The sequence below is a fragment of the Chelonia mydas genome, chromosome 2 (genome assembly GCF_015237465.2).
Source record: "Chelonia mydas isolate rCheMyd1 chromosome 2, rCheMyd1.pri.v2, whole genome shotgun sequence".
Lineage (NCBI taxonomy): Eukaryota > Metazoa > Chordata > Testudines > Cheloniidae > Chelonia > Chelonia mydas.
The window spans coordinates 122894417-122966505 of NC_057850.1; the positions used below are offsets into that span (position 1 = coordinate 122894417).

At 44.8% G+C, this 72089-nt stretch overlaps 1 long non-coding RNA gene across 1 annotated transcript; it reads right to left on the reverse strand.

Annotated features, from left to right (window-relative positions):
* Window positions 1-12327: 12327 nt before the first annotated feature.
* LOC122464294 lies at window positions 12328-23150 on the reverse strand. The gene is made up of 3 exons (XR_006288234.1): window positions 22986-23150; window positions 13955-14214; window positions 12328-12603 (listed from the first exon to the last, which is right to left on the reverse strand). It is a non-coding gene; the product is annotated as an uncharacterized LOC122464294 (long non-coding RNA).
* Window positions 23151-72089: the final 48939 nt, after the last annotated feature.

Below are 72089 nucleotides of genomic sequence, written 5' to 3' on the forward strand. Positions count from 1 at the left end.
TCCAAAACATATTGATGAGCTCTACTGCAAGTGCTCACCTGCCAGAATGCAAGTGGTGAATATGGAAGGAGCCCTCTAAATAATAATGTGATGAGTTTTCAAGTTCAAGTGCCTAACTTTTTTATTTAGGCAGGTAAGGCAGCAGCCAGGATTTTATAGCCTGAGACATGCAGTAGAATCAGGGTCCATACTGTGGCAGCCCCAGCCTCCCAGATATCACCCCTCAGCCCTATGTCATCCCCTTTGGCAATGCCCCCCCTCCTCAGAGATTCAACCTTGCACTTGCATTTTTATTACCCCACATCCCTTTTGTTTTATTTCCCTCTTTTATACTTGTCCTCTCCTCCTTGTTTTTATTAATTCTTTCCATTTTTGCTCCCACCTCCCTTCACCAAGGTTTTGCTCTCAGCCTCTCCCTCTTATGTCCCTACTGTTTATCTTTTGCTACCTTTCCCCTGCTCTATATGGATATCATGACTTAACTTTAGGAAACCAAGTTTGAAAACCAGGCTCAGTCATGGCAAGTCTCCCTCTATCTCTCCCCTTCTAAATTTTAATGCATTATTTTTTGTGACCAGCTGGTTTCAAAATTAAACCACCCAGATCAATGAATTACATGTGGGCGACTCCAAATACAGAGGTACAGTACTCCCACTAGCTCAAGCGATCTCCATTTCAAAGGGCTTGGGATTGTAAAAATGGCGTTAGTCCTTTCTTCCTGGAAAAAAGTAATCTTTAATTAGTGGAAAAAGTGAACTTCTCATATACCTTGGCTTCCATTAGTCTTCATTATTAATAACACTTGCTAATGGCCATAAATAATAGATGCCTATAAAAGCTTTTCGAGCACAGAAACCTAATGAACCCATTATACTTTAGAAAACATGAGTTTTCCCTGCTCTTAAGTGTTGACAGGCTTTTAAAGGCACTTTCAATCTTGAAGTTTCGTAGCAGGCATAAAACATTATTTCCAACAACAGGCTGAACTTGTTTAAATTTCAGTGATTCAAAATTGACAGCTGATGCAGAGCTGGCTTTGGAAGCAGTTCAGTATCACTGGCCTAGTTGGAAATTAATGATGAATTCCACTACTGAAATTTATTTTGAGATACACTGTAATCAATTAGATGCCTTTTTATTTTTATAATTAAATATAGCAAAAGAACTGAGGAAAAAAGTGAAAGAGGGTGAAATATACAGTACGTCTCGCAAAAGAATTTTAATCTTAAAGTCAGTATTTACAATACAGGTTTCAGAGTAACAGCCGTGTTAGTCTGTATTCGTAAAAAGAAAAGGAGTACTTGTGGCACCTTAGAGACTAACCAGTTTATTTGAGCATGAGCTCACAACAGAACCACTAGCCCAGGAACCTATCCTTGCAACAAAGCCCGTTGCCAACTGTGCCCACATATCTATTCAGGGGACACCATCACAGGGCCTAACAACATCAGCCACACTATCAGAGGCTCGTTCACCTGCACATCCACCAATGTGATATATGCCATCATGTGCCAGCAATGCCCCTCTGCCATGTACATTGGTCAAACTGGACAGTCTCTACGTAAAAGAATAAATGGACACAAATCAGATGTCAAGAATTATAACATTCATAAACCAGTCGGAGAACACTTCAATCTCTCTGGTCACGCAATCACAGACATGAGGGTCGCTATCTTAAAGCAAAAAAACTTCAAATCCAGACTCCAGCGAGAAACTGCTGAATTGGAATTCATTTGCAAATTGGATACTATTAATTTGGGCTTGAATAGAGACTGGGAGTGGCTCAGTCATTATGCAAGGTAGCCTGTCTCCCCTTGTTTTTTTTCCTGCAAACCCCCCCCCCCCCCCGCAAGACGCTCTGGTTAAACTTGGATTATTGCTGTGCACATTGTAAGATGAGCTGTTGCCAGCAGGAGAATGAGTTTGTGTGTGTGGTTTTTGGAAAAAGGGGGTGGAGGGTGTGGGGGGGGTGGTGAGAAAACCTGGATTAGTGCTGGAGGTGACCCACCTTGATTATCATGCGCATTATAAAGAGGGGTTTCAAAGGGGGATGGGCTGTTGCCAGCAGGAGAGTGAATTTGTATGTGTGTGTGTGGGGGGGGGGAAAGGGTGAGAAAACCTGGATTTGTGCTGGAAATGGCTCTACTTGAGGATCACTTTAGATAAGCTGTTGCCAGCGGGGGAGTGAGGTGGGAGGAAGTTTTGTTTCATGGTCTCTGTGTGTATATAATGTCTTCTGCAGTTTCCACGATATGCTATGCATCCGATGAAGTGAGCTGTAGCTCACGAAAGCTCATGCTCAAATAAACTGGTTAGTCTCTAAGGTGCCACAAGTACTCCTTTTCTATTTACAATACAATTCATCATATGATATCTTGTATTTAGCATTACATTCTATTCATTTTCTTTCAGACTTAGAACACAAAACGAGGACCAAAGTCTTCAGTAGATTGTAGTGCACAGGGAGATTATGGCCCAGATCCTGTAAGGTGTTGACTCCCATGTACTTCTGCGGAAGTGGAGCTGCACTGCCCCAGAGGGAGGAATTTCATTATGCACTGTGAGTGCTTCTCCTATTTTCTTATAGTATCTCAGGAGCACACACACTGCTACACCTCTTTAAAGCATTCTGCCTGCTCACACATGGTGCACAGGGGGCATAATGCCATGGGCCAAGTTGCTCTCTGTGACTCCTACTTCCTTCTGGCTGTCCTCCACCTTGGTGAGTAGTGAGGAGTAGTTCTTGAGAGAAGGGACCACAATTCTGCTGGACACCTATGCAAGATGATTATTTCCTAACCCTAAATATGCACCCCCTTAGGCAGAATCGAAGGGGCTCTAGCTGACGGTTCAAAATGGGAGGCACCTACAAATGGAAAATGTTGGTCTATGTGCTTTTTGGTGTGGAAAAGATTTTGCATTACGAGGAAAGCTGGTTTGACTCAGCCCTTCCTCATTTTCAAAATTTTCCACTGTGTGTGTGAACCGCTCTTTAAAAGATATAATTTCAGACAAGCAGAGAGACTTAAAAGAAGCAACTAAGAAAACAAAAGGCACATTGGCGGTCAGAATATCTTTAAATGTATATATCTTTTTCAAGAGTGTGTCGCACATGTATAAAGCCACTCAGTAAAACCCCAGTCCTTCATCAGAACAGTACAGATAGACCCCTGCACACATGAGGTCAACAGGGCTCCTTGCAGGGCTCTGGCCCCCTGCAGAGAGCTCAGTGCTGGGTCAAGGCCCATGTGTTTGCTGTTATGACTGCCTCATCCCCCGCTGACTATGGTGAAAACTATTTTTTACTACTTTGTGTCCCAAGCCTGCCTTTTTACACAAACAAATGCCAATTAAAAAGTGGAAAAGTACATAAGAACGGCCATATTGGGTCAGACCAATTGTCCATCTAGCCCAATATCCTCTTGTCCAGTGGCAGGTGCTTCAGTGGGAATGATCCCATGTCATTCAGTTTCAGCTTCAGGCAGTCAGAGGTTTAGGGGTATCTGGAGCTTGGAGTTGCATCCCTGACAATCTTGGCTTAAGAGACATTGATGGATCTATCTTTCATGAACTTAAAGTAAGTAATGTAGACTCTGCACTTTGCCGTATATTAATTTGTCAAAAATATTTCATGTTCTTTTAATTGAAATTTTTGTGGCTGATTTTGATGAATTTTTTCAATGGACAAATTTTAAAATGATTCAACATCTAAATGGAATATTTTTTGTTCTGATTTTATCGTTTCATTTTGACTTTTAATTTTGTTTCACTTTATAGTGGTCTTCATTCAGGCACCAGCAGGCCTAGCAGTCAGGCTGCAGCCAAACAGTCTGCCCGAGCCTTAAGACAGGTCTTCTGGGCAGTCCAGGGACCAGCAGCCAAGCCACAGGTTATCCCCCGCCCCCCACTTTACAGTATTCCTCCAGGATCCCTCAGGAGGCCGGGGTAAGAGGGAAGATAGAGGTACCCAGGCCCTCCCTCTCTACCTGGTCTCAGCCCAGGGCCCAAGGGGAGAGAGGCGGCTCAGTGGCTTCTGATACACTGTAATCAGTGGCTTCTGATACACAACTCCAGATCAGCCTCACCTGGGCCACTTCCTGCCTTCCTGTTTTCCCTTGAATTTGGGGCATGGCCCCAGCCTTCTGCTTATGCAGTCTCCATAGTTCAGGGATGGGAGGGATGTGTTATTAGGGGGAAAGGGGATCCTGGCCAACTCTTGCTCACAGTCCAAATACTCCTCCTGTAGATTGCTTTGACTCTTGGGCTACCACCTGCCTTCCTTCCTGCAGCTAGTCTCTCTTCCTCACTCTCCCCTGCCCAACTGCCAAAGCTCCCTTTTAAGCATGTCCTCCATAAGGAGCATGTTTAGCAGCTGCTGAGGGGCGAAGTCTTCTTGGCCCAGTATTGCTCCACCACTCTTGTAACCTTAGTGTGAGGTCTGTGAATCCATCACACTTTTATAATTATTTTATATATCAGAATGAAACATTTTCATAATGTCAGCTTGATGTTTCCAAATCAAAATATTTTTTAATTTCCATTCCACAAAATATTTTGAGATTTTAACTTTTCTTCTGATTTGGAATAAAAATGTTTTGGTGGTTTTTCTTTTTCTTTTTTTTAAATCTTGGAATTTCCCATGGGATGGAAACTTCATTGTCTTACCAGATCTACTATGTTTGTTTAATAATGAAGTGATTGAGCAAAGTCAGAGTTGGACTGGAAGCAACACAGCTAAAAACGTTACACTTGGAGTCCAGGGCTTCTCTTTGGCAGGTATAGCTCTCCCATTTATGGTGGGTATTCCAATAACACAATTTGCAAAGTGCAGATCTGTAACTTTGTTTATTTCCAGTACTCACACTTTAAAATACAATGACAGCAGCACGCAGAAGGACATTGATGATCTTGCTGGAGACATGGAGTGATCTTTATATTTACTTGTAGCAGTGTAAGTTTTGGAGATATTTTAATCTGAATGTTGCTGAACAACATAAATCTAAAGCAGCACATTACTTTTAATGAATGAACTCTGTGTCCCCACAGTACATTTTTTTTAAAAAACAAGCCAACAAAAACTGTTTCCCTCATTGGAGACCCTAAATATTTTTAATTAGCAATTGCAACATGCAGTGTGATGCATGGAGTTGTGCAGCCTTGGGCAAGCCATGTAACCTTTCTCTGTTTCTATTTCCACAGATGATATTTGTCTATTACACAGGGTTCTGGTTTAGATTACTTCATTAGGTAGTTCATGCCCATTGATTCAAAATTAAAGTGCTAAGAAATGACATTATCTGTCCTCATCTTACGCGGGCTTCTGACAGATATCCAAAGGAAACATGTGCAGCTTCAGAATAAAAATCCACAATAACCCCTACATTCATGCACAGTTCAGATGATGAGTATTGTATACATGCATTATTGTGACAGACTACTATTGTGTGTAATATTATACATTGCATGTACTGTAAAAGTATAGGCTACGTTTTAAAGTGTGCCTACCGAACCAACCACACACCAACTCTAAAGCACAGGCACACTGTTTACATTTTGGCCTATGTAATTCCTTGATATGATATATCTATTTTTTAAAAAGAATAATATAGGTAACTATTAGCAATGAAGGTCACTAGATTAATAGGTGGCAGATGTTGCCCAGTAAAAAACAAAACAGTGGCTTTTGGTTGGCTGTGCTTAAAGGGTTGTTATACCTTCCCTTCCAGTCAGGAAAAAACAGTCCATTACAAAAGGAGTGATAAACGTTATCACAGTATTACACTTTGTCTCAAAAAAGTTGCTTTTTAAAAAAGATTCTTTCTTAGTTATATTTGCAGTGGTATAAAAGGTGTATTGTGTCTGTACTTGGTGATGGATACTTAGGATATGGTAAGTGATGTATCAGTTTGTTCACTGGTTGCTCTACACAGCCCACGGCAGTGAACCTCCAAGCCCAGGTCGATAAACTCAGGGTCACAGGGCTCATGCTATGGCATGAAAAATAACTGTGCACATGTTGTGGCTTGGGCTGGAGCTCAGGCTCTGAGGTCCACCCCCTTCCCTAGGCGTCAAAATCCAAGCGCCAGCCCAAGCCACAACTTAAAAGCACTGTCTACACAACTGTTTTTAAGAGACATAACATGAGCCCTGTGACCCTGAGTTTATCGACCTGGGCTTGGAGGTTTGCTGCTGCTGGCTGTGTAGATGTATCCTTAAGGTAGAACACTGGCCCTACTGAAGTCAGTGGTAAAGCTTTCTTTGAATTCAGCAAGTTCAGGATTATTTCACAAATGGAGTCAGAAAATGTGAGTTCTATTTCTAACTGGGCCTTACGACACTATGGGAGAGATCCTCATCTGCTGTCAAATGCCACCCACCTGCATCAATGGGTGGGGGAACTCGATAGGGCCAGCAGTGAAAGAGGGGTGGACAGACACTTGCTAAAGTGCAGTAGGTAGCTCTGCCACTGGGAGTCTCTGGTACTTCAGCTGGGGGAGTAGGGTGCTACTGACCAGCATTCCCCAGCTCTCAAGCTTTAGCCTAGTGCCGGGGGCATTTGGAGTTTCTTTTGGTTCTGTGCCAGTAGCCCATCCTACCTACCTGAACTAGGGATGGGAACTAGATGCTGTGGGTCTAGCTGACTGCATGTTTAGGGAGTCAGGGCGTTTTTTTTTCTTCCATGAGCCAATTGGCAGGGGCCCAGAGAGTTTTTTGTCTTCCTCACAGCACCTGCATGCCACAGTAGGTTGAATTGGAACATGACTAGTACCTTACTGGGGTGGAGTTGTTTATTCATCACAACTTGTGGCTGGTTTCCAGTATGCTTAAGAGAATAAAATGAACAGTTCCCAGAGGTAAAAGATCTGGGATTTTGGTGTTGAGCCTTAATCTTATGTGATATGGTGGGCTAGGGTCAGACCTTGTGGCCCTCATGTGCTGAGGTTCCCACCCTGTGTCCCCTTTGTTAGGGGCAGGGTGCTAGGACTCATAGGAAGCTGAGTCCTGGTGGGTAGGCTGAGGAGAACCTACTTCACATTATGGATACGGTAAGGAACCTAGAACCAATTAAATGCCTGGTATAGGAGAATATGGGTGATAAGTGGGTAGTGCTCCTCTCTGTGTTAAAGTTTAATAAAAGTTGCAGCCTTCTGCTTAATTCCAAGCATGTATCTGTCCTCAGTTTTCTTGTGTGTGCACATCAATAGCCTTACAGTTGTCTTTATATTTTTAAATAGGAGTCTTTCCATTGACTTTTTTTTTAACCACATGTTGAGAAATGATAGGCCTGATTATTCTCTGCTTTAGATCAGCATAACTACATTCGTTTCAGTGGAGTTACTCATTTAGATTGATTCTGCTCTCACAGACACCAGAGTTCATATTGCCAAGTAGCTTCATGTAGCAAATCCGGAAAAAACAGCAACCCTTAAAAGTTGTTGCATAAGAGACTGTCTCAAGACATCCCCAAATGCAGAAAGTACAATTCTCTTCCACTTTTAATAGGAGGCCACAATCATTAAGCTATTTTTAGCTTTGCATTATCCAGAGTAAGGTTGGAGAAAATAAAAAATATTTACAAAATGTGAAAAAAAAAAGGTATGAATCATAACCCAAAGATGCAATTTGTTTATATCTAGAGAAGAATACAATGTCGGATGTGTCCATTCTTCTCTTTCAGTATGTATCTCACCACTGCCTCAGCTGGAGTGAATGTTCCAGCTGCTCAATAGTATGAATATGTTTCCCTCTAGTGGATGCAGTGGTGGCTGTGAACTTAATACTACTGCACAAGTGTCGCTATTTCACAGGAGATCACCAGTGCTATTAAAATAAATCAGAGTTGTAGTCCCACACTCTGCCATTTAATGGTTAATAGATTCATGGCCATCTAATCTGAATGGACAAAATGGAGTGCAGATTAGAAAAATGACTGGTACTGGCAATTTTTGACCTGCTAGCAACAATATCTCATGTCTACAAACTTCACGTAGTGTAACTAATACTGACTACGCTACACACAGAAGTAGCGGTTGTTTTTTTCTTGATCCTCACCGTGGGATGTATTTTAAATGCATGCCAGATCAATTCTAACTTCAGCAAGCAATGAACAAATTGGTATATCATTTATACCTGTAAAGAATGGAGAACAGCTAGCAAATATTTATGGCCTGATCCAACACCAACTGATGGCAATAGGAATCTTTCAATTGACTCTGATGGGCTTTGTATCAGACCCTAAATGCACTAAAAGCAGACAAAGTGGATAATGCAGTACTCTTTATTAGAGATGGTAGAATGAACTCATTGAATTATTTAGTTGTTTAATAAACAATAATTTTACTAATTTAAACAAATTACACATTTTTCATTATTTATGCAGCTTAGTTTTGGATGAATCATTTGTGTATAAAGAAAAGGAGTACTTGTGGCACCTTAGAGACTAACCAATTTATTTGAGCATAAGCTTTCGTAAGCTACAGCTCACTTCATCGGATGCATACTGTGGAAAGTACAGAAGATCTTTTTATACACACAAAGCATGAAAAAATGGGTGTTTACCACTACAAAAGGTTCTCTCCCCCCACTCCACTCTCCTGCTGGTAATAGCTTATCTAAAGTGATCACTCTCCTTACAATGTGTATGATAATCAAGTTGGGCCATTTCCAGCACAAATCCAGGTTTTCTCTACATGCCACAAGGGGCTACAGCAATGGTTCCCTCAACCCACCCAGCAATATTGTTAACCTATCCAACTATACTCTTAGCCCAGCAGAAGCAGCTGTCCTATCTCGGGGCCTCTCCTTCTGCCCTTCCACCCCCACGAACATGATACAGTTCTGTGGTGACCTAGAATCCTATTTTCAACGTCTCCGACTCAAGGAATATTTCCAACACACCTCTGAACAACATACTAATCCACAGACCCCTCCCTACCAACACTACAAAAAGAAGGATTCTAGGTGGACTCCTCCTGAAGGTCGAGACAGCAGACTGGACTTCTACATAGAGTGCTTCCGCCGACGTGCACGGGCTGAAATTGTGGAAAAGCAGCATCACTTGCCCCACAACCTCAGCCGTGCAGAACACAATGCCATCCACAGCCTCAGAAACAACTCTGACATCATAATCAAAAAGGCTGACAAAGGAGGTACTGTTGTCATCATGAATAGGTCGGAATATGAACAAGAGGCTGCTCGGCAGCTCTCCAACACCACTTTCTACAAGCCATTACCCTCTGATCCCACTGAGAGTTACCAAAAGAAACTACAGCATTTGCTCAAGAAACTCCCTGAAAAAGCACAAGATCAAATCCGCACAGACACACCCCTGGAACCCTGACCTGGGATATTCTATCTACTACCCAAGATCCATAAACCTGGAAATCCTGGGCGCCCCATCATCTCAGGCATTGGAACCCTGACAGCAGGATTGTCTGGCTATGTAGACTCCCTCCTCAGGCCCTACGCTACCAGCACTCCCAGCTACTTTCGAGACACCACTGACTTCCTGAGGAAAGTACAATCCATCGGTGATCTTCCTGATAACACCATCCTGGCCACTATGGATGTAGAAGCCCTCTACACCAACATTCCACTCAAAGATGGACTACAAGCTGTCAAGAACACTATCCCTGATAATGTCACGGCTAACCTGGTGGCTGAACTTTGACTTTGTGCTTACCCATAACTATTTTACATTTGGGGACAATGTATACCTTCAGATCAGCGGCACTGCTATGGGTACCCGCATGGCCCCACAGTATGCCAACATTTTTACGGCTGACTTAGAACAACGCTTCCTCAGCTCTCATCCCCTAACGCCCCTACTCTACTTGCGCTATATTGATGACATCTTCATCATCTGGACCCATGGAAAAGAAGCCCTTGAGGAATTCCACCATGATTTCAACAATTTCCATCCCACCATCAACCTCAGCCTGGACCAGTCCACACAAGAGATCCACTTCCTGGACACTACAGTGCTAATAAACGATGGTCACATAAACACCACCCTATACCGGAAACCTACTGACTGCTATTCCTACCTACATGCCTCCAGCTTTCACCCTGACCACACCACACAATCCATTGTCTACAGCCAAGCTCTGCGATACAACCGCATTTGCTCCAAGCCCTCAGACAGAGACAAACACCTACAAGATCTCTATCAAGCATTCTTACAACTACAATACCCACCTGTGGAAGTGAAGAAACAGATTGATAAAGCCAGAAGAGTTCCCAGAAGTCACCTACTACAGGACAGGCCTAACAAAGAATAACAGAACGCCACTAGCCGTCACCTTCAGCCCCCAACTAAAACCCCTCCAACGCATTATTAAGGATCTACAACCTATCCTGAAGGATGACCCAACACTCTCACAAATCTTGGGAGACAGGCTAGTCCTTGCCTACAGACAGCCCCCCAACCTGAAGCAAATACTCACCAGCAACCACATACCACACAACAGAACCACTAACCCAGAAACCTATCCTTGCAACAAAGCCCGTTGCCCACTGTGCCCACATATCTATTCAGGGGACACTGTCACAGGGCCTAATAACATCAGCCACACTATCAGAGGCTCGTTCACCTGCACATCATGTGCCAGCAATGCCCCTCTGCCATGTACATTGGTCAAACTGGACAGTCTCTACGTAAAAGAATAAATGGACACAAATCAGATGTCAAGAATTATAACATTCATAAACCAGTCGGAGAACACTTCAATCTCTCTAGTCACATGATTACAGACATGAAAGTTGTGATATTACAACAAAAAAAACTTCAAAACCAGACTCCAGCGAGAGACTGTTGAATTGGAATTCATTTGCAAATAGGATACAATTAATGTAGGCTTGAATAGAGACTGGGAGTGGCTAAGTCGTTATGCAAGGTAACCTATTTCCCCTTGTTTCCACCCCCTCCAAGACGTTCTTGTTAAACCCTGGATTTGTGCTGGAAATGGCCCACCTTGATTATCATACACATTGTAAGGAGAGTGATCACTTTAGATAAGCTATTACCAGCAGGAGAGTGGAGTGGGGGGAGAGAACCTTTTGTAGTGGTAAACACCCATTTTTTCATGCTTTGTGTGTATAAAAAGATCTTCTGTACTTTCCACAGTATGCATCCGATGAAGTGAGCTGTAGCTCACGAAAGCTTATGCTCAAATAAATTGGTTAGTCTCTAAGGTGCCACAAGTACTCCTTTTCTTTTTGCGAATACAGACTAACACGGCTGTTACTCTGAAACCTGTCATTTGTGTATATTTTTTACAGAAGTGTTTAAAAACTTTTACAAGTGATATTTCCACTATTCACATCACTTATTAGTGCTAAAATGTAGAGTTAACACAGACTTTGGAGCAAAAAGATTCTTGTTGTAGGTACTAGCAGTTCTTGCCAAAAAATATAAGCCATATGTATCTACTGTATTTAACAGTGCTTCTTATCACACCACCTAGGCACTGTGATGCAACAGGGCCAGGGAACAGTGGAAGAGTGGTATAGAGGAGATATATAACCCCTAGGCTAATTAAGGCATGGTTAGGGAAGAGTACTAGGGAAGGGGAGACTAGGGAAGGGTACTGCATGTTAATTGGAGCACCTGTAGCCAATTAAGGACCTGTCAGGAACCTAATAAACCCACCCTGCTAAAGGCAGACTCCAGGGTGGAGTGAGGAAGTAGAGAGGACTGGGATTTGGAGGTGAGAATTGAAAGACCAGAGAACTGGAGGAAGGGAGACCCTGTCCCAGCAGAACAGGGAGACTCCCTCCCCCAGTATCAATGACTGAGGGCGTCCCTACCCGCAGGGGTAGAGAGGGGCTAGTGCTCAGAGTGAGGAGCAAACCCGGACCCCTTCCCCACTTCCCTCCTCTACCACCTTCTGGAGCCACTAGCGAGGCCCTCAGTGCCTCAGAGGAGGGAGAAGGAGTGGTATCCTAGCCCTCCTGCCAAGAAAAGCGTGGGCCCCACCATCGGCCATTTTGTCACAGCACTTACAAATATTTTAAATAAGAAGAATGACAGTTGTCAGAAAAGCTCTGCATAGAGAACCCTCCAGTAGCAGCCCATGACATGACAGGCACACCTGCCTCAGTTTCCCCCTTCAGAGTCTCCAGAAATTGTCCAAACAATCTTCCTGAGTACAAATAGACACTGTCAGGTAAATTTATTACAGGAGCAGAGGGCTTTGTTCTAAACCATAATCAATCCCATAGTCATAGTCCACACAATACATCAGGTAGAGCCCGGCATCTCTCACCAGCCACAGTTCTCCTGTACAGCTCTGGCATCCCTCACCACACTTCTCAGCACTGTCAGCTATGAGGGTGTGAATTTTGCTGAATCATTGCTTGCTCAGTAGCTCCCAATGAGAGTCAAACAGCAAAGATGGAAATTGGTTTCATAGTTTTTTTCAGTCTGAGCATATGCCCAAATCAGCGAAGCATTTAATCATGTGGTTAGGTCCCATTGAAGTTGTTGAATGGAGATGAAATGCTTAAGCAGGGCTATAGTTCTGTTATGTTTTTATCTTGTAAGATTGCCTTCACTGAGATCTTTGACATTGAATTTCAGTGTATCATTTCCTTGGTAATAATCTAGTAGAGAAAAGCATAAAAATCAGTAGCTGGAAGCTGAAGCCAGACAATTTTAAATTAGAAATTAGGCACAATTGTTTTATATAGTGAGCATGATTAACCATAGGAACTACCACCAAAGGAAATGGTGACTTCTCCATTTCTCGATGCTTTCAAATAAGAGTGGAAGATATGCTTTTACCAAACAAGTTATATGGCTCAGTACAGGAGGTAACTGGGTGAAATTTATTGGCTTGTGATATACAGAGGTCCGACTAGATGATTAAATGTTTCATTCTGGTCATAAACTCTATATCTATGAATAATTTTATTTTAATTCCCAAAAGCTTTTCTCTTCCAGTCATCCCAATGTGAACTCAAGTAGCAGCCTTAGTAGAGCACCTAATTATGACAATTTAGGAATCCATTTACTTACATGTGTTAACATGTCCATTAATATTTGTTTCCTTCTTGGGAACCTTATCATTTATACTATTGTCTGCACATTACAAAGTTATTAATTTCCCCTTTCATAAATCTGGGGTAAGTACCCACTGATTCCAGTGGCTGCCATTAGAAGGTTGGATGTGTATATTAAAACAAACTTTTTTTTTGTACAAAACAGTCTTTTTCTGGGGGGGGGGGGGCGGGGAACAGTGGCAGTTAATGATTTTTCTACAAATATTGACCAAAATTCTCTGGGTTTCCTCACAATTTCCATTGATAATTAAGGCATTTGCAATGCAGACTGTTTTCATAATGGCAGTAATAATGAGTAGCAGAGTAATAAAAATATAATGGCATAATAAAGGGAAATACATAGTAATAAAGTTATCTATCCAAAGTTAACAATAAGAAAATAAGTACAATCTAACAAAAGTTACAATATGCTTAATAAATTAGTCACTTCTTTTGCTGGTAAAGAAATCTTGCTAAGCTACTGTATTATGTCAACAATTATGAAATATCCACAATGTTAGTCCAAAGACATCCAAAAAGGTATTAAAGCTTACAAAATATCTAAATAGATACTTATATAAATAATTTAAATGAACAAAGGATGATGTACGTAAGTCCACGTAAATGGACTTGTACCTTTAAATATTCACAAATGCATCACTAGGGTGGATATTCGGCTAGATTTGCATGATAAAATGTTGATGGATCATTGGCACAGCTTGTGACAATTTCTTTGGCTGCAGCAATTCCTACATTTACCCAAAGCCCTCTTCACCCTTCCCCGTAAGCATTAAATGAAACTGTAGCATTTTGGGGGGAGCTGTTTGTCCTCAATATATCCCAAAGGAGACTGATCTTTGGCCATGAGCAGGGGTCCTTTCCTCCTACTGTGGATTCTGAATAGAGATCATACCTTTTCTTCCCCACTGCTGACTGTCAATAGAGATGGAAGCTGCTGCTCTTGCTGGGCTCCATTGAAGCAGTATTTGGGGTATCCTTGATCCTGCCCCCTTCTGTCATCTCTAGGGAGGCCTGGTGCTGTTCTCTTTGCCTCAGATATTTGCTACTTGCTTCTGCCATGGCGGATGGGAAGAGTCCTCAAAAGGGCACAACAACAAAGACCTTCTCACCCGCCTCTGACTGATCCTGCCCACTAAGACAAGTGGTGGATCTCTAGGAAAAAAAGTCAACCATGACACAGAAGGACTACCTCTATGAATAGGAGGGTACGGCAAGCTTCCCCCACACTACACACTTCAGGAGCACTTGGAAAAAAACAGTAAAATTCTTGGTGAGCCCATATTAATGTGGGTGAGGAGGAATTGGATTAATATCATTGTGATGGCAGCCATCTTGGGGATTGAGCTGGGGACTTCCAATGCTAAAAGCATGAGCTGCTACCACTTGAACAAACTATCCAAGCTGCTGCTGTAGAAAATTCATATCTTCTATGGATCGGCACAGAGTAGGAACTGTCATATATGTTCACCAGAGAGTAGCATCATTTTCCTAGTAACAAATCTGTATGGATGTTTTACTGAACATCACTTTAATAGTGTGGTAGGCTGGTTATTATTGACCCAGAGAGAGCTTAAAAGGATAGCAGAACATGATAAAGTATTGTTCTTAACTAAGTCTAAAATCTTTGGCTGGCTCTGTGTCCATTGGCATCAACAGGAGTTAATGTAAGTCTGGAAAAGGCTGTTTTTTGCATGTGTGCGCGCACGCGCTGCTTCAGTCTGCTGTGGCATAGGCATCTACTACACTGGCATGTTAAACATCTACAGAACAAGTAGTAGACACAGCATACCTAGTGTGAAAATGCTTGTGTACCTACAAACATTAGCAGTGGTTGTGGTGTTGTGATGGGGCAGGGGGAATTTTCAAAAGCACCAGAGTGACCTAGAAACTCAAGTCCTGGTGACTTTATTTTGACCTATGCTCCTATGTCACTTAGATTCTTTTGAAAACACCACCTGTATGCTACATAGTAAATAGGAAAATGGGGGAAAAACAAAACAAAAAATCCACCAAACATTTAGCTAAAGACTCTAGAGTATAAGGTGTTGAGTGCTTAAAAAGCCTTAAATAAAGAAACAAAATTGGTAATGTTGGAGGAGGTTTAGAATATATTTTGGAAGATGCTTCTTTGGATCTGGCTTACATTTACTGGGGAAATAGACTGGAACTGAAAGAGTTACAGGAAATCTTACAGTACTGAATAGGCTGTCTACTAAGAAACCAGGGAACTAAATAATTAAAAAGAGGAGACACTTTCCTCGAGGATAGTGTGTGATAAAGAAAGTGTGTGTCCTTAAAGGGTCTTTCTAGTGGAAATTGGTAACAAGGAGAAAAGCGTGCATGTATTTCTACTGAGGCAAAATTGCTTGTCTTCCCATCTGTTTTTAGTCTTTTCCTGGAGGTAGAATAAAAGCCCTTTAACTCTTGCTGTCTAGGAGCGAGCAGGCAGGCTGACCTAAACTATGAAGCGAGGATCAACGGAAGTTGACAGAAGCCTGCTAACAGAATGATTTCAGTTGACTTGGGTCTCAGCAGCTTGTGCAATCTCTGCCCTGAAGGCTGCATGCTGAGAGAGAGAGAGAGAGAATCTGATAATTAAAAAACCACCCTCACCAACCTACACTAATAAATAACCCTGCACCTGAAAATTAAGAGCCATAGTCACCTTGTGGGTTTGAGAAAGGCTGTATTCATATGAATTAATTCTGTTTGCATGTTGGCACTGGAAATATATAGAGATCACTCTTTTCAATAAATGGAAATGTATATCTGTGTTCACTGTAGCAAAATAAACTAACACACACACATAGTATTAATAAATAATAATAATTAATACCTAGCTCTTTTTGGTTCTATAACAGTAATTCTGTACATGGAACCAAGAATTGGCCCTCTCATTATTCATCAGAAAAAGAGTACACCCTTACTAGACATGTTCCAGCTCCATATCTGGCTGAGTTACTGATGCCGAGGATGAACAGAGGGAGTAGAAGGAACTTGCACCCCTGCTGCAGAAGCAAGTGTATTCATAACAGTAAAATTGCTGACTTTAATCACTCCTCTGTGAATCGTGCTTTCATTCCATCAACCCAGGTATTGGGGAGGGGAGGGGTATTTCAGCCTTAAAACTTCAAAGTGCGGGATGGAAAGTGCAGGGGCATGAATGATGGAAAAAAAATGTACATTCTGCCAGACAGGCTTGGGGGCCCCTGGAGACCCCTCTTTTTGTCTCACATGTCTATGGGGAAATGGCTGAATAAGAACTGTGTAGATGTGTTATGGACCTGATTTGGATCCAGTTCACGGACACAAGGTAGGTCAGGATTTGGCCCATCGCATAAAGCCCAGTTCTCTGCAAACAATTGCTTTCTACACATTTATTATGTGCATCAGGGTGGAGCTTAGAAATTGAAGTTGGGGGAGAATTTAAAACCAGAGAGAGAAGGAAGGTGCCTGTCTTCCATTGACTTTCAATGGGAGTTGGGCTACTGCTTTTTGTGGCTTGAAAAATTGCTCCCCAATCAATAAAGGCACTGAAGGCCATTCACTGTGCTGCAGATATTAAATATAGCATTTTAATTTCAATAACAGTGTGGTAATATAGTAAGTTTGAGATGTTTCAAAATAGCCTAAGGGTTTTGGAAGCCCAGGTCCTATTTAAAGTCAAAATTGGGTATAGAAGTTTCCTTGTCAGCTTTGAAAATCTCAGCCTCAATATTAAATACTGCAAAATGGGTCAACCGCTAGAATTTTGTTTGTCTTGGAAACAAGAGAGCCCATCAAAAAGAAAAATGCTGAGTTACTATTAGGAGGGAAATATAGTTGCACATACTATATTGGGGCTGGATTATGCCTCATCCTGTGAAGTATATATGGGGTGGAGAGGTTAAAGAGGCTAGCCATCCCTTGCACCACTGTGCAGGGTCCAGGCATAATTCCAGGCCTCACGCTTTGTAAGACAAAGAATTTGAAATGGCACAGTGAGGAAGTTTGTGTGCAAGATAGAACGGTCCTCTCCCATACGCATTATACTGTCCACTGACGTTGGTCCTATACAATGCAGACATGGATTCAGCATTTTTTTCAAAGGATACTAACCCTGCTTCGTATCATTCCCACCTCTGCCTCACTCCAACGGCACATCTACACGGTCTGCTTCTTTTGGAAGCATGGAGTGTACATATAGCATAGATTCCCCACCACGGGTGTAAATAGCAGTGTAGCCTAGGAATAATGCTTTAGGCAAGTAAAGGCACGTCTGAAGGTTGTAGGTATATAGGTCAGTGCATACCGTACACAGTCTGTACTTGCCCAAGTCATGCATCACCATTTACACTGCTATTTTTAGTGATAGTGTCCTGCTGCCTCCCCACTGCTGAAATCTTTTGCCCCCACAGGAAAAGATGCCCCCAGTGGAAAGGCGCTAGCAGGGAGAAGGCAGTAGAGAAAAGACTCCAATAGCATGGAAAGGCTCAGCTTTTCCCTGCTGACACACCCCTACGCTTCCTGCCCCTGCCAGAGCTGTTCTTTGCCACAGTGAAAGGTGCCAGCAGTGGGGAGCTGCTGAAGCCTCTCTCTTCTGTCTCCCCTGGACATAGACTTTCACTGACATGTGTGCTACATACCCTAGTGTAGCTGCAACCAGCTTTTCACTGAAGCATATAGCTACACGTACACTACATGATGCTTGCCGGTAGCATATAGTGTAGACATAGCCCTGGAACAGGGTTCTCAAACTGGGGGTTGCGAGGTTATTACATGGGGGATGGGGGGTTTCAGCATCCACCCCAAACCCTGCTTTGCCTCCAGTATTTATAGCGGTGTTAAATATATAAAAAGTGTTTTTAATTTATAAGGGGGAGGGGGTTGCCCTCAGAGGCGTGCTATGTGAAAGGGGTCATCAGTACAAAAGTTTGAGAACCACTGCCCTAGAAGAAGATGTATATTTACCTCAGGAGGCTGCTGTCTCCTCCAGAAGCTCCCACTAAAATGATGAACATCCACCTTCTAGGGTTACCCATGAGGGTACTATTTAGAGAGCATGAAAGGGAAAAGTAGATGATCTTTGGGGGAAGGATTGTCTTTTGTTTGTCTACAGCACCTAGCACAATGGAGCCCCAATCCCTGATTGGGGACTCCAGGCACTCTACAATACAAATTAATGCGTTAGCCAAACAAAAGTTATTGGGCTAAATAGAGGGCTAACTGGTGACGTTTACTGGATTGTGAAATACAGGCGCTAAGGCTAGATGATCTAATTGTCCCTTCTGGCCGTAAATTCTATGAATAATTAATATTCTGACACGAGTAATGATTTTGGCTCGAGATAGCAGGGATTCTAATGACATCATCATGATGAGACAATTGCACAAACGGCTTGTGGTTACATCAGCTCCTCAAGACAGCAATGCAGCTTTGCTGAACAGTCATTGTCCACCAATATACTTAAAATAACAGTATTTTGTACTTTAAAATCATCTCACTTCTGCTGCTTGTGCACAGGCCCATCTTTTTCTTTCAATGGGGAGATTTGCTTGCTTAGACATTGAAAGGCTGAGTATAAGAAGTGCACAATAGTCATGTATCAGTTTTAACAATTTAATTTTCCACTAGGTGGAGCATTGTTATTGCAACAGAATTTTTGAAGCTTAAAAAAGCTTGAGTAGAGAAAGATTGACCTAGAGAGTTTGGATCGAGATCTGGACCAGAATTTTCCTAAAGTGTGGGGGGATGATGCAAGATCCTGCATTGCCGTTGGGTTGGTCTGTCTACTTGACTTGCACTCACTCTGTTTAGTCTATCATTACCACTTTTAAAGCTTTAACAGTAAAAGCGAATGTTTTAATATAAAAGATACATAGAAATATGAGGTTTTTTACATTTTCAAGAGAAAATCCAAGGTGGTGGCCATTGCTTGACTTTGTATGAGAGGGCTGGGTTGCCAAGAGGTGGAATTGGCCATTGGCCATTATCTTTGAAAATTCACAGCGATTGGGGGAGGTCCTGGATGATTGGAAAAAGGCAAATATAATGCCCATATTTAAGAAAAAAAAAAGAAGAGAAGAGAAAAGAGAAGAGAACCCAGGGAACTACAGACCGATCAGCCTCACTTCAGTCCCCGGCAAAATCATGGAGGAGGGCCTCAAGGAATCCATTTTGAAGCACTTGCAGGAGAGGAAGGTGATCAGGAACAGTCAACATAGATTCACCAAAGGCAAGTCATGCCTGACCAATGTGACTGCCTTCTATGATGAGATAACTGGCTCTGTGGATATGGGAAAAGCGGTGGATGTGATATGTCTTGACTTTAACAAAGCTTTTGATACGGTCCCCCACAGCATTCTTGCCAGCATGTTTAAAAAGTATGGATTGGATGAATGGACTATAAGATGGATAGGAAGCTGGCTAGATTGTCGGGCTCAACAGGTAGCGATCAACAGCTCAATGTCTAGTTGGCAGCTGGTATCAAGTGGATGGTCCTGGGGCTGGTTTTGTTCAACATCTTTATCAATGATCTGGATGATGGGATTAACTGCACCCTCAGCAAGTTCGCAGATGACACTAAACTGTCAGGGGAAGAAGATATGCTGGAGGGTAGGGATAGGGTCCAGAGTGATCTAGACAAATTGGAGGATTGGGCCAAAAGAAATCTGATGAGGTTCAACAAGGATAAGTTTAGAGTCTTTCACTTAGGAAGGAGAATCCCATGCACCACTACAGGACTGACTGGCTAAGCAGCAGTTCTGCAGAAAAGGACCTGGGGATTACAGTGGACGAAAAGGTGGATACGAGTCAGCAGTGTGCCCTCGTTGCCAAGCAGACCAACGGCATATTGGTCTGCATTAGTAGGAGTATTGCTAGCAGAAATCGAGGGAAGTGATTATTTCCCTCTATTCAGCACTGGTGAGGCCACACCCGGAGTATTGCATCCAGTTTTGATCCCCCCACTACAGAAGGGATGTAAACAAATTGGAGAGAGTCCAGCCGAGGGCAACGAAAATGATTAGGGGGCTGGGGCACATGACTTACGAGGAGAGGCTGAGGGAACTGGGCTTATTTAGTCTGCAGAAGAGAAGAGTGAGGGGGGATTTTATAGCAGCCTTCAACTACCTGAAGAGGGGTTCCAAAGAGTATCGAGCTCGGCTGTTCTCAGTGGTGGCAGATGACAGAACAAGGAGTAATGATCTCAAGTTGCTGTGCGGGAGGTCTAGATTGGATATAAGGAGACACTGTTTCACTAGGAGGGTGGTGAAGCACTGGAATGGGTTACCTAGGGAGGTGGTGGAATCTCCTTCCTTAGAGGTTTTTAAGGCCCAGCTTGACAAAGCCTTGGCTGGGATGATTTAGTTGGTGTTGGTCCTGCTTTGAGCAGGGCATTGGACTAGATGACCTTCTGAGGTCTCTTCCAACCATAATATTCTATGATTCTATTATTCTAATTAGGAAATTTACTGGCTTTATACAGGTGTACATGCCAAAACTTCATTAGATTTAGGATCTGACAGACTCCAGAAGGAGTATTTTTGTAATCAAGAGCCCTTAACTGAGAGCAGACTTTTTAGATGGTCATGTGTGATGCATTGAAGACCATGTTAAGATGAAGTGTTAAAATTACAAGATATCACTTTAATTTTGTAAGGGGTTTCCTGTTCCTGCTTGAAGGCTATGGGGCTCTGTAGAGGAAAGTGTGATTTGGGCTATGTGCAGAGAGCCAGCCTAGAGTAAGTGGATTGAGTTCTACCTCTCTGTTTTAGGGATCGGACTCTGTCTTTCTCTGAGTTGTGTTTTTTGTTTGTTAGGGTTCTGAGTTCTAAGAAATAAAGTAGTATTGTTCAACCTTCCAGCAAGTGTTTGTTTTACCTAACTTCTGTGTGTATGTCTGACGTCATGGATTGTTAGGTTCCAACAGCAATTGCTTCCTAACCTAGCATGAAAATGGTGTGTGTGGTGTGAGCGTGTAATGGGTACCTGCTATAACAGAGAACTGGCTGAGATTGTCACTGACCATTCATGGGTTAAAACATCATGAACAATTCTAATTGTATGTAGAAAAAAAAAATAAGTAAATTTCAACAGCTAAGTGAGCCAAAACTATTGTTGACCACTACATCTACCTGAAGGTAGGATTGATTTCAACTAGTAGATTGATATAAATATAGCTACCACTGACTTTGATTCACTCTATTGTCTTCAGTAATTTCCTTGGCTAAAATAAGTTAAGTAGAACTGGTGACATGAAATAACTTTACAATCCATAAGGGAGGCCTTACACCCCACATGAAAATCTCATGAAATAAATCATTTTCTTACTTGCTAAATTTGTCCTTTGGGTAATCTATGGTAAATATTCATTTCCGAATAAGTGGCAAAATACTTAGGTGGTATAAACTTCCATAGCTCCATTGAGGTCTATAGTGTTAGATTGATGTACACCACCAGAAGTTCCAGCCCATAGGCTACTGAACTGTGATTTAAAAAAAACAAAAACAAAAACACAAGACTGTACCTCAGAAGGGCACTTGAATTTCTGAACTTTAAGAGAGCCAAGTGGATTTCTGCCAACCATTTGATTGAAAGACAAGATTGGGATTTTGTGTTCATCAGCTAATGCAGAATGACTGTACAATATTTCAGGATATATGGGATAGACTTACATAAAGTTTGTGCAGCTAAATTGGTCATATGCCCGCATAATACTGAAGTTCTCTTCAAAAGAAGGTGCCAGTAGAATCTAAATGCAAGATGTTGTCCTGGGCAGGAGGCGTATGCAAAGGATCTGCACAAGACAATTCAGCCAGCATGGAATTTTCAAACAAGTGCGCTTGGGTACACAACTCTTTGGTGTACATATAATTTGCACCAGAAGTTGTGCCATATAGTTGTTTGCAGCATGGGAGCAGTCAAGAGCAGCTGTTTTGCACTGCCTCATCAAATGAGCCATTCCCAGCAGCCAACCATATCCCCACAAGAATTCACAGGAAACCAGTTAGCCTCCTCAGTATGCTACAGAAGCCTCTCTTGCAAGGATATATAAGATGCACACAGATTATCCTGGACTTGCTGAAGGGCTGCAGCAGGATCTTAAAAGTCACAAACACAGGAGCCAAGTTGTTGTGGTGGGTAGTTGCCATCACGCAATGGTTTAGAATTCAGTTATCACTGGCCATCAGCTGCATACAATTTTTTCCTGTCTTTTTCAAAATATATAATAAAAAACAAATTCTAAGAGTAAGACATCCATATGTATTAAGAATGCCACCATATAAGTGTATTGCTTTTAGCATTTAGCTACTGCTTTCTTTTCCCTTCCAATTTTGAACAGAGCAATTTCTGAGTGAGATTGTTAGGGGCATTAGTCACTTTAGTAATGTCCCCCATGAGAAGCAGCACCAACAGTAAGTCATGAAACAGTTCACCACATCATGGAACTATCTCCCTTGAGAAGTAGTGCCAGCACTGATTTTCCCTTAGAATGCCTGCCTCTGGAAAAGAGGGAACAGGAAGGAGTTCTGTTCAGTAAAGCACATTTCAAATCCTATGATCAGAGGGGTCACTCCTCCTTTGTCTAGGCTGTCTCTATTTCCTATCACTTCTTCCACCTCAACATATCCTTGGCCGGACAGCAAAAACTCTCAGTGTCCTCAACATCTCCTATTTTGATTGCTACCACTCTGTTCTTACTCTCTGGCCCCCTTGACCCTTGCATCGCCCCCTCCAACCCATTCAAAACAACTATTGAGACCATCTTGTTGGCCCATCAATCTGTGTCAACCCCCAGCTTAAATCTCTCCACTGCTTCCCCACTTCTTCACCCCATCAAGTTTAGAAGTCTTGTCACTGTCTTCAAAGCTCTGGATTATTGTCCACCATTGAGACAGCTGCATTGAAAAATAGATATCCTTCTGTGACAGGGTTCGACTCACCACCGCTGGCGCCCTTTGCCTGTTGTCCAGGGAATTATCTCTTTTCCGCCTGGAGCACCCTCTGCCGGTCGGAGTCTCACCTGCAGCTGGCCCTATGCCCCTCCCAGACCCCTGTGCCCTTCTAGATTCGGGTTCTGCCCCCTAGCAGTACCCCCTCAGTCTGGATCTCCCCTCCCAGGGGAACCCCCAACCCCCTATTCCTCACTTGCCTCAGTGGCTGTCAGTCATCATCTAGCCCCCGCACCCTGGGGCAGACTGCAGTCTGTACCACTCATCATTGGCAAGGGAGGGGTCAGACCAGCTGCCTCTGTCTAGATCTGGGCTGCTCCTCTGCAGCCTTAGTACCCTTTCGAGGGCCTTTACCTCAGCCTGGGGCTCTGCTAGGCTGGAGCGCCACAGCTCCCTCTGCCCTTCCCCAGCACTGCTCTGCCCTGCCCTAAGTACCCTCCTCAGCTTCCCAGGTAGCCAAGTCCTCCTCTCTCTATGTAGCTAGAGAGAGTGTCTGTCTCAGCTCCTGGCTAACAGCCCTCTTATAGGGCCAGCTGTGGCCTGATTGAGGGACTTGGCAAAACCTGTGGCTACTTCCTCCAATCAGCCTAGCTTTCCTCCAGCTACAGCCCTCTCTTAGGGCTGTTTTAAGTCCTTTGAGGCATGGCGGGGTGACCACCCCACCACACCTTCCCTTCAATGGTACAAAATAACTGACAATTGAGGCTGCTATTCATCATGAGTAAATATACATTTCAGCCTGCTGGCAAGTGAGCATTAAAGGCTCAGAACTATGAACCTAAGGCCTTCTGACCCCAGTTGGGAGGATGGACCTGAGAGTGGAGAGCTCCAGTAATGTTTTCCTTTGGAGAACACTTTATTTTCACTGTATTCCAAGTGTTTTAGATTTTGAGTAGATGTTTGCTGATGATTTTCTAAGGATAAGAGCACACTAATGAAATAGCTAAATTTAATGTTGGCTCATTATAGAGTATGTATAATAGTACAGTAATCTGTAGCCTCAAGGCATATCTAATTAACATAGCAGATTTCCCCTTTCACTCCTATATATCCACGTAACTTTGGAAAGTGGAAAATATATTTAGCAACCTGGGTGCTGCCTCGCGTACTTGGTACATCAGAGAAAATTACACCTCCATTATTGCCTTGTGCACTATGTACATCCTATCTGAAGCATGACTGTTCCACTGGAGTGTTCACACATGAAATCTAACCATTTTAAAGAATATTAACACCATTCTGTCAGCACACAGTAGGCAATGTGGAAGATATTAGTAAGAAGGCTTTCACTGGACTCCACATGTACATTTACCATAATTTACCTGTCACCCTAGTGCAGCAAAAGATTTTTGAAGTGCTGAGTAGAATTTTCAAAAATGTGTATAGGGTTCTGTAACTCACCTAAATTGTTTGAAATTATATGAATAGTTGCATTGCATGGCATGTAAGCGATGCCTGAAAACAGATCTAAGTGTATATTGAATTCCCAATCAACAACATTACCAGCTGTGAGAAGTACAATGTGATAGAGCTTTTATAAAGATATGTAGATAGATGGAATACCAAGAGGCAGGACAAGCACAGTTCTCCATAAGCTTGTGGGATCCCCATCAATCATGTTATTTTTGTTAACACATTAACAAAATTGTTTTTTTCCCCCTCTTACAGGGGAAAACCAAATAACATGTGATAGGGTTAATATAAACACTTCATCTTGGCTTAGCCAGTTGGGTTCCTGTTCACATAATGCTTATCTCATTATCTAATGATAATTGAGAGCAGTTCTGTTTAATGAGTTGGAATCAAGTGTGGCAAATTACCAGCACTACTATGATAGGTCTCACACTTTTGCTTCTTGGGGGGGGGGTGGTTCAGGGCACCATTTCTTGCCCCTGAACTAGGGTATTAACTGCCCCACTAGTGTCCTATAGGAGGGGAGAGGAGTGGAGAGTGAGGGACCCAGGCCCACCCTCTACTCCGGGTCCCATCCTAGGGGTACTAGGGAGAGCGGTAAAACACTTGAACTAGTGGTTCCTTCTCCTGGGCTACTTCTCTCTCCTGCCCTCCCTCTGCACAAACCAGGTGTCCCTTTTCCTAGGATCTTGGTCTTCTTTGACCACCACAACACTTCTCCAAACTCTCCTCTGCTTCCCTCTAAAGTGCTCTCTACTCCAACCCCAATCCACTCTGCTTCAACTCCTCCCCTTGTCTGATTGAAGCAGGGTTTTTTTATCAGGTGACTGGCTTCAGGTGCTCTAATTAGGTTCAGGTGCTTTAATTGGCTTCAGGTGCTTTAATTAATTTATAGCAAACTTTTTTCCCTCTACAGGGAAGAAGGCTCCCTTCTGGCACTCTCCTGCTGCCCTCTGGCCTGGGCTTTCCTTGCTTTTTGCCCCTGCTTTTGGTCCCCCCCCCGACCAGGCCAGATGCTCTCACCCCTTTCTTTTCTTTTTGTTGTTTTTTTTCTTTCTCTGCTGTTGCTAGAGTGCTGGCCAGCTGCCAGCCGGCTGTTAGAGCCCCCTCCCCCCCCGCCTCCCCCCCCCTGCTGCTGCTCCAGCTGAACCCCACCCACCCCGAGAGGGGAGGGCCTGCCGGCCTGCTTCCCCAGAGAGGGGGAATGGAAGGACCCAGCTCCCAGACCCAGCCGCTTGCTGTTTGTCTGCAGACCAGTCTCTGGCTGAGAGAATTTCTTATCATCCGCTCTGGAATCCCTGGAATGTTGCAGCTGCGACCCGGAACAGACAGAGAAAAAGTCGTCTACCGGAGGAACACCGCCCGGGGAATCTACAAATCGCCGTGGAGGTGGCCCAAGACTGAGTAACTTTCGAACTGTGCTCTCGTGTGGGGGGAGGCCTTGACTGTGTCGTGACTGTGTTTGTAGGGACACAGGGGGTGTGGCACGGAGCTACCCCCCGATCCATCTGTGTCCTCCCAACCCCCACACTACTAGTCTCATCACTGCCTCCTTCATCGTCATTGCTGGCTGTTTGACATCTGCCTCTGGACTTAGCTGCTCGCCCTGATTCCACCGTGTGCGCCAGAAGCACCAGCCAACCAAACAGGACTCTCTGGACAAGCGTACGGTGGTACATGTGCCCCCCTCCCTCAACTGCCCATCCCACAGCCTGTCCCTTTTTACCTGACCCCAACTCCTGCTAACCACCTGCCACCGCCCCCACTGGGGCACCGGCAATGGAGGGCACTGGGATGACCTCCACCGCTGCCATGCCCACTGCCTCCCCAGACTCTAGGGGAGCCCCCCCAGCCGGCGGGAAAGGCCAGGGCAAGAAGAAGGGAAGGGCCCCACTAAAACCACCAGGCCCTCCGTGGCAGAGGCCACCCCCACTGCTGTGGCCCCACCACCGACCACGGCATCCCTCTCTGCTGCCCCCTCTACCAGCTCTGTGGGTGTCCCTCCCTCACCCCCCAGGACGTATGCCCTGGCGGCGACAGCCCCCCTGCCTGCCGCCTCGTCATCTCTCCCGCCCACCACCTCCACCACCATCAACAGCAGCCGGGGCCCCTTCCTCACCATGACAAGGAAGCACGGTGTCCGATGCCTCCTGGTGCCTGCCTCGCCCCATGTGGAGACCTACATGCAGGCGTTGGTGAGGGCGGTGGGGCCCTTGGCTATTGTGGCGGCCTCCAAAATGGGAAGGTCGTCTTCTTCTTAGCATTGGAAGCTGCCGCACAGGAGGCGGTGGAAAGGGGCCTGGCGGTGGGGGGGGGGGGTATTTGTCCCCCTAGAGCCACTAGAGGACCTGGGCGTCCGCCTGGTCCTGACCTCTGTACCGCCTTTTCTCCCCAGTGCTGCCCTGTTACCCGCCCTTTCCACCCTGGGGAAACCTGTTTCTGTCATCAGCCCTCTCCTGTTGGGCTGCAAGGACTCCACCCTCCGTCACATCTTTTCCTTCCGCTGGCAATTGCAGCTTCTACTGCCGTCGGCAGAACGTGACGGAGAGGCGCTCGAGGGATCCTTCCTAGTTCCCCACTAGGGGGACCATTACTGGGTGTACTTCTCCACGGGGGAAGCCCGGTGCTACCTCTGTTGGGTGTCAGGGCATGTCCGGAGGGACTGCCCCTTAGCCCGGCAAGGAGGGGTACCTGGGATCCCCGAGACCCGGCAGGACATCGGCCCCGTCATTGTTGACGCCCCTGGCCGCGCGATACCCGAACCCTCCCCCCCTCCTCTTCGGACCACCACTTCTCCTGCTCAGGCCCAAGGGGCACGTCCCCTACAACGCCCAGACAAGCGGGAGAACCCCGCCCTCGCTGCTGACAATCTGGCGGGGCCTATGGAGGAGGGTGTGACAAAGATACCATCAGGTATGGGAGAGAGCCTGCCCCAGGGAGAATCCTCCCTCCCTTATGCCGCCCCCCTGCCCCCCCCCACAAGTCCCTGAGCCATCGCCTTTACCCCCTGACATGACCCCTACTAACCAGCCCCCAGATTATGCCATGGAGGGCTGGGCCCTAGTCCAGGGGAAGTGAGGCAAGCGGAAGGCTCGAGCTCTGCCTCATCTACCTGAGGAGGAGGCCCCCTGGAAGACCAGGAAGGGGGGCACTGATGCCGAACCTTCCGCTTTGCCCACGAGTGCATCCCATCCACCGGTGTCAGCCGGGAAAGACGTGGTAGCACCAGAAGGTAGTGTCTCCCCTCCATGGGAGACCCTCCCCTCCGAGACCCTCGAGGAAGCCCCTTCTGTCCTGACACTATCCGAAGCCCCCGTGAACCCTGAGGCAACCGTTGTGGCGGGTGCCAGCAGGGAGAACCCCGAGGCGACGGAAAGTGTCCTCTCCTCCATGTTCAAGGAGATCGAGGTTCTAGATCTGACTCCTGTCGCCCAGGGGGAGGATGACCGTTTGCCAGCAAACCTCGATTTGGGCGACCTCACTTCACCCCTCTTTTCCCCATGCTCCCTCCCCCTAACTGCTGCTTCTGCTCCCACCTCCAAGGAGCCCCTGGACTCCTCCATCGACCTGGCCGCTGATGACACCCCGCTGATGACCACTGAGCCTGCACAGGTGACAGCCGGTGCCATGCGGCCGGGACACGAGTTGCCAGGGGCACCCCCCGTTGGTGCGGAGCAATCAATTTCCTTCCCGGGCGGGGGCCCAACAGAAGATAATCCACCTCCTAATGCTGTGGCCGCTGAATCCACCATAGAGCCCGTGCCCAGTATCACTGAGAGCTCCCTCCTCAGCCCCTTAACCCTCGAGTCTGATCGGGAGGCGCCACCATCCAGCTGCTTGCCTCCCGAAACCCAGAACCTCACCTCTGCCCCTACCCCTACCCCTATCCAGTTTACCTCCTGCAATGTTATCACTGCCCCTGGGGCTGTCTCCTTCCCTTTTCCAACTGATGACCCCCAGGGAGCGGCCTTTGCATTCTCCTGCCCCAACCCATTAGGGGCTGCTATTTTCCCTCCACCACCTCCTATCACCCCAGGGCTTGAGGCGGGCTTAGAAGCTCCAGCCCATCAGGCACCCCGTCGGGGGTCCGCACCCTGCTTGCCCGTTTTAGGGGGCCACAGGGCTGCACCAAGAGCTCTGCCGGGGAACAACTGGGAAACCGTAACCCCACCTACCCATGAGCTGCGAGGAGAGCTGCGGAAGTTTTTAGAGGATGTCCGTGGCTCCCGCAACAAGGTACAGCTTGCTCTCCAGTGATGGGGGGATTTTTTTCAAATCCTCCGGGCCACAAGGGCCCTTATGGGGGAAGGTAAAGGGATGGGGAAGCAGGATGCCGTGGCCTACTGGTGGGTCTGCGTCTTCCGTGACCAATTACTCACCTACAGGATGGGTCAAGGACTGTTGCATGGCCTGCTGGGGGATGCGAGCGTCCCTGCCAGTGAGGATCCCCCCGAGTCCCCCCCATGACACCTCTCACCATCGCAATGTTGAACACCCGGGGTTGTAGGATGGCTCTCCGCAGGTCCCAGGTGCTCTCCTTCCTTCGGGAGGGAGGGTACTCTGTGATTTTTCCTTCAGGAGACCCATACGGATCCGACCGCCAAAGACAGTTGGCGGCTGGAGTGGGGGGACAGGGTCTACTTTAGCCATTCCACAATTCGGCAGCCTGGAGTGGTGACCCTGTTCTCCTCTGACCTATGGCCAGAGGTGCTAGGGGTCGCCGAGGCCATGCCAGGTCGCCTGCTGCATCTCTGGGTCTGTATAGAGGGGCTCATGGTTAACCTCATTAACGTCTATGCCCCGACATTGGGCCCGGAGCGGCTGCAATTTTATCAGCATGCGGTCTGCCTTCCTTGGCACCTTAGATTCTCATAAGTGCCTGGTCCTGGGAGGGGATTTTAATACCACCCTCGAGGAGCGAGACCACTCGGGGACTGAGCAGAGCCCGGCCGCCGCGGACACCCTCCGGAAGGTAGTTGAACATCACTCCATAGTGGACGTCTGGTGTGACCACCACCCGGATGACACTTCCACATTCACCTTTGTCCGGGTGGAAGCCCATCAGTTGAGCCACTCCCGGTTGGACCACATTTATTTATCACGCTTCCATCTCTCACGAGCCCATTCCTCCAGCATTCGGCTGGCCCCATTTTCTGACCATCACGTAGCCACCGTGACAGCCTCCCTCTGTGCGGAGAGGCCAGGGCCGGCCTATTGGCATTTTAACAACAGCCTGTTGGAGGATGAGGGCTTCGTGACGTCCTTCCGGGAATTCTGGCTGGCCTGGCGAGGGCAGCGGCATGCCTTTCCCTCGGCGCGGCGATGGTGGGACCTGGGGAAGGTGCGCGCCCGGCTTTTCTGCCGCGACTACACCTGGGGCACCAGCCGATGGAGAAATGTGGCGATAGAGCAGCTGGAATGGGAGGTCTTAGAGCTGGAGAGGTGTTTGGCCGCCAGCCCCGAAGACCCGCTCCTCTGCGGAGCGAGCCGGGAGAAGCGGGAGGAGCTCCAGGCCCTCAAGGACCATCGGGCCCGGGGCGCCTTTGTTCGATCCTGCATCCGCCTCCTGCGGGAGATGGATCGCGGCTCCCGCTTCTTCTATGCCCTGGAGAAAACAAGGGGGGCCAAGAAACACGTCACCTGCCTCCTGGCAGTAGACGGCACCCCCCTCACAGAACCGGCGGAGATGTGCAGGAGGGCCCGAGCCTTCTACGCAAGTCTTTTCTCCCCGGATCCGACCAACCCTAGCGCTTGCAGAGTGCTTTGGGAGGAGTCCCTACAGTCAGCGCGAGTGACCGAGACTGGCTAGAGTTGCCTCTCACTCTGGCCGAGTTCTCAGAAGCCCTCCGTCATATGCCCACTAATAAGTCTCCAGGCATGGACGGGCTGACCATGGAGTTCTACTGCATGTTTTGGGAAGTCCTCAGCCCAGACCTAGTCACCGTCTGGGCCGAGTCTCTGCAGAGCAGGGTCCTCCCTCTTTCGTGCAGGCGAGCTGTGCTCGCCTTATTGCCGAAGAAGGGGGACCTCCGTGATTTACGAAATTGGCGTCCCGTCTCGCTCCTCGGCACGGACTACAAAATCGTAGCGAAAGCAATCTTGCTGCGGCTACGGTCTGTGCTGGCGGACATGATCCACCCAGACCAGACCTACACTGTCCCGGACCGCAGTATCTTTGATAACCTATTTCTGGTTCGGGACCTTTTGGAACTCGGGCGTAGAGACGGTCTGTCGTTCACCCTCCTGTCCCTAGATCAGGAGAAGGCATTCGATAGGGTGGACCATGGGTACCTCCTGAGCACTCTGCAGGCGTTTGGCTTCGGACCCCAGTTTGTGGGTTTTCTCCGGGTTCTGTATGCTTCCGCGGGGTGTCTGGTTAGGCTCAACTAGACCCTGACCGAACCGGTCAGCTTCGGGCGAGAAGTACGGCAGGGGTGCCCCCTCTCGGGCCAGCTGTACGCTCTGGCGATCGAGCCCTTCCTCTGTCTCCTCCGCAGGAGGTTGACAGGGTTGGTGCTGCGGGAGCCAGAGCTGCAGTTGGTCCTGTCGGCGTACGCCGATGACGTGCTCCTCGTGATCCAGGACCCCGGCGACTTGGCGCATGTGGAGGCTTGCCAGGCCATCTATTCAGCAGCCTCCTCCGCCCGGGTCAACTGGGTCAAGAGCTCTGGCTTGGCGGTAGGAGACTGGCGGCAGGCGAGCTCCCTCCCGCCCGCGCTTCAGACCATCCGGTGGAAGGCGGGTCCGCTGCTCTACCTCGGCATTTACCTTTCTGCCATGCATCCCTCTCCGCCGGAGAACTGGGAAAATTTAGAGGGCGGGATGATAGAGTGGCTCCAGAAATGGACGGGACTACTCTGATGTCTCTCCCTCCGAGGGAGAGCGCTGGTGCTTAATCAACTAGTCCTGTCCATGCTCTGGTACCGGCTCAACACCCTGGTTCCGGCCCCGGGTTTCCTGACCAACCTCCTGACATCGATTCTGGGGTTCTTTTGGTCAGGAACGCACTGGGTCCCTGTAGGGGTTCTTCATCTACCCCTGAAGGAAGGAGGACAGGGCCTGAAGTGTCTGCACACTCAGGTCCGTGTCTTCTGCCTCCAGGCCCTACAGAGGCTCCTCTATGGTGCAGGTAGTTCGGCGTGGAGCACACTGGCGCACGCCATCCTGCTCCGCATCCGAGGGCTCCAATATGACCGGCAGCTCTTTTATCTCCGTCCCGGAGGTCTTCCGCGAGACCTCTCTGGGCTGCTGGTCTTCTACCAGGACCTCCTCCAGACTTGGAAACTGTTTTTAACAACCAGGTCCATGGTGGCCACCGAGGGGGTAGATCTCCTCACGGAGCCCCTGCTACACAACCCCCAACTCAGTGTGCAGGTGGCAGAGTCCCACTCGGTGCGCCAGAGTCTGATCCTGGCAGAAGTCATGAGAGTCTGAGACCTCCTGGACTATGACCGGGGACACTGGCTGGATCCCCTGACACTCGCCTGGCGCATGGGGCTCTCCAGACCTCATACCTCCCAGCATGTACTTCAGGAGGTGAAGGCCACTTTGCTGCCCGCTGCTCGAGCTTACCTCGACCGGGTCCTGCTCAAGGGCATGTCCCGCCCACCCTCTACCCCAGGCCCGCCGGACCTTTTAATTGGACCCCTGCCCCGCAGACCCAATCGACCCCTCACCCCTTCACTGCGAGCCGGCTGCATGAACTGCAGCTGGTACATTTCCAACCCGCCCCCCTGGATTGTCCACCCTACAGCCTGCCCCTCTTGTTGGGTGCTTTCAGAGGAGGGAATTGTTGGTGACACTGGGCGTGGCACCAGGTAACTCGAGGAGGTGGCAGACCTTGAGAGTCAATGAAGCCCCCTCGCTCTGGGCCACCAGGTAACTCGGAAGGGTGGAAGACCACGAGAGTTGAGGAAGCCCCCCGCTCTGGGCCCAGGCAAGCTTGAACACTTCCCTCCCCTGAAGCTAATGAGAAAACAATTGTGATTGGCTGCTGTGTTACACATTGCATATGCTGTTGTTTTTATTTTGTAAGTGTGTTATGCAAATAAAAACACCTTTTTTGCTTAAAAAAAAAAAAAAAAACACCTCTCCTGCTGCCCTCTGGCCATGCTGTATCACACAAGTAAATCAATAAAATATTTATGTACATTGATAGAGTACAATGCCTCCCGCCTATTGGAATGTGGAGAGCAGTCTAAAAATTAGATATTGGAAATATAATGCATTACTATTCATTTTTTGCAGTGTCATTCTTAAATGTGCCACAGAATGTTTCAAAAAGCTGACTACAGAACAGATTATCCATGCAAATTCTATACCAAGTAAACCATATGTCAAACAATATAAAAATAACTGTTACTGTAGAAAGACTGAAGTGAAATGGGTAAAGTGAAGCCCAACTTTCATGGAAAAAGACTGAGCAAGTGGAAAATGTAACATGAATAAAATTGGATAGTTGGTGTAATGGGGTTTTACAGACCATACACTAAGGTTAAAGGTGTGGTGGAGCAATGTATTGGGCCAAGAAGGCCCTGCTCCTCAGTAACTGCCAGGCATGGTCCCTGTGGAGGACCCGCTAAAAAGGGAGCCCTGACAGTCAGGTGAGGGGGAGATTGAAGGAGAGAATGGCTGCAAGAAGGCAGACGTGGTAGCTGCTGAAGCAGACCCATCTGTGGGGGTAGGACTGGGACTGTGAGTAAGACTCCGCTGGGCGGCCAGGGGCCTGCCCCTATGCCTTTCCCCCCTTCTCTCTGATTAGGGAGAACAACTGAACTCTGAGGCTGGGATACCTCCACCCCATCCTTAGCTGAGGCTTCAAATTACTGAGACTGTAGGCCCATAAGGCTGGGGTCATGACTCAAAATGAAGGGAAAACCGGGAAGGTACAAAGGGGTCCAAGGGAGGCTGATCTAGAGTGGCTGCTAGAAGGAATTGAACCACCCCTTGCCTCTCTCCCCTGGGGCTGGGACCTGGTGGAGAGGGAGGGCCCAGATCCCCCTTCCCTCATCCCCCAGCTACCTGAGAGATTCTCCGGGGTAGAGGAGGAATGAACTGTGACTTGGCCACTGGACCTTCCTGACTGCCTGCAAGAGCCATCCCAATATTCTGAGAAACTGGCCACAGCCTGACCACTAGGCCTACTAGCCCCCTACTGAAGTCCCCTACAGTCATATAAGAGAGGTTTAGATAGTTCAGGGAGAAGAGATAGGAGTTGAATTATCAGGGAGTCAATTAGATACAGACGCATATGGGGAAAGATAGTCCGGTATAAAACAAGGATGCTCTCCAAAGAATATAAGAAAGCTATTATAAGCTGTAGGGTCTTAGTTAATTATTGTAGAATATCTTTTAAAAAGATTCCTGTTTGTTTCCAGAAAATGGGGAGTATCAGAAAAGGATTTACCACCCACTGTGGAGAGAGAACTATGATATTAAATGGCTGAAGAAGTAGTAGTTATGGCATCAGGAAGCTGGAAGGTTGGAGAGAAGGAAATGAGGTCCAATGGCTACAAGTTAGAGCTTGACAAATTCCAGGTGCACTTTTTTACCAAAGTGTAATTAACCATTGGAACAACTTGACAAGGCATGTAATGGATTTCTCCATCACTCGAAATCTTTATTTCAAAACTGGATGTCTTTCTAAAATATGTGCTCTAATTTAGTCACACACTATTAGGTTTGATGCAATAATTACTGAATGAAATTCTATGCCTTGAGTTATAAAGGAAGTCAGATTATATGATTATAGTGGTCCTTTCCGGCCTTAACATTTATGACTTAATAAACTATCTTGAAGATTAGTAGTGTGGTTTGGACTGGAGTCTTTAATTGACAGGAATCCTGTGAAGTTTCTGAAGGTGAGACTGTTCCTGTATCACAGATCTAGTTGAATGCATTCTCTTGGGCACCCTTAAAGTGCCTAACCATATTGCTGTGGGGGTGCCCACTTCACTCGGAGTGCTTTAAGCCTCTGGAGTTTGAACCAGGTAGAGGCACTGGCCCTGTTTGGGGTCCCTAGGAACATTCTTGGGGAGCAGACACTCAGTCTAGCACCTGCTCCTAAGAACTGAAGAGTTGTGATCCAACAACCCAGCCCCTAGAACCAGTGCTGACCCCTCAGAATCTCTGTGGCTTTAATACACTTTCTCTCACAACTCCAGCTTTGTGGGCCTTCTGGGTCCAGAGTTTACTTCTTCAGAGGAATATGATAGGTGAAATACGTATAGACAAACTTTGCACAGGATTCTAAACCATCATTGCTCTTCCTTTAATAGCATAAGAAATACACAAATCTATACAAAAATAATAAATTCTTCATGCATTTCCCTGCCTCAATTTTCGCATGCCTTCAGATCATTCTTTGGGCTGGAGTTAGAGTCCTCTGGAGCCATCCAGGGTTGTTCTGAGGCTGGCAGTGCATTGATTATCTTCTCAACTATGGAGGCTTTCTCTCTGTCTCTCTTGCAGGCCAGCTTTCTTTCAGCTTGTTTGGTTCTACAACTGAACAGAGCCTCCCCTGTTATAAAAGCATGCCTGTCTCTTCCCCTATCTTCTTCCCAAAACTTCCTGTGTCTCTTGAGTTTGTATGTCCCAAGCTGGACTTAGCATGCCTATTGAGTGCTCAGAGTACAGTCATTAAGGTTAACTACTGTCCATTATATCTATTCTGGGGAAAAACTTGCTCACAAGCTTGTCAGCGTTGGAGGATACACAAAGACATAGACACTTTCCATGACCCAGCAACGTTCAGTGATGGAAAATCTACCACATCTTTAGGTAAGTTGTTCCAATGTAACTAGTACCTCACTGTTAAACTATACCTTATTTCCAGTCTGAATTTGTTTAGCTTCAGCTTCCAACTATTGCATCTCTTACACTTTTTCTGTTAAAGAGCTGTCTATTCAGATTTGTCTTCTGCTAGATTGAAGAGAGTAGAGAGACAAGGTGGGTGAGGTAATATCTTTTATTGGACCATCTTCTGTTGATGAGAGAGCCTGAGATATTCTTCAGGTCCAACATGGACACAACAACACTGTAAACAAGATTAAATAAATGTCTGTCTCTTTTCCCTGCAGGAACTTGTAGACTGTGACCACGTCACTATTCTGTCCTATATAGGTTCTGTTACAATCCTCATCAGTGGAGTATCTATATTAAGTGACCTGGCTGTCATGTGTGGTTCTTCTCTCTTTCCTCCTCTCTGCAAGGTGTATATTATGTATACAGTATAGAATTTTGCTGGTGATTGCTTCCTTAAATGTACATGCTGTTATGTGTTCATACTGGAGAAGACAAGGTCAAAGAAATGCACATGGCCCTTGGTACATTCCCACAGAAAGTGCCCTCCTGCACAGACAAACTTTACCCTATGGTTGAAAGTTCAGTGGATCCTGAGGAGCAGAGTTACTGATCAGTCTTAATCCTGAAACTTTAGGTAACTTTATTTTTTATATATTCTAGCCCTACGACAGTGAATGACTTGAACATAATCACCAAGATCTTGAACTTGATCTCTATACCATGGGAAGACAATGTAGAGAGTGGAGGATGGGTTGAATGTGCTTGAGATAACTAGATTTGCTGAGAAGATGCACTAGAGTTCTGTACTGATTGGAGCTTTCCTACGTGATTCATGCCTCTTCTGTCACTGCTTAATGTTTTCCCAGAAAATTCCCAACCCAACTCTAATCGTAAGCAAACTGGTCAATTACCCTCTGACAGCATTATTTTAACAGCAAAGTGAATATAACAACATAACAAATCTCACCCACTAAACTGCCATGTTTTCCCAACATCATCCTGCTCCATGCAGCTCAGGGAGAAAAGATGAGCCTTGAAGCAAAAGATAAGGACTATATACAGTCAAACTCACTCTGCAATCTGGCTATTAAGATTTTAAAGGCCAGATATGGTTTGCTCATTGTACTGCATGTTAATATATGTCCATGACTCACCAGTTCCATTTGAATCACCCATTCTCAGGCCTGGTCTACACTATGAGGTTAGGTCAAATTTAGCTGTGTTAGGATGATTTTATAATGAATGCGTCTACACAACCAACTCCATTCTGCTACCTGAAAGGGCTCTTAAAATCGATTGCTGTGCTCCTCCCTGATGAGGGGAGTAGCGCAAAAATTGACCTTCCTCTAGACACAGTGCTGTGCAATTTGATGGTATTGGCCTCTGGGAGCTATCCCAGACTGCTCCAATGTGACCACTCTGGACAGCACTTTCAACTCTGCTGCACTAGCCAGGTACACAGAAAAAGCACGGGGAACTTCTTAATTTAATTTCCTGTTTGGTCAGCGTGGCGAGCTCAGCAGAACAGGTGACCATGCAGTCCCAGAATCACAAACGAGCTCCAGCATGGAGCGAATGGGAGACACTGGATCTGATTGCTGTATGGGGAGAAGAATCTGTTCAGGCAGAACTCTAATCCAGCAGAAGAAATGCTGATATATATACCAAAATCCCATAGGGCATGGTGGCGAGAGGCTACACCAGGGACACACAGCAGTGTTGCATGAAAATCAAGGAGCTCAGGCAAGACTACTGAAAGACAAAGGAGGCAAATGGTCGCTCTGGGTCAGAGCCCCAGACATGCCGCTTCTATGATCAGTTGAATGCCTTTCTAGGGGGGGACCCTACCAGTACCCCAACACTCTCCGTGGACACCTGCAAGGTGGCAGCCTCAGGCAACATGGATGAGGATTTTGTGGATGAGGAAGAGGAGGAAGAGGAGGAGAATGCACAGCAGGCAAGCGGAGAATCTGTTCTCCCCGGCAGCCAGGACCTTTTCCTCACCCTGGAGACAGTACCCTGCCACGGCCTATTGATCCCGGACCTTGATGGCAAAGAAGATACCTCTGGTGAGTGCACATTTGTAACAACACTACAGGGTTAAAAGCAATTGTGTTTAATGTTTGATTTGCCCTGAACAATTGGGATGCATTCGCGGCCAGTACAGCTAATGGAAAAGTCTGTTTATGTGTCTGGGGATGGAGCGGGAATCCTCCAGGGACATCTCCTGGCCCCCACAGCCTCAAATGTTTTTATGCTCTCCGCATCAACCCTGAGGTTATAACAGATTAGAAGGCAAAAAAACACACTCGCGATTACATGTTTTCAGAGCTCCTGCATCCTCCCACACTGATAGGGCACAGTTGAATGCATGGAGGCATTCGGTGGCAGAGGCCAGGAAAGAATACAGTGAGTGTGATCGTAACATGCAGAAGGAGACGCTGCGGCTAATGCGGGAGCAAATGGACATGATGAGGCATCTGGTGGAGCTGCAGAAAAGGCAACTAGACTACAGAACCCCGCTGCATCCATTGTATAACTGCCTGCCCTCCTCGCTAAGTTCCATATCTTCCTCACCCAGATGCCCAACAACACGGGGGGAGGGAGGCTCCGGGCACCCTGACACTCAACTCCAGGGGATGGCCCAAGCAACAGAAGGCTGTCATTCAAACAGCTTTGATTTGTAGTGTGGCTACAATAAGCAATGTGACCTTGTCCTTCCCTCCTCCCCCACCCTACCCCATTATCAAACCCTTTATACACCCGGGCTTCCTTTTACAAGTCAGCATTGCCAGAGATCTCAAGGGTTTTTTTTTTAAATAAATAAAGAATTAAAGATTCAGAACAATAGGGACTTTATTTCCTATGCCAGGTGTGGTCGAAGGGGGGGCAGGGATTGGCTTACAGGGAAGTACCTTCACCAACTGTCACACGGTAGCCTGGTCAGTCATGAAACGGTTTTTCAAATGCTCTCTGATGCGCAGCGCACTTCGGTGTGCTCTTCTAATTGCCCTGGTGTCTGGCTGTTCAAATTTGGCCGCCAGGTGATCTGCCTCAACCTCCCACGCTGCCATAAACATTTCCCCCTTACTCTCACAGATATTATGGAGCACACAACAAGCAGCAATAACAATGGGAATATTGCTTTCGCTGAGGTCTAACCTACTCAGCAAACTGCATCCATGCACTTTAAATGCTCAAAGGCGCGTTCTACCACTTGCTCAGCCTATAGTTGAACTGCTCCTTACTGCTGTCCAGGCTGCCTGTGTACGGCTTCATGAGCCATGGGAACAAGGGGTAGGCTGGGTCCCCAAGGATAACTATTGGCATTTCAACATCCCCAACGGTAATTTTCCGGTCTGGGAAGAAAGTCCCTTCTTGCAGCTTTCCGAATAGTATGGAGTTCCGAAAGATGCGAGCGTCAGGCACCTTTCCCGGCCATCCCACGTTGATGTTGGTGAAACGGCCCTTGTGATCCACCAGTGCTTGCAACACCATTGAGAAGTACCCCTTGCCATTTATGTACTCTTTGGCAAGGTGGTCCACTGCCAAGATAGGGATATGCACTCCATCTATCGCCTCACCACAGTTAGGGAACCCTTTGCAGCAAAGCCATCCACTATACCCTGCACATTTCACAGTTACTACCCTTCTTAGCAGAAGGGTATTGATTGCCCTGGCTACTTGGATCACAGCAGCCCCCACGGTAGTTTTGCCCACTCCAAATTGATTTCCGACTAACCAGTAGCAGTCAGGCGTTGCAAGCTTCCACAGGGCTATCACCACTCATTTCTCAACTGTCAGGGCAGGTCTCATCTTGGTATTCCTGCACTTCAGGGTGGGGGAAAGCAACTCACAAAGTTCCATGAAAGTGGCCTTATGCATGTGAAAGTTTTGAAGCCACTGGGAATCATCCCATACCTGCAGCACTATGCAGTTCCACCAGTCTGTGGTTGTTTGCCGGGACCAGAATTGGCGTTCCACTGTATCAACATGCCCCAATGCCACCATGATATCCCAATTGCCATATCCCATGCTTTCAGGAATGTCTGTGTCCATGTCCTCCTCACAATCTTCCTTGTGCTGGTGACTCCTAGCTAGGCTCTGCACATACTGCAGAATAATGTGCGAGGTGTTTGCAATACTCACAAAAGCAGTGTACAGCTGCGTGGGCTCCATGCTTGCTGTGCTATGGCGTCTGCACAGATAACCCTGGAAAAAAGGCACAAAATGATTGTTTGCTGTTGCTTTCAAGGAGGGATGGAGGAAGGGAGACTGACAACACATACCCAAAACCACCCACAACAATGTTTTTGCCCCATCAGGCATAGGGAGCTTAACCCAGAATTCCAGTGGGCAGCAGGGACTGTGGGTTAGCTACCCACAGTGCACCATTCCGTGAGTCAGTGCTAGCCACGGTATTGAGGACGCACTCCGCTGACCTAATGCGCTTAGTGGGGACATGCACGATCAACTGTATAAAATCAGTTGCTAAAGATTGACCTCTATAAAATCGACCTAATTTCATAGTGTAGACATGCCCTCAGATAGTAGCTTGTAAACATGCATGGCTAATGACGCCTCTGCACGGGTAGTCAATTGTCTTTTGGCAAGGTCCAAATTTCTTGGGCAAGGTCTAGTCAAGGTCCAGATTCCAGAGAAAATAATAAAAAAAAAAATTACAATAATGATAAGAAGTAAATAAAAATGTTGAGGTCCATTCAAAAGCATCTGGCAGTCCGCCTACTGACCTCCAGTCTGCCTATTGACTATTCCCTGTCTCACAGTTGGCCATATACTATACTTTCCCTCCTAAATGTCAATGAGATCTGCTAGGTTTCACTGTACTATGTAAACCTGACATAATTTACTGTTTTGTAAAAGGGATGAAATTTCTAATGTCAGACTTTGTAAAATGTTGTCAAAAGGCCTATGATGAAAATATAAATATGAGTTTAGGATTCAAAGTGCAGTGTTAATTTGCTTTTTGCATTTCCAAGTAGTTTATTGGTTGATGAACCAGTAAATGAGCACAAAGGCAAATGTAAGACTGTGAGGAGAAAAGATCTTTCAAGCTGCACACACACACAGAGCAAGTTCAAAGGAAAGCTTCCCCTTTTTTGTAGCTCTTCTTTGCTGCAAAAAGAGCGTCCCATAGAAACAGTGTGTGATATCCCAGAAGTAATGGAGGCAATCCCAGAAGGCAAACGGAGGTGCAAAAAGGAAAGGGAGAAAAATGATCAGTACATACAGCCTTTTTTTCTCCTGCACTCGAGGGCTTTCAGCAGGGAGCACAGGCATTGCAAGGGCAGATACACCACTGTTGAGCAGTTTTCAGTATATGATGTTTTCAACATGTTGAACAAATCAGTATGTCAATAGAGTGGATGCAAGATTTTAACTGGGGGGGTTGGGGTGGCAGAAGGAAGGAGTAAGCATTCCAAGAAGGAGTCCAAAATGACAGTAGGGCTGTAGTAGTATTGCATGTCTGCATAGGCTCCCTCTTGGTGGGTTAGCACAAACAGGCAGAGTTCCTGGAATGATGACACAGGAATGAGCTAAATAAATAACAGAACATGTATGTATTACTGGAAGAGGGGACACCTGGGGCTCCTGATTCCAAAACACTTTTTCCTTTACCTGCAGGCATGAAGGACCACCCTGCTCCCCACAACTTCCTGAGAGCTAGGTCCTCCCCACTAGAAAAAGCCACACCCGTTCGGTGGTATCTGTATATGTGGCACACACCCAACCAGCACAATAACTCTGCCATACTGACCCCCCTTTTGGCCTTTCATCTACATAACAAACCAAATGATAAAAGAACAAACTATGAAAACATGTAATCTTTATGCCCAGTTGGTGGCCCAGCCCATTTTATGAGCCAATAAAAAGGAAATGTCACATTTGTTGTGACTAAGGTTGCCTTGAAAATGGTACCTAACAATTTCCTTGTACCACAGCTGGTGACAATTTTCTAGGGGCTCCACAGCTGCTTTCCGTCCCAGCCAGTAGAGCCTGGCTGTGATCTTTTCTACCCCAGAATACCTTCCACCTGGTCATACATAGTATTTGTAGAACATGGAGAACTAATAAAAAGGGACAGGTGGACTTTCCTGGTCTAAGCTTTGAAACCTGACTACATCAGATAGCTAACTGGCCAACGATTGATTATTTGTTGCAAGAGAGGATCTCTGTCTTGCTCAGACTTCATCACCATCCCTGACATGCTATGTCACCACTCTCAGGAATCACTGTGGCAGCATGAGTCTCTACTACTACGTCCATCTTGATTTGTTTGGAATGCAAGATACGGCATCTGCATTTACATAAACCTTCTTGTCAAAATCTGATTGAGAGTTTATGTGACTGGTGTTGGGCCCATTTTGATAAGTTGGCCATTATGTGGTTTTTCATTTGTTTTATTCCCTCCTCTCCAGAACAAGGAAGGGACAAAACCTCCCCTAATTTAATACCATGCTTTTAAAATCTGAAGTTCTGTTATTAAATTAGGTATTTGGGCCAGTGAAGCTCCTTTTTGCAGTTCCAAGAGTGCATGCCAGCAGCAAATCATACCTTCCCAATGTCCCACCCAACGGCTTCATAATGCTCTCTAGTTTGTCAATATTTGCTATTCCTATGACCTATCCTGGCATTACCCCTTCCACACGTGAGGGAATTATTACATTCTCTGCCACAGTTACCCTACATAAACCAGAGGCATCTTGCAGACAAAATACAGGAAGGTGTTTCTAACTATAGTGCACGTTTAATCCCCCATAATAAAGTTAACTCTATACTGAATCAATAAGTCAATGCCCAACCTCTGCTACTTGAGAAGAGGCCTGTGCCACAACAAAATCCCACACCAATTGAATGTTGCCATACAGACTTTGGCCATTTGCTGCTCTGCCCTCCCCAGAACAGGGAGTTGTTTCTGTGGTCTCTCCCTGGAAGCTTTCTGTAGTCTTTTAGGTAACACAGAAACTTGTGTGTCCCAGAATCTATTAGGATCTCATATAAGACACCTCAACCTTCTCAGGGAGATAGATACTACTCCCTGGAGTGACACTCAGATACTGTGTTTGCCTACAATTTGCAGATAGCTTATGGTGCTATTCCCTGCATCAGTCTGTCCAATAGCAGTGCTAGTGGTTAATCCCATTTAAAATGTCAACACTTTTCCACATTTCTAGCAGGCCCAATTCTCTGTGGCATTTGGTAATTCACTTGTTGCCCCACTGAATTCTGAGCAGGGTGTTGCCTTGTTCCCTTTGGCTGAAAACCTTCACATCTCCATCTTAGTACCTTTTTGTAGCTGTAGTATTACCTGCTGCCTTTCCATTTGGATCTGAGTTCTCTTGTCAGTGTTTCCTCTGCTTCCTGTAGAATTTTAATTGTATGACTGATCCTGTCACCTTTTCTACTGTGTCCCTGAACTCCCTGGCCCCAGATCCTCGATGCATACCTTTTCTACTTGTGGACCGGCTCTAATTCACTTTGCTAGCATGATGTCTTCAGCAAATGTTTGCAATTTTGCACTCTGTAGTTGTATCTGAACATCTCCTCAGTTAGTATTAGCAATGAAGTGGTCTCATGCTGAGCTGTCCTGTCCTGTCCTGCTGTGTCCCATTCTGGGTAGGCTTTTGCTACTAGCTGCTTGAGCTGATTCTCAGTCTCTGAGCGTTTCTCTGGTCTCACGTTTCCAGTATTCAAATGCTCCTTGAGCCTCATCTTCATGTGAGAGGGGCATAAACTGCTGCTCTAATTCCTCTTTCAGAACTGTGTAATTGGGCTGAACCACAGGGGGGCGGGGAGGGATAGGCATGTACAAACGTACCATGCCCTACTTTTCAACAGCATCACTTCAAAAATCCACCTTCCCTCTCTGAGACCATTGATTCATTCTTGCAGCCTGTTCAAAGTATCCTATCCAGGCACTCTAATCACCCTCAGACTCAGTAAATGTTTCAGGCATAAAAACCAGGCATTTAGGTCTGCATATACCCATTCCTGAGGTTCCCTACTGCCTCTTTGCTGCTATCATTTCCCATTTCCCTTCCTTCCCCTACTACATGCTGATCCCAACTGCTGCCATCCCTGTTGCGTGACCTCACGGTCTCCTCCTTGGTGGGTTAACTCAGCCAGATAGAATCCCTGGAATGATGGCACTGGCATTGTGACAGATTTATGTTACCAACCTGCCTGACGTGTCAGGAGATCAGGCTGAGGCTGCAGAATCATTAGGGGAGGAGATGAAGGAGCACACCAAGTGTCCTTATTAATAAAATTAAGTAAAATAACAGCAGGGAGTGCTGGCGGTTCCCCACATCACTCAGAGGAAGGAAGAAAGCGTTAGTGCCCCCAAGCTCTAACCCACTTTCATACTTACACACGCGCTACCCGAGGCTGGCCAAACCCGGGTGTAACGTAAGGAGAAGAGGGAGAGAGGTGGATGGGAGTTTTGTCCTGTGCACAGGTCGTCCAGGGTCCGCTGTTGATCTCCGATTTGTTTAGGTCCCAGGAGGGTTTTAAGTCCTGGGGTCTTTTGGGGGCATCTCATTCAGGGACCTCTGTCCCCCGTGTTCTTTGTACCAGTCCAAACTAGCCTTCCATGGCTTCCTCAGCTTGCCCAAAACACACCGGCTTCAGGTACACAAAAACTGTTGTTTGGGATGTGAAAACCATTGTTTTCCCCCTCACTGGTCTTCACTGTCTCACTAGTTTTTGCAGCCCCTGCAATTCTGTTCAGCTGAATCCTCCTTTCTCACGGCTGTTCAGGGTTGGAATCCAGGCCCCCGTCTTTCTTGGCAGGCAGCTGAGAGTCAGCAGTGTGCGGTGGCCTTGGGCGGAGTCAGCGTCTTATCTTCGGACCTAGCTGGAGCGTCAAGTTAACCCATTCCTTTCTCCCTTCCTCTCCCTTCGGCCTCTCGCAGCCTGCAAAGGAATATTTCACTCCACACTCACTAACCCTTCCCAAAATACCTTGCAATGCCTGCAAAACAGCATTAGCAACATACAATGCCAATCTGCTTCCTCAGGGGAACCCCTGAGGGAGGGGGACATTGGGTTGTGACAGCATGAGCTTAGTAATAACAGAACATCCATTTATTAGTGAAAGAGGGGACAAAGGCATATCACTTGCTGCTGATGATTCCAAAACACTTCTGCCTTCCCTCTGGGCAGGAAACATATCCCACACACAGATGGCACTGCATGGCTACTATTTCTCCTCATATATGAGTGTTTTTTCTGGCACAGCAGAGAGAAAGAAGAATAGGATCTACCTAGATTGGTGGAGGGTGTGTACAGCTTACTTGCATGCTATCCCTCTCCACTCTAGGTCTCTGTGGACTCAATCTCATTGGTTTTACTGGGAATAAACATCTAAGTAACAGCTGCTTATTGTTGATAGCCAACTTAACCATCTGCTGGATTGGGCAGGGCAGGACAGCATGGAGATCCCCTTTGCAACTCTAAAGGGCTTGCGTGGGATTTAGGATTTGGGCCTGTATATTTAACTATGGAAAAAGAAACTAGATTGTATGGCTCAATCAGACAACTGTTGTGTATTCTCTGTGAAATACTTACTTATTTCTTTTAGAAAACATCTCCCAGGGAACACTTGGAATTACTCATGTTAACAGTATGTTCTCATGTTTTTCCTTTCCACCTATTCCCAATAAGCATAGTTCCTCCAGCAATAATCTAAAACAAAGTCAAGTGACCAGTGAATCTGAACCTTGCCCCTGCTTAGTGTTCTATTCTGCTACTGTGAGTGGTGCATTCTGTTTCATATTCTTTGTATTTTATTCAAGTGTCACGGAGTAACACTGTGATATTTTTTTCCCTTGGTACGTTCACATAAAAGAGATGTGTGTTTCTCATGAGAAGGAACATGTGCAGCTTGAAATCAATAAATCTACACTAAATATGCAAAGGTTAGCTAGGTTTATATAGCAAGGGTAAAAAAAATGTGTCCTTGACTATCTGTATTGTGTACTGTGTCTTTAGTTTGATAACAGGCATAATTGCCAAAAACTCAAGTTATTCATTTATTTAAAGAGTATATGTTTTATTTTACATGGCGTAATCATGGTGATAGGAAGGGCATACTGTACAGAGCAGAAGAATAAGCAGCAAGAAAGATTTATGTTGAGAGGAAGATTGAAAGCTTTACTCTTTTCATTCAGTGGCCCCTGTAATTGTATTCAAGAATGTAAATGCATTCAACTTTTTTTTTTTTTGGGGGGGGGGGGGTTGAGGGTGTGGGGGGGGCAGAGATTTCTTTTTCATACAATTTATATTACAGAAAAATCATTTTTTTCTCTTTTGGTAAATAATGACTTTTGAATACTTCAATGTATGCCTCACATACCAGATAGTCTCATCTTTCCATTATATTTCAGACTCATGCTGAATGGTTTTCATTTGCTAGTCTTGCTACTGTAAATGGAATTCATTAATCTGAGGCAAAAGTAATTATAACAAAGAACATAAAATATCAGATTATTAAGATGATATCTTTCTCTGTCTAGATGGGTTACTTCAATCCATTCATCATCTCACGAAAACACTGTTACTTCAGAAGGAATGTGGTCTGAATATAAATCTGGGAACATATGTAATAGTATGGGTCGTACTAAATAAAAAAAGCACTCAGGAGTGATACATGCAGTGTACCTAATCTATTAATAGGCTGATTATTAAAATCTTGAAAGACATATACCAATGTCCATGCATTTCCCTTCTGTTATTGTGAGTTTTAAAGTGGAGCGCACATTGAATCAGATGGCACAAAGTATGAATTTCACTCCTGTGAAGAGAGCCAACACAAGTTGTGAACTATGTCCTTTAAGGTAGTCTGACAGGCAATGGCTGCTATGCACTTTCAGTCTTGGACAGAATCACCCACCATTCCCACTTCTTACAGCTTCAGATGCTTCAACTCACTTGAGTTCTCTGTGGTTAAAGGGGAGCTAACTTAATGCAGTTTGTTTTATTTTATTTTAATCTATGACTTATTTTATTTTATTTTCCTCCAGGCACAGGATAGCAATATTCTCTGAAATTACCTCAGTTAGAGGCTGAGCAACTTACTTCACTCACCATCCTAAGCACTGGAAACAAAGTTCAGAAATTTGATGAACTGATTTCAGAGTAGCAGCCGTGTTAGTCTGTATTCACAAAAAGAAAAGGAGTACTTGTGGCACCTTAGAGACTAACAAATCACCTTCAGTGATCACTCTCGTTACAGTGTGTATTGTAACACCCATTGTTTCATGTTCTCTATGTATATATATATATATATCCCCACTGTATTTTCCACTGAATGCACCCGATGAAGTGAGCTGTAGCTCACGAAAGCTTATGCTCAAATAAATTTGTTAGTCTCTAAGGTGCCACAGGTACTCCTTTTCTTTTTGATGAACTGATACTACTAAATATATTGACTCTCTTAGGTCTCTAAATTTCGTTGCCAAGAGACGGGGCTGGGGGATTCACCTGTGCATGCATCCTAAAATTGTAAATGAGGCCATGGCATTAGACTGCTATCCATTGCCTACTGTGATGGAATTAGCTGCATGATTGCACCCCTGTTTTCAGATGTGCTCTACTTGTTACAAAATAGGTGACTACAGGAAAAAAAGTCCATCCACCCTGCTGCTGGGTTGGGAGCCTTTAAATTACATCAGTCACTAGCACTCAAATCTTTTACAAAAAGGGTATATTTCCATGGAGCAGACACCGGGTGACAGCATACAGAGGTGAAGCTGCTGCATGGTAGGAATGTGTAAGGACACTTTATCCTCCAAAGGGACACATTATTCACTGATCTGTCTAACAAAAGGTCATCTGTTTCTAATAGAAGATGCTAGTGCAGGCAGTATTTATGGATGGTATAGATAGTACTGCTATTTCCAAGTTTTCAAAAATCATTAACCAATCATCCCCTTTACTCCAATCACATGATTCTTAAAATAATCTCATGATTGGTGGGGGAGGGGAAAGGAGGAATTATTTTTCTTGACTTTTGCCACAACCATGAAGGATAGAAACTATTTTTACAGGACAGCTCAAATTCTCACATAATCACATGCATCCAGGAGCTGTAAGGTAACACTAAATGTTATTTTATAGCAAGTCAAGAGTTAGCTACTCTGAATGGGTGAAGTGGTCTCAAATAAATTAATCTTTCTGTTTCAAGACACACAATCCTTATAATGGGGTGCACTCACCCCACACTGAATGGGGAAGGGTTAACTCCACATTGTGGACTGAGGAAGCCACGCCCCCTCACCCCTAAAGGGCATGTTCCAAGTGTAGCAGTAGTGTAAAAGGGAGCAGCTCATCTCAGTCTGCGCTGACAGCCAAGGACCAAGGACACTTACTGCAGGCTCCAGCCTGGGAAGTGCCAGAGACTCCAACAGTGGGAATCAGAGACACTGAAGCCCAGGTGGATACTCAGGCACCAGCAGAGGTCCAGGAGAACCTAGAGTCTCCTGGAGACCCCAGAGTCACCCGGAGCATGACTACAAGGGAAATGATAGGAAGTAGCCTGGGGGGTGCCAGCCATGTGGCCTAGAACAGTCAGCATGTTACAGTCAGGATCCCCGCTGGTTCAGTGGTGGAGACCCTAGCCACTGACCAGGCCCTGGGCTGGGACCCAGTGGAGTAGGGAGGGTCTGGGTTCCCCTACTCTGGCTGCCACCTGCCCCTATGTGGCAGCCCATTTTCCTGACTTGGGCCATTAAGCCTTACAGCCCTGGGAGCAAGGCCAACCCTATAGACTCTGGTCATTAGCCCTTACAGCCCTGAGGCCAAGGGCAGTTCGATCAATTTATTTGCCCCTTCCTCTGTCCACAAGGGGGACAGGGAGTACTCACCCTCCACTGGATGGGGTGTCCTTTCCCCAGGACAATCCTACCCCATTCTCAGTGGCCTGCCACAAAAACTGAGGAATTGCTTCACCAGAATGTTGTCTCCAAATGAAAGAAAAAAAAAGCATTTCAATACAAACTTTATTTTGTAAGTAGGTTTCAACTTGTGGACAGTTGTAATATTGCAATGAAGCTGGGAACAGAATCCATTGTGTACAGGTAGTGATGTATCTTTCTGTCCTAAGGCAATAGAAAGGATGGTCTGTTTTCTTCCGTCTTCCACAGTCTAAAATTGGCTAGGAAGGTAAAATATCCTATCCTCTTTTCTAAAACAGAGGTGACAAGGCTAAGCAAAAATTGGAATTAAGGTCCCATGCAGATTCTCATATTCTGACTTTTTAAATCCTGAATTGGTCAAAAAACAGATTAACATTATTTTATGGAACAAAAACATCTTTTTTTTCTTTTATTCAAAAATGTCAAAACATTTTTTGAGTCAGTTTGACATTACACTGAATCTCACTCTGGTACATTTGTGTCTCATGAGGGTCATAGTTCTGCTACCTCTTCCCTATGAGCTAGGTTTGCTGGCTGGACCTTATCTTCCATGAAGCACAATAGTCACATGACTCCTATGATGCACCACATCATTTGGTCAGATGGGAGACGGAGGTGTGTCATGGAGTAAGTAGTCCGCCCACAGAATAGCATGGATGCACGAGTCACCAGACTACAACTTCTATGAGGCAATGTGGCAACACAGGCTTGTGCAGTTTAATATTGAACTGACTCAAAATGAAACATTTTATTTTGGTTCAACAAACTCATATATTTTAATTCAGGTCAAAACAACTGTAAATGAAATATTTTGTTTAGACTTTGTTGGGAAAATTTAAAAAATTGAACAAAATTGAAATTTCCACACAGAAAATTAGATTTGTCAGGAACTGCTTTTTCTGTCAAAATCATTTCAATGGAAAATTTCTGACCAGCTCTCAGTGGTGGGTTTCACACAATGCACAGTCAACTTGTGGATCTCGTTGCCAGTGGATGTTGTACAGGCCAAAACTATAATTGGGTTAAAAATAGAATTAGATAAGTTCATGGAGGATAGGTCCATCAATGGCTATTAGCTAAGATGGTCAGGGATGCAATGTCCTTAAGAGGACCCTAAGCCTCTAACTGCCAGATGCTGGGACTGTACAACAGGGGATGCATCATGCAATAATTGCCATGTTCTGTTAATTCCCTCTGAAGCATCTAGCTTTGGCCACTGTTGGAAGACAGTATACTGGGCTAGGTGGACCATTGGTCTGACCCGGTATGGCCATTCTTACATTTCATGGTATAGTGGTTATTAAAGCAGAGTAGAGGTAAAGACCAAAAAGCAACAGGCATTTAAGAGGAGCTAGATTTTACTGTATAGGTAGATATCTTTATAAGCTCAGTGGCCTGATTCCAGTCTTGACAAGTTTTATTCAGGACTCACTCCAATGATATCAATAGAGTTATGCTTGTGTGTATTGTGGGAGATGAATAACAGATATAGACTGTCTCCAGAGTACAGGGTGCTGTAACATTACATATGCAAAGTTTGGGGATATACACAGTGCAGTCCAACCACTTCATTGCAAAAATATAGGGTTGTATTCTTCTTTTACTTACTCCTGTGAAACACCATGAGCTTAATAAGGTTGTATAGGAATAATTGTGGACAACATTTGGCCCATTATGTTAGCACTGAACTTTGCTGGAACACATCTTCAGCTTCAGACTTTCAGCTACAACAAAGACTGTTGACTAGAACAAAGAAGACTGCCAAAGCTTTCACTACTTTTCATCTGACCATTGAACTGCTTGTGATTTAAAGCTCCATTATACTGCTGTAGTACTACTTTAAAACTAACAGTACAACACTGTCATAAATATAAAGGGAAGGGGAAATACCTTTAAAATCCCTCCTGGCCAGAGGAAAAACCCTTTCACCTGTAAAGGGTTAAGAAGCTAGGATAACCTCGCTGGCACCTGACCAAAATGACCAATGAGGAGACAAGATACTTTCAAATCTGGAGTGGGGGAGAAACAAAAGTTCCCTCTGTCTGTGTGATGCTTTTGCCGGAAACAGAAAAGGAATGGAGTCTTAGAACTTAGTAAGTAATCTAGCTAGAAAATGTGTTAGATTTCCTTTTGTTTAATGGCTGGTAAAATAAGCTGTGCTGGGTGGAATGTATATTCCTGTTTTTGTGTTTTTTTGTAACTTAAGGTTTTGCCTAGAAGGATTCTCTGTGTTTTGAATCTGATTACCCTGTAAGGTATTTACCATCCTGATTTTACAGAGGTGATTCTTTTACCTCTTCTTCAATTAAAATTCTTCTTTTAAGAACCTGATTTCTTTTTCATTGTTCTTAAGATCCAAGGGTTTGGGTTTGTGTTCACCTATGCAAATTGGTGAGGATTTTTATCAAGCCTTCCCCAGGAAAGAGGGTGTAGGGTTTGGGGAGGATTTGGGGGGGAAAGACGTTTCCAAGCGGGCTCTTTCCCTGTTATATATTTGTTAGACGCGTGGTGGTGGCAGCAATAAAGTCCAAGGGCAAAAGGTAAAAGAGTTTGTACTTTGGGGAAGTTTTAACCTAAGCTGGTAAAAATAAGCTTAGGGGTTTTTTCATGCAGGTCCCCACATCTGTACCCTAGAGTTCAGAGTGGGGAAGGAACCTTGACAAACACCATCTCTTTCTTACACACACATCACTTAGGCCTAGGAAAGAGAGGCTAATGGAAAAGTAAAATTTCTGACTGAAAGCACCTTTTCGTGTCTTTGCCTCTCTTTCTCAGAAATAACCCCAGTAACATTTTTATTTTCAAAATGTCCAAGAGACTTACATTTACCATTAGAGGTCTTCCTTTTCTATGCTTTGAGTGATACCTTGCTGGGTGACTATTTTCTGTGTAATGACATCGGGGCCCTACTGCTTGGCCATCTTGTAGAATAACTTAATCTCCATACACAAAAAGCCTGAACCTGCAAAGTTCTGAGCCCCATCTACTCACATTTTTTCTGAGAGTGAAATTACACACATTTTTTGATTAATTATATTATAATTGTAAAGAATACAATATTCAGACTTTTTCTACTTGATTGTAAAATATGAACTCCCCTGCAAAATCCATTACAATGGCTAAAACCACTATGATTAAACCTTTAATAAGCATGATTAAACTATATGATAAAAGATACAGCCAACTTCCCTCACTCTTCTATAAATATTCAGGAAAACAATTTTTTAAGCATCATTTGTTATAATCGCAAAATCATTGACAAATAATTGCTGCGTGCTCAAGAGAACAAGGAGAATTTGGAGTGAGCTGCTGACAAACATCTTAATTATAACTCAGTGGAGATATGACACACATTAATAGGAAAATTAAATTTAAAAGGGGTAATGGTGGACTGCCCATTTTGTTATCCTTCATCCTAAGAATTTGTGATTCTTCTACACAGCTCAAATACCATATCAGTATTCCAGCAGAGATTTTCTTTATTTAAGAAAATGATGGCCTGTTTGCTTAAAATATTTAAATGAGGATCATTACTGTTTCAGTCAGATATTGAAAATTGCATCTCTGGTGGAACATTATTGAAACCAATGCTTTTTTACACAAAGGGTGAAGGTAGCTCTGTGTGTGTCACACAAATCCACCTGAAATTGCATAGCTGAAGATAGAACTTTTGCCTCTGGCTAGTTATTTAGGACCAGATCTGATATACCTGCTCACATTGAGTATTATTGTATCACAAGAGTTGTTCCACTGACATACAATGGAAGCATTAGTGGAGTGAGACGCTTCTCATTGTGGGTAACGATGTCCAAATCTGACCCTTAATGAGGGATTTCTTTATATAAATATGATTTCATTTTTGGTATTTGGGGGTCAGATTCACAAAGGGAATTAGATGCATAAACCCCAGATAGAGATGCTGAAATTGCATTTTTAGGCACAGCTGCAATCCATAAAATCGCTACTTGGCTGCCACCTAACCCTGTAGGCACCTACACTCAGTGCCTAAATGTTTATTGAAAAACTTCCCTAGGCACCTAAATTTCTGCCTCTGGGTACACCTCAGTCTAGGCATCCAGAAATGCCAGTGGGAGGAGGCAGGCTCCTTTATAAACTTTAGTCCCATGATTAGGTTACTTATCTGAGATGTGGGAGAACCTCGTTCACTTCTCTCCTCTGCCTGGAAAAGAGAGAGGATTTGAACAAGGATTCCCTACCTCTCAGGTGAGTGCCCTCACCACTTCACTATGGGGATAATCTGATGTGGAGCGTTCTCTTCGGGAAGCCATTTCACTGTTGTTAAATACTAAGTGGGGCAAAGGGTGTGAGAATGTCTCCATAGACCAGTGGTGAAGGAACTCCCCTGAGAAGTGGGAAATGCCAAATTGCTTCTCATCAGTGAAAGTGCGGAAATTGAACAAGGGTCTCCCACAACCTAACTGAGCACTGGTCTAAAGGTTATAAAGGAGTTGTCCTCCTTTCCTGCACCCCAATTATTTTGTGTGGAGTTGCTCAGCATTACAATGCCTGTCTGCTGAAGCATTCTGGGAGCATCACAAACAAACAAAACTAATACATCAAAATTATACATTGAAGATAATGTTACAATCTGCTTTATAAAGCTGCTGTTTTGGGGTGGTATATCACTCCCATCTCATATTTGCTGCTCATTTAAAAAACAATATCTGGATTTTTTTCCTCCTCTTTTACCTCAGTACCATTCATTCAGAGACTGTCTCTATATGGTAAAATGGACAATCTGGATTACAGTTGATTGGGGAAAAAGACATTTTTGCCAAAATTTCCATTATTTCTTTTTGGTACAAATATTTTTGAAAGTTGATATTTTTCAACCAGCCATACGTTGGAGAGGATATCTACAAAGTTTTAATTTGCTTTCTGTGAATATTCACTTGACTGAAATTTGCTTATATTTGCAGAAAGCAACAATAACAGGTGGCCAAATATAGGCAAGGCAAACGTCTTTAAAGATATACGAAAATAGCTGAACTTTTTCTCTTACTTGTCCCCCGTTAGTTAGAATATTGCCTGTTTAAAAAAATGAAATTTGATTGTCACATTAGGAATCTTATACACTGTATTAGTGGCTGAGTGATGAAGATCTATAACACAAAAAGAATCTCGATTGCTGGAGCTTTCTATATTTCAAGCTAGGGAAACATGCAAGATGCAAAAATGGAACCAGAAATAACATTGCTCATACATATCATAAGAAATAAAAGCCTTGTTCTTCCCTAAAGAAATAAGATCATAAATAGGGTGTTGAGAGTTCATTAACGTGTATTGTGCCAGGTGGTGTAAATCAACATAGCTCCTGCTTAAGTCAACGCTACACCGATTTACTAACTAAGGATATGGCCGACTGAATACAAACACATGAATGTTAAAACTAAGATGTTAAACTCAATCTGCACTAGAATCTCACATCTTAAAACCCAGGTTTCAGGTGGAATTATGATTTTATGTTAGGTCCCAAGTAAATACTTGCCTACTGTACTTCACAAAATTAGTATTATCAACCCCAACTGTTCAAAAATTATGAGCTTGGCAGACACGTGAGATTTTAAAAATGTTCCTCTGCTATCAGTCTTTTGCTTTCCCGAGAAATAAACTATACCCCATCAGTCCACATGTCTCTTCATCACCCCCAAATGTTTAAATGGAAATTTGACACAGAGAGCTATTCAGCAAATAATACAGGGAACTAACAAAGCAAATGTTAATATTTTTCATTACACATATATGTACACATCATATGAATCTTAAAATCCTCTTCAGGCACCAGCAGTATCTCTGGAGAGTTTATTACACTTGATTATTCCACTTAAGTATTCATAAATATTTATGTACCAATTGATGTTCTAGATGTAATCTTTCAGTGTCTGGTACAAATATGTCACTGAAAAGAACAGTGAGGGAATTTGTAATGAGTAATTAGTGATCCAAACATATCACATGGAGAGTTGAAATCTCAGTAGTATGCAGTAAACTTCAGTATTATACATATGGATATTTTCAGTTTTCAAACACAAGCCACAATTACTGAATCCAACATGCACACCAAATACATTGCTGTGAAACTAAAATACTGCCTGTAGTATATATTTTAGTCTTCTGTATCTGTATCCCTAAAATTAGGGTGATCAGACGACCCATTTTTAAAGGGACAGTCCCATATTTAAGCCCTCCTGCAGGTGTCCTGACTTTTTCTTAAAAACAGGCAAATTGTCCTGTATTTTCTGTCTCCCACCCCACCAGTACCGGTGGGTCCCTGCTCGTCAGCTGCCCACCCACCAGCCGGAAGGAGGGAAGGGGGTGGTTCAGTGGCCAACGATAGGGGTAGGTGTGCAAGGGCGGGGCAAAGCTGCAGCATGCGGGGCCAGCCACTACCCCTGCTGGTTCATCAGCATAGCCCCCGCTGCGTGGCAAATCTTGGCCAGCAGAGCCTTGCCCCCGTCCCGTTTCAGGACAGCACTGGCTGCAAGCTGCAAGCTGCAGTGGCTGCTGAGTGCAGCCAGTCATGTTATGTGTCATCTCTGCTACCCACCCATTGGCCCTTTACATGCTCCCCCTCTCACTCTCCTCTCCCTGCTTTGCCCCTTCACCCACCCAGTTCCACTGCTCCTTCATATCTTCCCCGGCAGAGCGTGTCCCCCTCCCAGCGCTGTGCAGAGAACCAGCCCCTGGTCGGAGCGTTCAGCTCACCAAGAGCCTGGCCGGCAGGCTCCTTCCTTCCTGCCCTGCCTCTGGCTGGGCTGGCACCCCGGGAAAGCCCAAGACACTCTGGCTCGGGGCACTGGCCAGGAGGAGACAAGCCCTGCAAGTGCCAAAGACCTGCACAGCACGGGCATGCGGAAGCCTCTCAGCTAAGCTCTGGAGTTGGGGAGAGGAAGCGATTTCCAGCCTGTTTCCACCCTGACTCTGCAGGCTCCACAGCAGCCCTCTCCCCGTCCCGCCGCCACCCCAGGCGGGGGCATAGCACCCTCTTCACCCCTCCACTGCCCGAGGTCCTCCCTCCAGGGAGCTTGGGGCTTCTCTGTTCTCTAGACACCCTCCTCTGTTGAGTCAACTCTCTGGCCGGGTTTGCTGAAGCCCTGCAGTCAGGTTCCCTGGGCCCTTGTGAACAATGCATCCTTAGGGCTTAACCCCTTCCTACCCGCTCTGTAGCCAGGGGACAGAAAGTGGCTGGGTTATGTCAGTGGCCAGCAGCCTTTCAACACTGTGCAGGCAGCAAGGGACAGAAGCTGCTTCCAGCCACAGGGGAGCAGGGTGATGGGGGGAGAGAAGAAGATATGAGCTCTGCAAAGACATGGGTCAGGTCATCCCTTCCCCCGCTTCTCTCTGGTGTCTGGAAGTAGCTCCCATCCCTTCTTGCCCGCATAGTGCTGAAAGGCTGCTGCGGCCACATTCTGATGTTAACCCTGGCAGAAATGGGGGGGAGGGGCATGTGAAGCTGCATATCCCCCCCCCACATACCCCCTCGTGTTCCCTCGGGAAGGCACAGCACCAGGTACGAGAGTCCATCCCGGGGGTCCAGCCAGGCATGGTGGGCAGAGAGCACCAGGCAGGGAGGGTCAGGTTGGTCGGTCACACCTCCCCGCACCCCATGTAAGAGAGGTGTATGGTAGTGTGCATGTGTCACCTCTCCCCATGTGAACCTTAGAGCCTTAAAGATAAGAAGGTAAATAAAAAGAATCCAACTATACAGTATTTTTTTTAATAGGGGCTCAGTCAACTTGATATTAATTTGAATGTTTGGACTGCATAGTTCTGATTGTTTTCCATTGAATTTGCTTGAATACATATAATTTTACTGGGTCTCCCATATTCAGCACAGGGATATATGGTCACCCTACCTAAAATTATTCTTTCTGGCATATCTCATGTTATCCAAGACAGAGCGGTGTCTTGACCCACTCTGAAAGAACAAAAGAATAGCCTGAAAATATTGTGAGAGCTACAGATATCCGTTCTGATAGAAATAGGGTGTATGGCTTGGGTGAGAGAGTGGGGATCAGAACTGAAAGAGCAGTTATAATCAACCTCAAGACTTAATTCAGCAGATTGGGGAGATGGAGCCGCTTACCAGAATACTAGTGTTGGGACAGATCACTAGAAAGAGGGGCTGACACAAAGAGACAAAGAAATGTGAGCTAGTAGCACCATAAGACCAGGGAGGGGGAGACAGCTGAACCAACTCTTTGCTTAAGCTCCACTCTTATCACAAAATAACTTCTGCCCCTTATGCATGGGAGGGACTCCCCATAAACATCTGCAAAGTTATCTCATTGTCATCCTTAAAATGATCCTTTGCCAATATGCCTAAAAAATTGGACAAGTTAAGCAGCTGCTGTGTTGTGACAGCTACTTTTCATGCTGATCAGTTTTGTCTCATTGCTTTCATGTGCTTCCTCTGTCTGGTCTATCAATTTATTGTCTCATGTTTTAAATTGGGTGAGGATAGTTTTCTGTTATGTTTGTACTGTGCCTACCTCAAGGGGGTCCTGGTCTTTGATTGGCACTACTGCAATGCATATAATTAATAGTAATAATTGACTAATCAATTCACTCTCACTTCCAATCTTCATTAAACTTTGTTGTATTTGTGCTAAACTGGAATTATTGGTATCTTTGGGGATTACTGTTGTGTGAACAATCTTGAGCAGAGGTAAATAGTGTTTCAACTCTGAGATAGGGTTGCCAATTTTGGTTGGACGTATTCCTGGAGGTTTCGTCACATGACATAGTCTTTCATTAAAGATTAATCTTTAATTCCTGGAGACTCCATGTTGATCCTGGAGGCTTGGCAACCCTATTCTGAGATAATGTTGAAGGAGATCTGAGCCAAAGATCAGATTCAGGTCTCATGCTACAGCGGGTCCCGTACCATACAGTGCTATTGACAATCTGGCTGCAGTCTTCCTGAAGCACAGGATGAGCTTAAAAGCACTTGGAGAAGAGCACAATGCTTAGGTAAAGGTGAGGGAGTTTTTTTTAGAGTGAAAATAATTCAGTACAAACACAAACCCCATGTTTTTCTCCTAGCATATCAAGCATTTACTTGCACCATTATGAAATCTCTGAACTGGAAAAGGATCTAGAATTCAGAAGGGATTTACATAGAACAAACACATCCAGAGCATAGGTGTAGTTTGACTTCTATATTTGGGGGGTGGGGGTGGGGGGCAGCTCCAGTCAAGGGCCATGCATGCGGGGGGGAGGGCAAATTGTGTGCCAGCCTACAGGGACACCATCTCAGATTGGGGCGGGGGGACTTTAACCATGATTCCAGGGGCTACTTAAGCAGATACTTTTTTTTTTTTTTCAGATAACTTAGAAATGATATGACAGGAACACTGTATCCAAAGCCTCTATCAAGAAAGAAAAACAAATATTGGACCAGCTCAGCTCTAACACTAACATGTTCTGACATCTTGTGGCTAGTCACTTAAGGGACACTGGTTAGGTTTAAAATTGTAATGTATATTCTTTCTCAGATACACTTAATAAATTCAGAAGGGACCATGGTGATCATCCAGTCTGACCTCCTGCACATTGCAGGCCACAGAACTAGGGCTGTCCATTAATTGCAGTTAACTCAGGTGATTAACTCAAAAAATTAATCACAATTTAAAAAAAGGTGATTATTCACAGTTTTAATTGCATGGTTAAACAATAGAATATGAATTGAAATATATTAAATATTTTGGATGTTTTTCTCTGTTTTCATATATATATATATTGATTTCAATTACAACACAGAATATGAAGTGTATATTATTTTTATTACAAATAGTTGCACAGTAAAAACGATAAACAAAAGAAATAGTATTTTTCAATTCACCTCATAAAAGTACTGTAGTGCAGTCTCTTTGTTGTGACAGTACAGCTTACAAATGTAGATTTTTTTTGTTACATAACTGCATACATAAACAAAGCAACATAACACTTTAGAGCTTACAAGCCCACTCAGTCCTACTTGTTGTTCAGCCAATCATGTTTGTGTACATTTACAGGAGGTAATGCTGCCCTCTTCTTGTTTACAATGTCACCTGAAAGTGAGAACAGGCATTTGCATGGCACTTTTGTAGCCGCCATTGCAAGGTATTTATGTGCCAGATATGCTAAACCTTTGTATGCCCCTTCATGCTTTGGCCACCATTCCAGAGGACATGCTTCCATGCTGATGACGCTTGCTAAAAAAATAATACATTACATTTGTGACTGAACTCTTCGGGGGAGAACTGTATGTTCCCTGCTTTGTTTTACCTACATTCTGCCATATATTTCATGTTATAGCAGTCTCGGATGATGACCCAGCACATGTTCATTTTAAGCTTTCACTGCAGATTTGACAAAACACAAAGAAGGTACCAATATGAGATTTCTAAAGATAACTACAACACTCAACCCAAGGTTTAAGAATTTGAAGTGCCTTCCAAAATCTGAGAGGGATGAGGTGCGGAGCATGCTTTCAGAAGTCTTAAAAGAGCAACACCGCCATATGGAAACTACAGAACCTGAACCACCAAAAAAGAAAATCAACCTTCTGCTGGTGGCATCTGACTCAGATGATGAAAATGAACATGCATCGGTCCACGCTACTTTGGGTTGTTATTGAGCAGAACCAGTCATTAGTCTGTACGCCTATCTTCTGGAATTGTGGTGGAAGCATGAAGGGACATATGAATCTTTAGCGTATCTAGCATGTAAATATCTTGTGACACCAGCTACAACAGTGCCATGAGAATGCCTGTTCTCACTTTCAGATGACATTGTAAACAAGAAGTGGGCAGCATTATCTCCTGCAAATGTAAACAATCTTGTTTGTCTGAGCAATTGGCTGAGCAAGAAATAGGATGGAGTGGAGTTGCAGACTCTAAAATTTTACATTGTTTTATTTTTGAATGCAGTTTTTTTGTACATACACCTCTATCCCGATATAATGCGATCCTCGGGAACCCCAAAATTTTACCTTCTTATAGGTGAGACCGTGTTCTATTGGGGTAGGGAGAGGAACCACTCCCCATCCCAGCTCACCTCTGCTCCACCTCCACCTCCTCCCCTGAGTGCACTGCCGCCACTCTGCTTCTCCCTCCCTCCCTGCCTTCCAGGCTTGCCATGCCAATCACCTATTTGGCGCGAGACACCTGGAAGGAAGGGAGGTGGGGAGAGAAGCGGAGCGGCTGTGGCACCCTCAGGGGAGGAAGCGGAGGGGAGGTGAACTGGGGTGGGGAGCGGTTCCTCTGCACCCTCTCCCCCCAGTTACTTGCTGTGGCTCTCCCCACGCCCCGCGCCCCCCGCCCCAGCTCACCTCCGCTCTGCCTCCGCCTCCTCCCCTGAGCGCACCGCCACTCCGCTTCTCCCCCTCCCTCCAAGTCTTGCCACGAATCAGCTGTTTGGCGCAGTAAGCCTGGAGGGAGGGGGAGAAACAGAGCGGCGGCGACACGCTCTCAGGGGAGGTGGCAGAGGCAGAGCGGAGGTGAGCTGGGGCGGGGGGGGTCGCAGCAAGTAAGGGGGGGCAGAGGAACCACATTATATTGGGGTAGAGGTGTAATTCTACATTTGTAAGTTCAACTTTTATGATAAAGAGATTTCACTACAATACTTGTATTAGGTGAATTGAAAAATACTATTTATTTTGTTTTTATTTTACAGTGCAAATACTTGTAATCAAAAATATATATAAAGTGAGCACTGTACAGTGTACACTTTGTATTCTGTTGTAATTGAAATCAATATTTTAAAATGTAGAAAACATCCAAACATATTTAAACAAATGGTATTCTATTATTGTTTAACAGTGTGATTAGTTGCATGATTAATTGTTTAATCACTTGACAGCTCTACACAGAACCTTACCCACTCACTTCAGTAATAGACACCTAACCTCTGGCTGAGTTACTGAAGTCCTCAAATCATGGTTTAAAGACTTCAAGTTACAGAGAATTCACCATTTACACTAGTTTAAACCTGCAAGTGCTAATGCCCCATGCTGCAGAGGAAACGAAAAACCACCAGGGTCTCTGTCAATGTGACCTGGGGGAAAATTCCTTCCTGACCAGTAATATGGTGATCAGTTAGACCCTGAACATGTGGGCAAGATCCACCAGGAAGATGTCTGGGAAATAATTATCTGTCGTAACTCAGAGGCCTCCCCAGCTAGTGTCCCATCCCCATTCATTGGGGATTTTTGGTACTGGCAGTTGCCGATGGGCCACACAATATTGTAGGTAGTCCCATCATACCATCCCCTCCATAAACTTATCAAGCTTGGTCTAGACGCCAGTTAGGTTTTTTGCCCCCATTGCTTCCCTTGGGTGGCTGCTCCAGAACTTCACCCCTCTGATAGTTAGAAACCTTCATCTAATGTAAAGCTTAGACCTGTTGATGGCCAGTTTATATCGGTTTGTTTTTATGTCCACATTGGTGCTTAATTTAAATAATCCTCTACCTCCCTGGTGTTTATCTCTCTGATGTATTTATATAGAATAATCATATCTCCCGTCAGCCTTCTTTTGGTTAGGCTAAACAAGCCAAGCTCTTTGAGTATTCTCTCTTAAGGTAGGTTTTCCATTTCTCAGGTCATCCTAGTAGCCCTTCTCTGCACCTGTTCTAATTTGAATTATTTTTTCTTAAACATGGGAGACCAGAATTACACACAATACTCCAGATGCATACCTAATGGTACTTACATTTCCCTGTCTGTATTGGGAATACCTCACCTGATGCACCCAGGACTGCAATAGTCTTTCACGGCCACATCACACTGATGGTTCATAGATCAACAGATACACCCAGGTCTTTCTCTTCCTCTGTCACTCCAACTGATAAGTCCCCAGCTTATATAAAAATTCTTGTTGTTAGTCCCTAAATTCATGAATTTGCACTATTAAGTATCATTCTATTTCTATTACTCCAGTTTACAAGGTCATCCAAATCTTCTTGTATAGCATCCCAGTCCTCCTCGGTATTGGCAATACCTCCCAACTGTGTGTCATGTGAAAATTTTATGAGCACACTCCCACTTTTTGTGCCAAAGTCAGTAATAAAAATATTACATAAGATTGGTCCCAAGACTGATCCCTGAGAAACACCAGTAGTAACCCCCTTCTAGCCTAACAGTTCACCTTTTGGTATGACCCATTGTAGTCTCCGCTTCAACCAGTTCCTTATCCAACTTTTCAGTTCCCATATTTAAAACATTTATTAAAGAGATATATATATATATATATATATATATATATATATATATATATAATATACAGGTTAAGAAAAGAGTGTCTGTATATCTGGGTATAGTCCTTAGATTATCCACAAATATAAATTTTGTTTTAAAAATTATAAGATACATATAGTACATAATCAGCAATCACTGAAATTTAAGTGAATACGGTGCCCCCCATAAAGCTTCATGGAAATATGCTTATGAATGTATATATATATGACAACTGGAATATGTTTTGTGCTACATATGCTATGTAAAGGTTATGATCTACTGAATCGATTAATCCTATTTGTGTGCATGTATCATTTTTTGTATTCAAAGTTATGAATATTGGCTGCATACTTATTTGATTCTAAGTAGGTTTTAGAGAAGCAGTTGGTCAGATTCCTGAGAAAAGACTATTCTTAGTAAGTGCCCAATCAAGAAGCCCATAAGCCAACAAATGAACTTGGAGATGCCAATCCACATCTGGGTTTTCCCAGGAATGTAGGTTGGCTGGTAAGGAACTCAGTCATGCATGGACATGTGATTTGTCCAGGTGACTCCAAAACTCCATTTTGTAGCTGGACTTTGCAAAGGAGAGAGGAGGGGTCTCCATCCACAGGAGAAAGTCTATTTAAACCCCGGGGAGACCCCCTCCATTTGGTCTTCAGCTGGCTAAAGAGACAGCCTCTCCACCCCCAAAGAGACCTGAAAGAAACTGGAACGAAGGGGGGGTGAGTGATTGCTGGACCCAGACTAGAAGGAGAGTAGTCTGTAAAAGAAAGCTTACTGGAACTGTTGAGGTTTTTAATCTGTATTCAGTTTTATTACCGTACTAGACATAGACTTCTGTGTTTTATTTTATTTTGCTTGGTAATTCACTTTGTTCTGCCTGTTACTACTTGGAACCACTTTAATCCTACTTTCTGTATTTAATAAAATCACTTTTTACTTATTAATTAACCCAGAGTATGTATTAATACTTGCGGGCGGGGGAGCGGACAGCTATCCATATCTCACTATAAGTGTTATAGAGGGCAAACAATTTATGAGTTTACCCTGTATAAGCTTTATACAGGGTAAAACAGATTTATTTGGGGTTTGGATCTCATTGGGAGTTGGGCATCTGAGTGTTAAAGGCAGGCACACTTGTTAAATTGCTTTCAGTTAAGCCTGCAGGTTTGGGACCAATGGTTCAGACCCTGGGTCTGTGCTGGAGCAGACAGGCGTGTCTGGCTCAGCAAGACAGGGAGCTGGAGTTTCAAGCTGGCAGGGAAAGCAGGGGCAGAAATAGTCTTGGCACATCAGTTGGCAACCTCCAGGGGGTTTCTGTGATCCAACGTGTCACAAATACTTTTAAGAATACAGTTTAAATATTAGCATCCAAGTATTCGGGTACATCACTCATGAAAAGTTGTACAGAGAGTTGTTTGTGGAAAGCAAAATATATCAATGAGTGAAGATTGTCTCTCAGTAGTTAAGAATTCAGGGTAAGTTGTACATTTAGAAAATACAATTCATCAAGGAAATATTTCAGTTCATTTCCGGACTGCGCTTCTCATCAGCATTCCAGCCCATCCCTCCTGGTATTGCCTATGTCCAGTCACGTGTTCTATGTAGATATCCTTTGACCACCTGATGCTATCTGACACCTTGAGTTGCCCCATCAACCGAGTTTAGCGCTGACCTATTCCACATTCTCTCAACACTTGTTTGTTACTGGTGTCCCATGTGCCCAGGGCTCCAACAATCAGCGAGCGTGTCTGTATCTGGAAACCCTTAGCTCTCAAGGTTTCGGCCAGAGGGGCATATTTCTTCAGTTTTTGAGCTTAGGTGTTGCAGAAGGCGAGGGTCCTGTTCTTGAAAGACACTATGATGTCCACCATCAAGATCTTATTCTGGTCCTCATTGGTGATGACAATGTCCAGTCACAGTTGGCTGTCGGTTCCAGGGATGACAGAGTTCATGGCCACCTTCCCTACAGGTGGCAGGATGGCTCTGATCAGGCAATCTTGGATGGCATTATATCACAGCTGCCAGGCTCTGGAATGGGGCTTGCAGCTACACAGGATGTGGGGTAGTGTCATGTTGACATAGCCATACTTCCTGCATCACTTGTGCCGATTCCCATGGCAGAGGGCTCTGTTCAGCAGAATGCAGTTGAGCCAGGCCCTGTAGATGAACCTCCAGTTGGCAAATCGGATGAAGCTGCCCCTGAGGAGGAAGTGGTTGCTGGCGTCCCACTTGCACGTCACCTTGAACACAATGCCCTGGTCCGGCTTCCATTTCGGGTTTTCTACATATTGGCAGCGGATGGCATCCCCATCTTCTCCAATTTACCTAAATTTCTCATGCTGAACTGCATCAAATGCCTTACTGACATCCAGGTAGATTAGATCTACTGCTTTTCCTTTGTTTAAAAAAATCTATTATCTTCTCAAAAAAAGATATTAGTAACTTTGTTACTACCTGTTGAAACCAATAATTGAAATAATTGTAGAAAAATCAACAACTACTTTCTATCATTTAGGCTACTTACTTTTTGAAGTTCACTACAAAAAGTAATTTTCCCTCTTTTGAAATTCACACCTTCCTGTCAACTGTTGGGAATGGGCCACATCCACCCTGATTGAATTGGCCTCATTAGCACTGAACCCCACTTGGTAAGGCAACTCCCATCTTTTCATGTGCTGTATATTTACATCTTCCTACTGTATTTTTCACTCCATGCATCTGATGAAGTGGGTTATAGCCCATGAAAGCTTATGCCCAAATAAATTTGTTAGTCTAAGGTGCCACAAGGACTCCTCCTTGTTTTTGTTGATACAGATGAACACTGCTACCCTTCTGAAACCTGGATGCTTGGAAGAGATCATTTAACTTTAGGAAACATCCTAACAGCCCTTTCTTATCTTAATCACCTGTTAATCACTCTGTTTACAAATTTCAGAGTAACAGCCATGTTAGTCTGTATTCGTAAAAAGAAAAGGAGTACTTGTGGCACCTTAGAGACTAACCAGTTTATTTGAGCATGAGCTTTCGTGAGCTACAGCTCACTTCATCGGATGCATAGCATATCGTGGAAACTGCAGAAGACATTATATACACACAGAGACCATGAAACAAAACTTCCTCCCACCTCACTCCCCCGCTGGCAACAGCTTATCTAAAGTGATCCTCAAGTAGAGCCATTTCCAGCACAAATCCAGGTTTTCTCACCCTTCCCCCCCTCCCCCCACACACATACAAACTCACTCTCCTGCTGGCAACAGCCCATCCCCCTTTGAAACCCCTCTTTATAATGCGCATGATAATCAAGGTGGGTCACCTCCAGCACTAATCCAGGTTTTCTCACCCCCCCCCACCCCCCCCCTTTTTCCAAAAACCACACACACAAACTCATTCTCCTGCTGGCAACAGCTCATCTTACAATGTGCACAGCAATAATCCAAGTTTAACCAGAACGTCTTGGGGGGGGTTTGCAGGAAAAAAACAAGGGGAGACAGGCTACCTTGCATAATGACTTAGCCACTCCCAGTCTCTATTCAAGCCCAAATTAATAGTATCCAATTTGCAAATGAATTCCAATTCAGCAGTTTCTCGCTGGAGTCTGGATTTGAAGTTTTTTTGCTTTAAGATAGCGACCCTCATGTCTGTGATTGCGTGACCAGAGAGATTGAAGTGTTCTCCGACTGGTTTATGAATGTTATAATTCTTGACATCTGATTTGTGTCCATTTATTCTTTTACGTAGAGACTGTCCAGTTTGACCAATGTACATGGCAGAGGGGCATTGCTGGCACATGATGGCATATATCACATTGGTGGATGTGCAGGTGAACGAGCCTCTGATAGTGTGGCTGATGTTGTTAGGCCCTGTGATGGTGTCCCCTGAATAGATATGTGGGCACAGTTGGCAACGGGCTTTGTTGCAAGGATAGGTTCCTGGGCTAGTGGTTCTGTTGTGTGGTATGTGGTTGTTGGTGAGTATTCGCTTCAGGTTGGGGGGCTGTCTGTAGGCAAGGACTGGCTTTTCTCCCAAGATTTGTGAGAGTGTTGGGTCATCCTTCAGGATAGGTTGTAGATCCTTAATAATGCGTTGGAGGGGTTTTAGTTGGGGGCTGAAGGTGACGGCTAGTGGCGTTCTGTTATTTTCTTTGTTAGGCCTGTCCTGTAGTAGGTGACTTCTGGGAACTCTTCTGGCTCTATCAATCTGTTTCTTCACTTCCGCAGGTGGGTACTGTAGTTGTAAGAATGCTTGATAGAGATCTTGTAGGTGTTTGTCTCTGTCTGAGGGGTTGGAGCAAATGCGGTTGTACCGCAGAGCTTGGCTGTAGACGATGGATCGTGTGGTGTGGTCAGGGTGAAAGCTGGAGGCATGTAGGTAGGAATAGCGGTCAGCAGGTTTCCGGTATAGGGTGGTGTTGATGTGACCATCGTTTATTAGCACTGTAGTGTCCAGGAAGTGGATCTCTTGTGTGGACTGGACCAGGCTGAGGTTGATGGTGGGATGGAAATTGTTGAAATCATGGTGGAATTCCTCAAGGGCTTCTTTTCCATGGGTCCAGATGATGAAGATGTCATCAATATAGCGCAAGTAAAGTAGGGACGTTAGGGGACGAGAGCTGAGGAAGCGTTGTTCTAAATCAGCCATAAAAATGTTGGCATACTGAGGGGCCATGCGGGTACCCATAGCAGTGCCGCTGATCTGAAGGTATACATTGTCCCCAAATGTAAAATAGTTATGGGTAAGGACAAAGTCACAAAGGTGTTTCTCCTTACAGTGTGTATGGTAACACCCATTGTTTCATGTTCTCTGTGTATATAAATCTCCCCACTGTATTTTCCGCTGAATGCATCCAATTAAGTGAACTGTAGCTCACGAAAGCTTATGCTCAAATACATTTGTTAGTCTCTAAGGTGCCAAAAGTCCTCCTTTTCTTTTTGCGGATACAGACTAACATGGCTGCTACTCTGAAATCTGTGAAAGTAGTTGACTGGATTAAAAAAAAAATAGGAAATATAGGAAAAGCCAGGCTTTCAGGTGAGGATTTTTTAGTTGCACATAAAAACGAAGAGTAGGCCAATAGCCTACTAAAAACTAAAATGCTAAGGAAAGTTTCATTAAGTTGCCAGCTACCGAGGTATTTGACTGAAACAAATGGGTAATACACGGCGTTCCATTAGAACTAACAAATAGTGAGATAACAAAAAGCATAGAAGATAAAATGTTAGTAAGTGACTAATTAGTAAATGAGGAAGAGAAAGCAAGTCATCAGTGCCGATTACATTTAAGGGAAGGATTCAATCTGAGGCTCTGTCTACACTGGCAACTGAATGACAAAACTTTTGTCTTTCAGAGTTTTAAAAAAAAACACCCCCTCCCCCCCGAAAGACAAAAGTTTTGCCATAACAAGCACTGGTGCAAACAGCTCTTTGTCAGCAGGATCTCTCTCCTGCCGACAATGCTAACACCACTCATTGAGGGTGGAAGTTTTTTGTCAGCAGGAGAGCCAACAAACAGTGGCTAAACTGTGTGCCTTTTAGTGACACTGCTGTAGCAACACAGGCCTGTCACTAAAAGCTGTGTAGCATAGAAATAGCCTGAGAAAGTAACACTCGTGCTTCAAATATTTATACCCAATCCATATATCCTCCTTCCTCTATGGTATAATAAGTGCCAATGTTATGGGGAAATAGCAAATGTGTGAAAAAGGGAAAATGAGATGTGGTAAAAGTGGCGGAGATCATGCCTATGAAAATTGCACAGAAGGGGCGGAGGTCAAGTGTAGTAACTGCAGTGGAAATCAATCAGAAATACCATGGGTATATTGTGACAAGACGAGCTAAGGAGATGCAAAAGGCAAACATTGTTAATAATGTATCTTATTTAATCTTTTTATTACTGACCTTGGCACAAAAAGTGGGAATGTGCTAATAAAGGTTGTGGATGACACAAAGCTGGGTGGTATTGCCACTACAGAGAAGGACCGGGATATCATACAGGAAGATCTGGATGACCTTGTAAACTGGAGTAATAGTAATAGGATGAAATTTAATAGTGAAAAGTGCAAGGTCATGCATTCAGGGATTAATAACAATAAGTTTTGTAATAAGCTGGGGACGCATCACTTGGAAGTAACAGAGGAGGAGAAGGACCTCGGAGTATTGGTTGATCACAGGAGGACTATGAGCTGCCAATGTGATATGGCCGTGAAAAAAGCTAATGCGGTCTTGGGATGCATTAGGTGAGGTATTTCCAGTAGAGATAAGGAGGTGTTAGCACCGTTATACAAGGCACTGGTGAGACCTCACCTGGAATACTGTGTGCAGTTCTGGTCTCCCATGTTTAAGAAGGATGAGTTCAAACTGGAACAGGTACAGAGAAGGGCTACTAGGATGATCCAAGGAATGCAAAACCTACCTTATGAGAGGATACTCAAAGAGCTTTGCTTGTTTAGCCTAACCAAAAGAAGGCTGAGGGGAGATATAGTTGTGCTCTATAAATATATCAGAGGGATAATTACCATGGAAAGAGAGGGATTATTTAAGCTCAGTACCAATGTGGACACAAGAACAAATGGATATAAACTGTCAGTCAGGAAGTTTAGACTTGAAATTAGCCAAAGGTTTCTAACCATCAGAAGAGTGAAGTTCTGTAACAGCCTTCCAAGGGGAGCAGTGGGGGCAAAAGACATATCTGGCTTCAAGACTAAGCTTGATAAGTTTATGGAGGGGATGGTATGATGGGATAGTCTAATTTTGGCAATTAATTGATCTTTGACTATTAGCGGTAAAAATGCCCAATGGCCTGTGATGGGATGTTAGATGGGGTGGGATCTGAGTTACTACAGAGAATTCTTTCCTGGGTATTTGGCTGGTGAGTCTTGCCCACATGCTCAGGGTTTAGCTGATCGCCATACTTGGGGTAGGGAAGGATTTTTCCTCCAGAGCAGATTGGCAGAGGCCCTGGGGGGTTTTCGCCTTCCTCTGTAGCGTGGGGCACAGGTCACTTGCTGGAGGATTCTCTGCACCTTAAAGTTTTTAAACCATGATTTGAGGACTTCAGTAGCTCAGACATAGGTTAGGGGTTTGTTACAGGAGCGGGTGGGTGAGATTCTGTGGCCTGCGTTGTGCAGGAGGTCAGACTAGACGATCATAATGGTCCCTTCTGACCTTAAAGTCTTTGATTCTATGTGGAAGGAGACTCACAAAATATCAGGCTGAGAAGGAAGAGAAAATGAGCATAGAGAATGTGGAACGATGGATACAGCCTCACTATAAAAATATGATAAATACTGTAAAAGGTAATGATATACTAGTAGCACAAATAGAAAGATTTATTGCATGTATGATAGACATGATAAATTGCACATCACAGACAGGGAAAAATCAGAAAAAATGAAAATTATAGCAAGAGCAGCAGAAAAATACTCGTATGTTAGCAAACTGTCAATGAACCATATTCATGCAATTTTCAATTTGGTTAATAGTGAAATATGACTAATATGGGAATTAGTATCTTTTGCTGGAAAGTGCACAGTTTGAAAACACATTCAAGAAAATACCCTGTGTCAAGGTTCCTTCCCCACTCTGAACTCTAGGGTTCAGATGTGGGGACCTGCATGAAAGACCCTCTAAGCTTATTCTTACCAGCTCAGCTTAAAAACTTCCCCAAATTACAAACTTTGCCTTGTCCTTGAAAGTATGCTGCCACCACCAAGCGTTTTAAACAAAGAACAGGGGAAGAGACCACTTGGAGACATCTTCCCCCAAAATATCCCCTCAAGCCCTACACCACCTTTCCTGGGGAAGGCTTCATAAAAATCCTCACCAATTTGTACAGGTGAACACAGACCCAAACCCTTGGATCTTAAGAACAATGACAAATCAATCAGGTGCTTAAAAGAAGAATTTTAATTAAAGAAAAGGTAAAAGAATCACCTCTGTAAAATCAGGATGGTAAATATCTTACAGGGTAATCAGATTCAAAACATAGAGAATCCCTCGAGGCAAAACCTTAAGTTACAAAAAGACACAAAAACAGGAATGTACATTCTACCCAGCACAGCTTATTTTACCAGTCATTAAACAAAAGGAAATCTAACGCATTTTCTAGCTAGATTACTTACTAACTTAACAGGAGTTGGAAGGCTGCATTCCTGATCTGTTCCTTGCAAAAGCATCACACAGACAGAGAACCTTCCCCCCCACACCACCCGATTTGAAGGTATCTTGTCTCCTCATTGGTCATTTTGGTCAGGTGCTAGCGAGGTTATCTTAGCTTCTTAACACTTTACAGATGAAAGGGTTTTGCCTCTGGCCAGTAGGGATTTTAATAGCACTGTATACAGAAAGGTGGTTACCCTTCCCTTTATTTTTATGACACGCCCCCCCAAATCACAGATAGGGTGAAAACACTGGCTGTGATTTCTTCCTGGAGCTCTAGGAGAAAACAGTTAGTAAGACACATGCACCTCTAAATATACTACCAACTGTATAAAGACTAACAATATTTTCTACATCTCAAGGATGATTTTAACCAGTTGATTCTGGGAAACTTTCATGGGAGAGTGCATCATCCACTTTGTTAGAAGCTCCTGAGATGTGTTTTATATTGAAATCAAAATCTTGGAGAGCTAAACTCCACCGAATATGTTTTTTGCTATTCCCCTTGGCAGTATGAAGCCACTGTAGCACAGCATGGTCAGTTTGCAGGTGGAAACGCCATCCCCAAACGTATGGGCGTAGCTTTTCCAGAGTGTAGACAATGGCGTAACATTCCTTTTCACTGATTGACCAGTGGCTTTCCCTCTCAGACAGCCTCTTGCTGAGAAATACGACAGGATGGAACTCTTGATTCGGTCCTTCCTGCATTAAGACTGCTCCCACACCATGCTCGGACACATCTGTGGTTACTAGGAACAGTTTGTCAAAGTCTGGGGCCCTTAGCACAGGGTCAGACATGAGTGTTGCTTTAAGCTGGTTAAAGGCCTTCTGACACTCTTCAGTCCACTGAACTGCATTTGGCTGTTTCTTTTTGGTTAAGTCTGTCAGTGGGGCGGCGATTTGGCTGTATTGCAGTACAAACCGCCTTTAATATCCGGCCAAGCCTAAGAAGGATTGGACCTGTTTCTTTGACTTTGGGACAGGCCACTTTTGGATAGCAGCCACTTTGGCCTGTAGGGGGTTGATAGTTCCTTGACCCACCTGGTGTCCAAGGTAAGTCACTCTGTTTAGGTCTATTTGACACTTCTTAGCCTTAACAGTTAGTCCTGCCTCCCTTATGCGCTCAAAGACTTTTTGTAGATGTTCCAGGTGTTCTGCTCAGGAAGCCAAAAATATAGCCACATCGTCAAGGTAAGCGACTGCATAGTCTCCCAGTCCCTCTAGGAGAACATCTACAAGTCTTTGGAAGGTGGCAGGTGCATTCCGCAGCCCAAAAGTGAGCACACTAAATTCATACAGACCGGCATGTGTGGTGAAGGCTGACCTTTCCTTGGCAGATTCATCTAGCGGTACCTGCCAGTACCCCTTTGTTAAGTCCAAGGTAGAAATGAACTGGGCCCATCCCAGTTTCTCTAATAGTTCATCTGTGTGTGGCATTGGATAGTTGTCTGGGCGAGTTACAGCATTTAGCTTATGGTAGTCCATTGAAAAATGTATGTCCCCATCTGATTTGGGAACTAGAACCACTGGAGATGCCCGTGCACTGCCAGAGGGGCGGATTACACCCATCTGCAGCATATCCTGGATCTTCCGTTCTATAGCAGGTTTAGCTTGAGGAGACACCTGGTAAGGTTGGGCTCTAATTCGGTGAGCATTAGCTGTGTCAATGGAGTGATATGCCCATTCAGTCAGTCCTGGGATGGCTGAGAATGTCGGTGTGTAGCTAGTGCACAGCACCTTGATCTGCTGTTGCTGCATATGCCCAAGGGTCATGGAAAGGTTCACCTCTTCCACGACACCAGCACTTTTCCCTTAGTAGCAGACACATTCGGGCCACTCAGCTTCATCTCCTCTCTGGGCTGTAAACTGACAAACCTTTAATTCTCTGGAATAAAAGGGCTTTGGAGAATTAATATGGTACACCTTAGGCTTTCGGTTGGAGGTGGGGAATGCTCTGAGATAATTAACAGCTCCCAAGCACTCTTGGATTGTGAATGGCCCTTCCCACAAAGCTTCCATTTTATGGGCTTGGAGCACCTTTAAGACCATGACCTGGTCCCCTACTTTGAAGGAACGCTTTCTGGCATGTTTATCATACCAGGCTTTTTGCTCTTTTTGAGCATCCTGTAAGTTTTCTTTAGCAAGGGCTAAAGAGGTTCGGAGGGTGTTTTGTAGGTTGGTTACAAAGTCCAGAATGTTAGTTCCTGGAGAAGGTGTAAACCCCTCCCATTGGTGCTTCACCAACTGTAATGGCCCCTTAACCTCGTGGCCATATACAAATTCAAATGGTGAAAACCCTAAACTGGGATGTGGTACAGCTCTGTAGGCAAAGAGCAACTGCTGCAACACTAGGTCCCAATCATTGGCGTGCTCATTTATGAATTTACATATCATGGTCTCCAAAGTTCCATTAAACTTCTCCACCAGGCCATTTGTTTGACGATGGTAAGGGGGTGGCAACCAAATGATTCACCTCATGAGCTTTCCAAAGGCTTTCCATAGTTCCTGCCAGGAAATTAGTTCCTGCATCTGTGAGGATGTT